The sequence below is a fragment of the Magnolia sinica genome, chromosome 15 (assembly GCF_029962835.1).
Source record: "Magnolia sinica isolate HGM2019 chromosome 15, MsV1, whole genome shotgun sequence".
Taxonomy (NCBI): Eukaryota; Viridiplantae; Streptophyta; class Magnoliopsida; order Magnoliales; family Magnoliaceae; genus Magnolia; species Magnolia sinica.
In genome coordinates, this window is record NC_080587.1 from 8,011,571 (window position 1) to 8,072,518 (window position 60,948).

Here is a 60,948-nt window from a genome sequence, read left to right on the forward strand (position 1 = left end):
AAACCTACCGTCAACATCCTCTTCACATCATTCCATGTAGTGTGGCACATCTGATTTGTAGATCTAGCTGATTTTTTTACCTCAGGTACTAACATTGAGCATAGAATTTGATTAGCAGAGTGGATTTTGTAATTAAAACATGATGGGGCTATATGGGCTGGGCTGGATTTGTTCATCTAGCTCAACCCATTGGTTTTTTTATATGGCTGGATTGGGTTAGGTTGGATATTGTTCAACACTACTTCGACCCATACCCATTTGGCTTTTTCCAACCTTCATTAGGAGCAGCTTGGGTCTATTGACCTGCTAGCGGACCCAACACATTGTCACCTGTAGTTCAAAACCTAAGAACAAACTGACCGAGCTAGGGCCCTGATTGATGGTTATGCTTGAAGCCATCCAGGTCCATTGCCAACCCTTTTTGTATCATGTTTTCGTTGGTTAGGTTAGGTGGGATGGAAATAATGAATTAATTTTAAATAGTAAATAATTTTGACGAAAATTACGATAATTTTGCATTAAAATATGAAAATAAAATCGACAAGAATTCATTTTTCAGCCCGTTCAAGTCATAAAGACTCAACTCAATAGATAATAATTATAAATTAGGTTTGCTAACATCTTCAGGTGTTAGCAATGTTGACCTATTGCTGATCCAAACTATTCATTCATTTATACAATTACTAGCAAGCCATGGTGCAAAATCAGGAGATTTTAAGCGTCCGATTAATAACATGAAAACGGACAGTGGATAGTCAAGATTGACTAGAGAAACAAAATAGGTCCAAGTCAAGTCAAGAACACGTCCTTTTAGGCCAACCAAACTTCAAGAAAATCGTCAGCAACTTCCAAAAAGATAAAAAGGCACAATGGACATGGCTTAGGTGGATTCTTGACTGTGGGGCCCACCCCACCGGTAGTCAAGGGACGCGGATTTCCTACCAAAGCCGTTGCCAGAAGTTCCTAGGCTGGAAACTGGGTGGGGCCCACCGTGGTTTTCGTGAGAAATCCACCTTGTCCATCCATTTTGTGAGCTAATTTTAGGACTTTAAAGCCAACGGTTAGTAAGATCCAAGACTCAAGTGGGCTACACTAAGCTCGTAAACAATGGATGGTTGTTAGCAAATTGGCTCCATTCAAAGGGTTAGGATCATCCGACTGGTGTGATTATTACACCATGGCTTGTTCCTAACTGTATGAATGAGTGAGAGCTTCCTTGAAATGTAAACCTGGTTAACGGAGTTGATGAAAGATATACCACACGGTGGCCCACAAACAAACCTATATATGGTTTACATTCCATTTACGTTATTCCATGTGGTGTGGCCCATTTGATTTGTGGATCTAGTTGATTTTTTTTTTTTTTTTTTTTTTTTTTAACATCAATTAAGCATAAAATTTGATTAGCCGAGTGAATTTTGTAATTAAAACATGGTGGGCCCCCTAGACTTTGGCACGGGTACCATTCATCTATCGGAAATGTTGGAACTTGCAAGTTCCTTGTTCTACTACTCGACATGCATGCATTGATCCAGTCCATCCATCTGGTGGACCGCACCAATCAGCAAGAAATGTGTAGAAGTCATTATGTGATGTCAGAAAATGCAGGAGGCAGAGGTGTGGTTCCATCCAGCTATGAAGATATTTTTATCTCCCAACTATGGTGGGCCCTGCGGGGTTGATGACTGTCTGGCTCACTATTTAAATTGTTGCAAGTGGACTAAGAATCACAGGAAGAGAGATTTTTGGGGTATTTTGATCGTTCATACTTTCAAGTAAAGGTCAGCAAGTCAAGTCAATAACGTGCCCTTTCGAGCATACTTCAAAGAAATAACCAGCAACCTCCTCTAAGAAAACGATGCAAGTAGAATGAGATTTGGTCAGAGTCATCAAGTCACCACTTGAGAAAATCACCAGCAGCTTCCACGAGCGAAAAATTTCACATATCAGCCAATTAGGACCTCTATACTGTGGCCCACCAAACCAACAATCCTAATCACCACAGATGTGCCACATGCAAGACAATGACCCATTTATGTTGAAGCGAGGCTGGAGATGGGATTATTAGGATTATTTGATCATCGAAGCTTTTGGGTCATGGCCCATTCCCTGACGGCGCACATGAGATGAAGCATGCATGTCTACGGTGGTACCTCTAATTGTGTTCCATCACCAAATCCATGGCACAAAACCCAAACCAGATGGGCCCATTTAGTGACAGTTACGATCACGATCACCTTACATGTCTATGGTGGAGATTGTAGTGAACACAATTTGAGCCGTCCATGAGGGAGAGATTCCTTTCCCACTTAAATATGCGCATTTAAAAGTATCCCACATTGTCAACGAAGGTGGCCCACCACATTCATGTTATGAAAATAACAGCACTGGCAGCTTCTTGATGCTTTCCTTGTTCTTTCTTTATCCTTCCCTGGTAACTCCTCCCACTTCATGAAAAATAGCACATAGTTCACAGTTTCATTATCTTCCATTCTACATTATCACCATTTTGAGTTCTTCAGCATCTCTGCAGTACCAAGAAAAGATGGCGGCAGAAGCAATTCTCTCTGCTTTTGTTAAAACAGTATTGGGGAACTTGAATTCTCTACTTCTGCAAGAGTTTGGATCAGCGTGGGGTGTCAAGGAAGAGTTGGGGAAGCTCGAGAGCACGTTGTCGACGATCCATGCGGTGCTTCAAGATGCAGAGGAGCAGCAAGTGAAGAATGAGGCAGTTAAGAATTGGCTAAAGAAGCTCAAGGACGCGACCTATGTTGCAGATGACTTGATAGATGAGTTTGCAATAGAAGCTTTTCGGCGGAAAGTGAGGACTCGGTCTGCTATGGTGAATCGGGTACGCAACTTCTTTTCTTTTCCAAACTCACTTGTATTTTGCCTGAGGATGGGGAGTAGGATAAAGGAAATTGGGGAGAGATTAGATGGGATTGCAGCGGAGAGGTTGAAGTTCCATTTGAGAGAGGGAGTTGAAGATCGGCCAGGCAATACTGAAGGGAGACTACAAACCGCCTCTTTTGTGATTGAGTCAGAAGTTTATGGTAGAGAGAAAGATAAGGAGAAAATCGTAGAGTTGTTGATTCAAGTCAGTACTCAAGAAGATGTCTCAATCATCCCCACAGTTGGTATGGGGGGCCTTGGGAAGACCACACTTGCTCAATTCGCTTACAATGACGAGAGGGTAGCGAAGCATTTCGGGCTGAGAATGTGGGTTTGTGTGTCGGATGACTTTGATGTGAGGAGGCTAACAAAAACAATTTTAGAGTCTGCTACCGATGGGAAACATGATCTCCTAGAATTGGATTTACTGCAGCGTCGCCTCCAAGAAAAGCTACATGGGAAGAAGTTTTTACTTGTGTTGGATGACGTGTGGGATGAAAATCCCGAGAATTGGGATCAGTTGAAACAATTTCTCAGAGGAGGTGCGAGGGGCAGTAAAATCATAGTGACTACCCGTAGTGAAAAAGTTGCTTCGATCATGGGCACTCTCCCTCCACACCATTTGCCAAGACTATCAGAGGATGATTGTTTGTCTCTGTTCATGCAGCGAGCGTTTGGGCATGGAAGACAAGAACCTCCAAACCTTGTAATGCATGCAAAGGAAATCGTAAAGAAGTGTGGGGGCGTCCCTTTGGCAGCGAAGGCATTGGGTGGCTTGATGCGCTTTAAAACAGATGAAAGAGAGTGGCTGTTTGTAAAAGAAAGTGAAATTTGGAATTTACCTGAAGAAGAGAATGGCATTTTACCTGCTCTGAAGTTGAGTTATTATCATCTTCCATCACATTTGAAGCAATGCTTTGCATACTGCTCAATATTTCCAAAAGATCATATAATCGTTAAGAAGAAACTAATCCTATTATGGATGGCGGAAGGTTTCATTCAAGCATCTGATGGAAGTAAACAAATGGAAGATATCGGTGGAGAGTATTTCGATAATCTACTGTGGCAGTCCTTCTTTCAGGATGTTGAGAAAGATGAAGATGGGAATATATTATGGTGCAAGATGCATGACCTCGTGCATGATCTTGCATGCTCTATTGCTGGGAATGAATGCTCGATTGTGCAGGTCAAGAATGCAGTGAGTATTCCCGACACATATCGCTGTTTCTTCATGTTGGGTGAGTATTATGAATGGGTCCTAACAGTCCCAAAGGCCTCAAGGAAAGCAAACCATTTGCGAACACTGCTTCTGGATGCAAGACAGACTTTCAGCGTCCCACGTAATCTTTTAACAAATTTCATGTGCTTAAGGGTGTTAGATTTAAGTTCCGCGTGTGTCACTACGGAGATGTTGGTTTCAATTGGCAGGTTGAAACACTTAAGATACCTCGACCTGTCTTATACTCAAATACGAGCCCTCCCTGAATCCATTAGCACCCTTCACCATTTGCAAACGTGAAGACTCTTGGGGCATAATAATCTTGCAGAATTACCCAGAGACATGAGCAAAATGACTAGCCTAAGACATTTTGAAATAGATTGGTATAATGATGAATTGACCCATATGCCAGCTAATATGGTAGAATTAAAGTTCCTTCAGACCTTGCCAATATTCATAGTTGGTAAGGATAGTGGATGTGGTATAAGAGAGCTGCAAGGTCTAAACCTTGGAGGAGAATTGACTATTCAAAACCTCGAGAATGTGATGTGTGCAGCAGATGCCCAGGAAGCAAACTTGAAGGATAAGCCGAACCTTTGTGCGTTATGCTTTTCATGGGGTCAGGATATTGATCTTCAGTTGGAAGGAAATGTCGAGCAAACCCTTGAAGGTCTCCGACCACATCAAAATCTCAAAAGGTTGACTGTGGAAGAGTACATGGGTGTCAGATTTCCGCATTGGATGAGCTCTTCATTGCTTCCGAATCTGATTGAAGTTTCACTGATTAATTGCAGAAGATGCGAACAGCTCCCCCCGCTCAGCCACTTACCATTCCTGCAGGTTCTTGTGATACGTGGAATGGATGCTGTGAAGTCTATTGGAAAGCATTTCTATGGCGACGATGTCACAGAGGCATTCCCATCATTGAAACGACTCACCATCCAAGATATGCCTAATTTAGAGGCGTGGTCAGGATCTAATGGAAGAGTACTCCCCTGCCTTAACCGATTAAATGTCTGGGGATGTCCAAAGTTAACAACACTTCCATGCCTTCCATCTCTAAAAGAATTGGAATTGAAGGATGGTAATGAGATGTTGTTAGGTTCAGTGGCAAACCTTGCTGCTCTAGAGTATCTGTGTATTTCGAGCTGCAGTATGTTGGTATCTTTGCCAGAGGAGTTACAAAACCTCACCTCTCTCCGTCAGCTGTGGATTAACTGGTGCAATGGTCTAACGTCATTGAGACTACAAGGCTTGAGCTCTCTTCGAAAACTAGTCATCCAGGGGTGTCACAGCTTAACGAGTTTGATAGGGGGACTGCGACACCTCACTGCCTTACATTCCTTGGCCATTAATTATTGTCTGGAGCTGGAATATTTACCAGAGGGTATGCAACACCTTACTTCCCTTCAACGACTCACCATATGGAACTGTCAGAAGTTGACATGTTTGCCGGAAGGGCTACGACATGTCACAACACTGGAAGCTCTATCAATCGATGGAACGACTCCGCCGGAGTGGATAGGAAACCTGTCCTCGCTTCGACGTTTGCAGATTAACGGTTGTGATAAATTGACGTGTTTACCATCAGGGTTGCAACTCCTAACAAACCTCCAACAGCTACAAATCTGGGGTTGGCCATGTCTAACAGCTCTGCCGGAGTGGATAGCAAACCTCTCCTCGCTTCGATATTTGGAAATTGAATATTGTCGTAAATTGGAGTGTTTGCCATCGGGGTTGCAACTCCTAACAAATCTGGAACGTCTAAAAATCCGAGGATGTCCCCAATTAGAGAAGCAATGCGAGAAGGAGAAAGGCGAGGATTGGCACTACATATCACACATCCCATACATTGAAATTGAATATACCAAATCTCAATCCCGGAGAGGAGGCGAATGCTGTGGACGTCTGCTGTAGGAGTTGAAGAGTAAATGCATTAACGCTCTGCTTCCTACCTCTTCTTCCAATTTTAAGTACCACTTCATTCACTCAACCCTATCTTTGTTAGCCGCGGATTAGGTGTTACCCGGATAACAACTTTATGGGTGTGTTACCCTTACTGTGGGGCCCACCTTCTTGATGTGTTGTATATCCAATCTATCCATCCATTTTTTCAGCCCATTTTAGCACGTGGTCCAAAAAATTAAGCAGATCCAAATCTCAGGTAGAACACACCACAGGAAACAATGGTGATTCAACACCCACCATCAAAAAATTCCCAAGCCCACATAAGCAGATCCGTAACATTTATTTTCAATCCAACCTGTTGTTAAAGTCAATCAGACTTGTATGAGGGGAAAATACAAAGATCAGATGGATCCAAAACTTCTGTAGCCTGCAATAAGTTTTTAATGGTCATTCACCACTTTTTACAGTGGTGTGGTCCACTATAGACTTGGATCTACTTAAATTTTGTGATGACGTCCTAAAATGAGCTGAAACAACAGACAGGCAGCGTGGATATACAATGTATTCATCAAGTTGGGCCCCACATGGCAAGAGTAACACCCAATAAGGTGTTACCTAGGTAACACCTAATCCACTCCTCCATATCACATCCAACTCGTCCAATAGTTACATTCTTGTCTGTAGCCCACTTAAATGATTGTATCAGCATGATTTATTGTTTGTAGAACATTATGGTGGGATTCATCTATTTCACATGCTTGATATAATACACACACCATGCGGACTCTACAATTCTTGAATTCACAATTTTTTATTTGTTATATGATTTGATCTTATCATCATGTACGTCAATCATGGTTTTATAGCTAGAAGTTGAATTTTATGACCTGTTTGAATTGGCGGAATCTAAAATATAAATTGGAAAAGGAAAATGTCACATCTCATGAAAACATAAACAAGGAAACACCTATAAAATAATTATGAAAAGGTTGTTTCTTTTAAACTTTATGATTTTTAAGGAAGTGCGAAATGATCAATGGTCTAAAAATGATATTGTTTCTTAGAAAGTATGGAAAATTGGATTATCAAGGTTTTTGAAAGAAAATACCTTTTTTGAGGAAAATTGTGAAAAGGAAAATAATTTCCGAGATGTCACTTTATTGTCACAACCAGCGGAAACCATCACATCAGTGGAAAACTCCTTTTCCACACATACTTTTTTGGATTCCACCAATCCAAACAGGCAAGCAGATCATCCTTGTAGAGGTTGTTAGATGATCCAAAATTGCAAGCTCAACAATCATACATTGAAGGATGTTATTATTCAATAATACGCTTATCTTGATAATACATACCTACCTTAATATTGAAGTAAATTCCAAGGAACTATGGGTCTATTTATGCAAATTGAAAACTACATGTCATATATATTCTGTTAGGGCATTGTCAACCACCTCCTTTTTTGTTAGAACTGTTGTATGGTTACTGTGCTTTCTATGGTTGGCTGATTTATTTCGCAAACAGAACATTTAAACTCCATAATTTCATCAAGGAATGCAAGTGGGACAAAAGAAAATGAGATGGAGAAGGGGTGTAGCAGCACATGTGCTATCCTCGTACAGTTGTAGGAGAACAAGCAAAGGGCAGCTGGTGGTTGAACTAAAAATCAGGCCGGCCTGCTTATCAGGTGAGCAACAAGCTTATATTGAATATCAATCAATAGTTATCTTCTTTGGAAAATTTTCATTTTTGTGTTACAAATGTGGTGCAAACAATGTAAGTGGAGTGTTTGCCATCCAGGTTGCAACTTAACAAACTTTGAATGTCTACAAATCTATGGTTGTCCCCATTTATAGAGGTGACGCGAGAAGGAGAAAGGTGACAATTGGCACAAGTTAGCACACATCCCATATATTCAGATTGGATAGCCATCCAATTGTAAGCATCACTTCTTGTTCAACCTTATCTTTGCTTTGTCATATATGATTTTAACAAATACTGCCTTTAGTAACTATTAAGTACTGTTTAGTGCTTTTGGGTTCTAAAATAGCCCAAGCACGTGGTGAACTGAATTGGAACCAAGCCACTTTTAGAACTGAGTTCTTGTTGACCCAGTTCAATATCTTGCCAAGTCAATAGGGCAGTTTTTATTAAAGTAAGTGAGTTTTAGAAGTATGCTTCAAAATGAAGATGCCATTTGTCAGTTGGGTTTGTTTTGTTTTGTGAGAAAAAAAAATGGTCATACTATAGTATGAGTGTGATGGTTCTTATGCATGTATAACTCAAAATCAAACCATCCAAATTGTAGGCCCTACTTTAGATGTGTGATAAACCATAAACTATATGGAACTGATGTCTGATGTCCTAAGTGGCTGGTTGATGGATATTTAATGCGCAATTAAAATAAAAATAAAAAGCTAGTCAATTTGGCATATGGGCCTTGATCAACATCAAATAAATGCACGGTTTTTGTTGTTTGTTAACAGAGGGTTCATGCTTGGCTGTCATCTTTATCGTTTCCTCATTTTTAAGCCATAGTGATGCATGAATTATGAATTATCATTTAACATATCTACTATAATACTTTGACTTTATGAGAGGAGGGCTAGTCGTTACCATTATCTGACTTTGGTTCTGATGGTACATGTCTAATGAAGATATCCACCATGATAACACAATCTTACCCTTTGTCAAGCCCTCTGCTCCATGCATATAATTGTCTCTCATCCCAACTGATGTATTCTTATTTCTTTTGCAAGATACCTTGAATTTTGTTGAAGAAAGAACCATGCTATAAACTGGGCATGCAGCTTAAGGGAGGGGAAAGGAGTGGATGATCAAGAGGGACCCCTGAACTAGTGTTGATCTACACGACAGTCGTGAGTGAGCTGCATCATTCTTCCATGAAGCTTTCCTCTCCTCCCACTCATAACAATAAAGGCAAAATGAACACTGCTAAAGGTTCAGTCTGCTCCTAAAATTCCATTTTCTTTCACAAGATATTTTCATAGATACGTCAACACTGTTTTGTTGTATTGCTATTGATGGAGCCATAACTTTTCTCTTACATAAGATTAAATGTCTTATTATTTCATTTTTTTTTTCTTGCTTATGCAGTTAACTTCTTGGGCAGTCATCATTTGCAAAATATCAAAAGTTGATGCTACAAGGAATTCTAAGGGGACTTGCTCATGTGTGGTAGATGTAGGGTGGTTGTAGCTCACATGCCAACTTAGGGTATGTGTTATGGACACGGGCAGTCATCTAGTAGGGAACACTATCATCAAGCCCTAACACAAACATTAGCTGGTCAACTCATCAGATAAGCTGTGCATGTACATTGAATATGGACCATTGGTCATTTTTTTTCCAATGGTCCATTTTTCTCATACAAGTGTGGCCCGCCTGTTTAGTAGTCTATATGATTTTTGGGCTTGAGCGTTAGCATAGTGTGCCTTCACCTGTCATGCTCTGCTTCCTGTGCACCTCAAGCAGTGTTTGTCTAATTGTATTCATTGTATGGGCTGTTTATCAAACATAATACAGATACATGTTTGCTAGGTTTTTCTATATCAAGCTTAGTAAGCCTTACATTGGAAAATGAGAAAGGAAATATGCATGGAACTCAGCAGATAACATTTTCCTGTAAACTAAAAAGATAACAAGAAGTTGATCAGTCCTTTGTTATATTTATGCCGAAAAAAGACAGGGGCCCCTGTTTTGAGTGCAAGAAGCACACTAGCACCATTGGTACAGTCATGCTTTTCTTTTATTTTCTACCATGTGTTTGAACATTGGATTTTAATCTTACCTTTACATTCCATCAGACTGCTACAATTTGCTTAATTCATGTCTACGACAAAAATTGGCATTCTTTTCTTGGTTGTTTTTTTTTTTTTTTTTTTAAATAATAATAATAATTATGAGGTTACTTAGTTTTGCCCAAAATGTGTTATGGTTGAATTTTGCTGATGAAGTAAATGAGGCATTGTATACGCAGGTGATGATAAACAAAAACTATGACATGATGTTGTTGAGCTACATCAGGCATCCATCTCTCTGTTCTAATATTAAAGGAATTGGCCAAAAGAGGGAAGCAATGATTGGCTGAGGATATCCAGAATCCCCACAATGGAGAATGACCATAGAAAGATCTTTCCACATTGAAGAAAGCTCTCTTGACTTGCGTTGGGTAACGATTGCATTCTCTCTTCATCTTTTTCTCCTATTCTCATATTTCATGCTTGGTTGCAATTGGAGCATTAATGCCAGGAACTTCCATTCGAATTGCATTTTTTAATGACATATGTAAGTTCTCTTATATATATATATATCTGATATTGAACTGACTCACCAAGTTGTTTGTTGATATACTATAATGTAGGAACCGGACACTTAGAATGCCTTAGATGAGAAGCAACAATAGCTGTGCTGGGAGCGTTAGGGCATAGCGGCCCACCTTTGCTCCAAAAATCCCAGCCGGGTTTCATACGGAGATTTCCAGAGCCCAACACTAAGGATAGAAGCGTCTATAAACAAGTAAGAAAGCTTATTTGTACATGAAAAGTTGAATCTAATTAATGCTTCTTACATTGGTATGACAATGTTGCCCACACCCAATGTGAATTGTAACCAAAATAAAATGCTTGTTATATATGTTCAACAGGCCTATTAGATATCCTTGGCGACCATCTATCTTATGGACATGTCTTTGCAGAGCTTTCTCACCTATGGCCGCTAGGAGGAGAGGACTACATCTTGGAGGAACTATCTCTCTGCAGCTTTGAACTCATCGAACGTGACCTTTTTGTGACTGTTGGCAGCCTTCCAATTGAAAAATCTCATCAAGCTTTACAAGTTCAGTTATGTCTGCTGGAAGGCAGTCTTCAAGACCTATATGGATTTCGGTTAGCTGATCTTTTCTACGATATCCAAAGTAAAAAACTATAGAGAAATGCTAAGGCGATTCATGTGCAGGCAGACGGAAGAGGCAGGGATTCAAGTCACACATGTGCGAGATCCAAGCTGTTCATTTGGTGGGGAATGCTATAAACATGTCTTGTCCCAAAATTCAGGTGGATTTGCATATCAGGTGAGACAAATATGTTGAATGTAGATCTACACGTGCGGCTCCCCTAGTATGTGCACTGTTGTAATTTTTGAGCCAGGGCATGTTCAAGGTGGCCCCCATCAGATCAGTGTACTGATATTGCAACTTTGTACTGCCTTCACATTTTTCAAAACTCTGCAGCCTTCAAAGGAAGGGCGAGAGTGATTTACTCTAAGCATTGATGTTACTTCTTTGTGATGCATCTTGATCTGTCTGTATCGTACATATGATGGGAACATAAAATGCACACATTCCAAGTTCACATTTGTATGCAGTAAAGAAATTTACTTACAAGTCGAGATATGAAAAGACAGTGTCATTTCACTTGCCAATAGGCAGTTCCATGGAGGACTTTAGCACAAGAAACAAATTGTGTACTTGGGCATCCTGGAAAACTATGAAAATAGAGTTTATAGGTTGTGAATGCAGTTATGTGAAATTATTAACTGTTTGCACATTATCGGCGATACCGCCCATTGATTATGGCGATAAGCATTCTGAATTCTGATATAAGGGAAGCCTCATATACAATATGCCATCGAAAGAGTTGACTTGTTTTCTCTTACCCATCAATGATACAGGCAGGGGACCTCTCAATATCCTATAAGACTGATCTAGAAGGCCCCATCATGGGATGGGCCATGGGCCCTTATTTGATGAAATCACCCATCTAACAAAAATGGGCAATTGCAACCAACAGTCCACAGCATACAGAAAGTCATCCAAAGGCGAAGATTTTTGGGTATCCCCCATCCAACGTGGGCCCACCAATGTAAATGAGCAAATTCTCAATCTAACATTATATATTTTCTCATTTTGTCGAAAAGGAAAAGAAAAATATTGCCAGAGAGTATCTTCAGTCTTACTAATTAACTCAGGAGAATCTCGGATCCTTAGCTTGTAGAAGTGGCGCCCATGGCTTGGTGATCCAAAACCATTTGTTTATTGGGCCCCACCATGGAAGTGTCCTTCAAGATCTTCACTAGTTATAGGGAAACTTTTTTTTTTTTTTTTCCATATAGAAGTTTTAGTATCTACCAATAATCTATCTACCCACACTTCATTACTGTTCAGGGTTGCCTTGCATTTTGATTAATTTCAAAATCTATATGTTTGTATGTTCTAGATACCTGCACTATTTGACACTTATGTCTGACTCATGTTGATGTTCTATTTTCTTCTTACGTCTGGCAACATTTATATACATTTTGTTTAGGTCATAGTTTTGCAACTAGAATACATTTTCCTGTTTCATATGTATATGGTGTTTGGAACCAAGAGAGAATATATGTTTTAAAAACATACTCTTATTGACACACATTATTAAATGCCATGACAGAGAAGTTTCTTTACTTTTTGGTATGCATATATGTGTCGACATTGCATTGTCACAACATTGTTTTTTGGTTACATTGACTGCCCCTCTTTAAATCCTGGATTGTTTAAAATGTGTAAGATTTGTTCTAATGGAATGCTTTACTCTTTTTTACTCTTTTAGGCTTGTCTTCTTTCAGTGATTTGAGTAGTCCTCAAAAGAAAATCGGAGATTTAAGTACCCGAGAAAGTGCACAAAGGTGACGTGTTTATCTTATTTGTGACAAGCAACATAATCGCTAATCATTTATTTGTCCAATGAAACACATTCATGAATATTGAAAATTTTCAGTTACTTGCAACAGGAATGACAGAATTCTGAAAATAAGATCAAGATTGTGCTTTGCTGACCATCAAGAGTATACATGTGTTGGTGTGTTTTATATAGTTTTGTTGCTCCTTATATTCTCTTATGATTCCTTGCCTAATGTAAAATCTTTTTCTGATGAAAGGTAGAGTTAGATTTAATCACTAACCCAAGAGGCATGCTACTTGCAGGCATGGATCTGCAGAGACCCAATACAACTGTCACACAGAAAGTCAAAACTTGAAACACATGTTGGTGATCCAAGCCCTTCAACACACTGGCGTCGTGATGAATGTGTCTTCACCTACTATCAGTTTTGTCCATTCATCAGGTGAGCCACACTTGTATTGAGAAAATGGATGCAGTTTTGTCCATTCATTAAGTGAGCCACACTTGTATTGAGAAAATGGATGCAGTTTTGTCCATTCATTAAGTGAGCCACACTTCTATTGAGAAAATGGATGCTTAAAAGATCGATATGGTGATAACCAATGGTACATGAGTGGACCTCTAATTCACCATATTAGTGGACTGACTGAACTTTTACACTAGTACACTTTCAACAAGGGGTATACCTGATGAATGGAAAGGATCTCACACGTGTATGCAACACTGGCACACGTGAGGATCCTTATAATTGTCCTCTGTAGAAGTGCATCCATAAGAAGGACTAACTCCTTCAAATGTAAAATTTCTATACACTTGCTAATATTTTCAATCCTGTGTTTACTTTATTTATGTAATATCTACACAACAGCCAAAGAACTGGTGTATATTCATAGGAATGTATATACCGATGTGTTGTAAACATAACATTCTCTAGAAGCTCAGTTAACAGTTATAACATCATTGATATGTGCAGGATTTGTGAAATCGGTTACAGCTTTTGCAAGAAATGGTCACAGATGAGAAGTATAGATTGAGGTGGAGTTTTGTCTATAGCTATGGTTTCTTGGTCTTCAAAGTTGTTGCATTGTTTGTGTTTGTATTTCATGCATACAAGAGAACACTGGTAGCCTACATGTTTGTGTGAGCATGAAGTGTTTTTTACCGACCATCCCTTACCTACTTGGCATGAGAACAAAATAATGAAACTTTGCATAGTATTGCATTTTTAATTTTAACTTTAATTTATTTATTTTGGCAGCTGTTGAACCGTGTCAGGAAATGTCAATAGTGCAGCCCAATTCAGAGTAATGGAAGAATCTCTGATGAAATCTCTTTATTCACATCGAGAACACTAGGTAATTCTGCTTTCTTTGTTTTCAAGATCTGTATGCTATAGCTCACACTGAGACAAAGGCTAAAAAGATTACGATGATAATATATTTGTGAGCCTTTGCATCTCCTTGTATTAGATTCTCCATAATCAAAATGGAGAACAATCTATTTATACAAAGATATGCATCATTCCTTCCCATCAAGGCTATAGGATCTATTGGTTTTGAATTTATAGTAACTCAAATAGTAATATTAGTAGAAATAATTCTGAAATGTTTAGCAACATCTACAGAGACATCACTGTTGGCAGTTAACTAATCATGGCAATATATGCGAGCTAGTGAAGATCTCAACTTTTCGATGGCTCAATGGTACATGCATGGTTTTCTTAATTTACATGAATAATGATTAATTCATTCATGGTTTGGGGTAAAATATTTAATCCAAAGTTACTGTTATGTTGCAGAGATGCCGCATACTTGAAGTTTCAGATACAGGTCGAATCTTGATCTCCAATCTTCCCATCGATAACCTGGCTACAATTTTGCACCTTCCAACAAATACCATTCTATGAACGGATTGGACAAAAGTTCCATCCAATACAACTGCTTGGATTAGAGAAGCCAGACCTGGTACCTTTCATCCCTTCCATGTTCAAGTATTTGAGGGAAAGGGGGATGCAAGTCGAAGTAAAGGTTGTCTACATTGCAATTGAGGCTCTGTGGCTTCATACATTCATGGATGTGGCCCACTAGACTGCATGGACAAATGATCAAGACAACCATCCATCTGCTCGCCCCTACCGTTGTGGGTGATTGTACAGAAGACGGAGAATCTGGTCTACCTTATTTCAGTTGCAGTCAGTTTATGAAGACCAGCATATACACACACGGACTGTTTGTGGGTGATTGTACAAAAAACATGTGGATAGGAGAATCCTAGCTGCCCAATTTTCTCTGTTGAATGTGACCTTTATACAGTTTGCACAAAAAATGGCTGATTTTTGTCATCACCTGTTTGCTTGAAGGCTCTTATTCAGACGGATTGGATTTTCCACTTGATGTGATGTTTATACAATTGCCTGTTGCCATAGGGCTTATAAGATTAACATACCAGATGATCCACCCATGAGCAATGCAGGCCCAATCAAGCAGTAGACCTTCTCAAATTGAAAATGAAGCACCAGGCCTCTCAAATTCTATGTCAAGGGAGGGAAATCTGGTGTTCTAACGGGATTCTTCAGATCGATCATGGATGGTCCTCGTTGATTGCAAGTTTATCAGCTGCTATACTTCACGAGTAGGTTTCAGGAAGCAATGATCACTTTACTAGCTGTTTGTAGCTCTATTCTTGTGTTGAGTTTAGAAGGCTAAAGTATGAATGGATGTTTAAGTAGAGAAAGAAAGAGATATTGTATTTATTTTAGAATGCATGTAAACCAGATATGTAGTCTGACTGTTATGCTTGTTATAAGTAATCATATGAGTTTCATGTGCTATGTTTATGTTAAGTAACTGATTAGCTATTGTATTTAATTTTTTTTTTTTTTGTAAATTGTCAATCTCTCTATTTAATCTTTTTTTCATACTTGTACTTTGAAATTTGCTGATGCCAAATAGCTCCAACCAGAATAGCAAGTTTGGTGGGCTGATGCCAGATTACAGTTCTCAAGAAAGAATTTAGGGGATCCCAGGTCAAGTCTCAATACCAATTTTGGTGGGCCCATGCCCTGCTCATCAGTCTTATACATGCCAAGTAGCTTTTACCCAGATTAATCACACTCATTGATCATTTTATTTTTTATTTTTATGAAACCTTTTCCCAGATTAATCGCACCCAAACAGAACGTTCACTCCATTTAGAAGCATATGTTTGTAGAACCTGGGGTCTTGTTTGGTAGACAACTAAAAATTAGTTCATCTCATTTTAATTATCATTAATTATGCATTAGAATTTAGAGATCTTGTTCTCTAATACATAATTACTTCATGTAAATAGTGGGCCCCACGAAGTAAACTCTGTATACTAAAATGAACTGGTAAAGCAGATGGACAGCATGGAAAAAACATATAAATCACAGTGGGCCCCACAGAGTAAACTCTATATGCTATAGCGACCATGAAATATGAACAGTCAAAAAGTATCCTGCATTGTCAAGGAAGGTGGACCACCATGTTGTTGTTACGAAAGCAACAGCATTGGCAGCTTCTTGATATTTTCCATGAGCTTTTTTTAATCCTTCTTTGTTGACTCCTTTTTCTGCCACTTGATCTAAAATAGCATATGGGCTACGTTATCACTATTTTCAGTTTTAGGGCATTTCTAACAACAGAAGCATTTCTCCCTGCTTTTGTTAAAACAACGTTGGGGAAGTTGGATACTTGCTCTTGCTCGGGTGGTAGACTCTCGGGAGTTTCAACACCCGGTAAGGGTTCGAGCATCCATAGGTGGTGAAAGCCCACTACGGCGTGAGTGTTTGGGGGGTGTGTGTGCGTGTATATAAAAAAAAAACGTTGGGGAAGTTGAATTCTCTACTTTAGCAGGAGTTTGAATAAGAATGTTAAAACAATGTTACTTCTCCCTAATAACAGGTTTCAAGAATTTAGGGGGTCCCACAAAATTATTGCCTTAATCTCAATTTTGGTGGGCCCCATGCTTACAACATCAGATTTGTACATAGGGAGCTGCATTTTCCTGGCTTGATCACAACCGTGGATCATTTGTTTTTTATTTTTTGAAACTTAGGGCGTGTTTGTTAAAGCTTAAAAAATTAACTTAATGCGGAACGTTCAGCGCTCCACATTAAGCTTTGTTTGTTAACTCTGAATTCAGAAAAAAACTGCCATCATTTTCACGAAAACGGATTGGCTACTCCCCCGACACAAGCCCCGTGGCTGGTGGTCGGTGCTCTGTGGGCCCCACAATGATGTATGTGTTTCATCCATTCCGTTCATCCATTTTTGCAGATCATTTTAGGGCTTTAATAAAAAAAATTTGAAAAGATATAAATCTCAGGTAGACCACACTACAGGAAAACAATAGTGATTGGATATCCACCATTAAAATCCTCCTAGGGCCCACTGTACTGTTTATTGAAATCCAATCTGTTGATTAGGTCATACTGGCCCAGATGAAGGGGAAAAACAAAAATCAGCTTGATCCAAAACTTTTATGGCCCCCAGAAGGTTTTTAATGGTCCACGCTCATTCAACACTGTTTCCTGTAACGTGGTCCAATTAAGACTGGGATATATCTTATTTTTGGTCTCATATTATAAAATGATCTGGAAAATTTATGATATGGAAAAATGTTTCATGTTCTATGGCCCACTTGAGCATTAGAAATGATTCAATTTTGGTCTCAGCCATTAAAATTCGCTTCAAAAACGGATGGGGCAGTGTGGATAGACCACATCCATTTACAGTGGGCCCAATAGGGTTTACTCAGTCCGCAATCCAATTTTCTCCTTGTGGTGGGAATTGGACCGCACCAAGGTAGCATGCGGGATGATGCGCAGGAGAGCATTACTCACTCACTCTCTCTCTCTCTCTCTCTCTCTCTCTCTTTCTCTCTCTCCATATATATATATATATATATATATATATATAGACACGTACTGAGTCAACTAGGTATGCTCTTATCGTACTAGTAAACTCAGTTGGGCCCACCTTGAATGTATGTGGTCTATCCATGCCATCCATCCATTTTTCCATCTAATATAAGGGATTGACCCCGAAATTGAAGCATATCCAAAGATCAAGTGGATCATACCACTGGAAACAGTGGAGATAATGATTTCCACCGTTGAAACCTTTCCAGGCCCTGCAGTGATGTTTATTTGTCATCCAATCTGTTCATAAGATCATACAGACATGGATGAAGGAAAAAAATGAATATAAGCTTGATCCAAATTTTCTGTGGCCCTCAAGAATTTTTCAACGGTAGACATTCAATATTTCAATTGTTTCCTGTGGTGTGGTTCATTTGAACATTTTATATGCCTCAGTTTTGGAATCAAATCATATAATTATCTATTAAAATGGATGGATGGAGCGGATAAAGTATGTAAATCATGGTGGACGTCAAAGAGTTTACTCAGTACGCTAAATAGGATCCGGGAAACTGACTGTGTCGGTGAACTTCCTCGTGCGTTAACCTCACAAGTTTTTTAGACTCCAACATGGTCAATGTGTTATATCCACACCGTCTGCCCATTTTAATAGATAATTTTAGACATGAGCTTTAAAATGAAGCAGATCTAAAACTCAAGTAGACCACACCATAGAAGGGGGATTGAATGTCTTCCATTGAAAACTTCTTAGGGTCACAGAAGTTTTGAATCAATCTTATATTTGTTTTTTCCCTTCATCCTCTTGTGACCTCATGAACAAGTTGGATGACAAATAAACACAATCGTGGGCCATAAGAATGTTTCAACGGTAGGAATCATTGTTCCACTGCTTTCTGTTTTGTAGTCCACTTGAGCTTTATATCTGCCTCGTTTTTTGTCTTACGTCTTAAAAATGATGTCGCCAAATGAATGTACGGTGTGGATATAACACATATATTATGAGTAGCTTACATGACTTGGTGACATCTACACGAGCACACCACGCAATCCGCTTCCTGGATGGTGCGGGTTCGGTGGATCTCGGATCCAGAGGCGGATTGCAGAGCAGTGTGGTGGCTATTGGACAGTGCTAAGTGGCCCACCATGATATATATGTTTTATCCACGCTGTCTATTGATTTTTTTAAATCATTTTATGGCATGAGCCCAAAAATGAGACAGATCTAAATCTCAAGTGAACCACACCATAAGAAAACAGTGGTGATTGAACGTTCACCGTTAAGAACTTCCAAAAGCCCACTGTAATGTTTATTTACCATCCAACCTGTTAACTAAGGGTAAACATAAATATCGGCTTTATTCAAAACTTTTGATGTCACTAATAAGCTTTTAATGGTGGGCATTCAATCACCACATAGGAAATGTGGTCCACATGAGATTTGGATCTTCCTCATTTTGGATCATTCCTTGAAATTATCTGGAAAAAAAAAAAAACAGATAGACTGTGGATAAAACACACATCATGGTGGGGGCAACACAGCACCGTTTATTGTGGGTGCAATCTATGTTCCCGGATCCAACAGTGATGATTTTCTTAATCTGGTTGTTCTTTTTTTTTTTTTTTTTTTTAATGAATAATGATATTTGAGTTTTGTATTAAGTATTTTAGTTTATTTGAATTAAATATAATGATTTTATTTTCATTTAATAAAAAATATTTTCTCTTTAACGTAAAACATTTCGGAATAGGAAATAGGGGCAAATGTGACGAATTAACATATTTTAGACATTTCAGATATTTGTTAACAAACTGGTTGTTTTAAATTCAGTAATTAATTTTCAGACTTCAACCATAATTATCAAACAAGTTTTTTGACTTTTTTTTTTGAGAGAAAATACTTTTTTCCATTAACAGTCAAAACGGCATAAGTACATCTACCATGATTCGGGAGGGTGACCACAAAAAACGGGCCTCTCCTATCATAATCTCTACACTATGCACAAGGAAACCCAAAGGAAACACCCCCATTAATCATGAAAGGATCTCAGGGCCCCCAATTCAGTCCTGTCCAGACAGATCAGACCCCGCATATGCCAAGGGAGGGAATTCTGATGAACATGGAAGGAGGCCTCTTGGGTCTCGCTGCCCATGCGGGCCATGGCATCCGCAAGTCCGTTCCCCTCCCTAAAGATATGGAAAAAAGAAACTGAACAACCCTTAAGAAGGGAAAGAGACCGCAAAACCCAATGTCTCACATTCCACGGGGTACGGGCTTTCTGGTGGATGAGATTTAGGGCGAACTTAGAGTCAGATTCGATAACAATATTCTTTACTCCCCTCGACCGACTGTTCACACCCCAAGTGCAGAGTTGTGATGTAGTAATAAACTCGGTAAGACCGAGGTCGAATCCACAGGGACTGAAACCTGTATGCTATCTGAAAATAACCAGATCTAGAACTAGGCTAAGATGAAATCTAAACCAATTGTGATTTGAGGAATAATGGTGAAATATTAATTTAAACTTAAAGAATTCAGAGAAAGGGAACTAGGGATTCAGAGGATCCACTTGTAGAGATTAGGGAGATCTTATGCCTGCTTCATGGATATTATACTGAACTTACTCGATATAGTTTTCAAGAGATGAAAGGTATAAGAATTAGGTATGATTTCATCACAAATTCATGCCTAAGAGACAAGGTAAACAACAGAACTTAGACCAATTCATAACCAACTAAAAGATGTATGAGCGTTAGGAAGGATTCCATCATCCAACCATGTCTATGAGACGATGGCGAACAACAGGGTTTCCGAACATCAAAATAAAAGAAAAGGAATTATTCAAGCCATCACAGATCTATTGTAATTTAAATCATAACAAACCATTAATGACTAAAAGAATTTCTTAAATCAAAACAGAGTCAATCAGTTCAGTTTAAATCAAACCTTTAGAAGCTCTCATCACGCCACAAGCTTCACCTCTTAGCCCTAGCTAAGAGATTTAGCCTAAAATAATCATAGAAAAAAGAAGAAAAATAAAGAAAAAATACATAAAAATTCCAAATACTTCTCTCTCTGCCTCTCTTTTTCTATTTGACGTCCCCTGTTCAAGCACACCCTCTTCTCCACGTTTGGAACTCTTTTTATAGCTTTTGGAGTGGTGAAAATCGGATTTGGGAAGCTATCGCACGCGCAGCGAAAGCCTTTTCGCAGCCAAGTTTGGGGCTTCATAACTCTCGCGTTCCTTGCATTATTTCTGTAAAATCAACGTCTCTTGGAAGTATTTTGGCTGGCCTACACGATGGACGGTTCAGATCTGCCATATGATCAAAGATGGTGGGCCACAACTGCCTGGAAGATCAGATTTTGCGGACGTGCGTAGCCTTTCGCACGTCCGGCGCTGACGTGATCGGTGGCCCCCACAGAGGTGTTTTCGAAGAAATCCACCCCGTCCATTAGATTACCCTCGAAATTTCGGTAAGAAACGGATGATTTTTCATGTCCATTGACTCAGAATCAGAGAAGAAATCATCCAAACATCAATTTGAATGTTGCAAGGCAGTCCACCAATGGCCTCTGTATCGTGCACGTGTGCTTGCATGGGTCCAAAAGTTCAGCATGGGTTTGAAGAATTCATGGCCCTCTACAAGATGGACGGCTTGATTGGTTGGACAGGCCATGGGTGGGGCCCACTAGCGTCCGCAAAACGGACAGCGTCCCTCCGTTACACAGCGCGAAACGGAAGTTGCCGTTTTTGGGAAGAAGATGCGGGTCAGCGCTGCTGACCCGCTTTAGCTGGTTCGGTGCGGCTCGGGTACGTGTACACGTGCAGTGTACACACCTCACATACGAGCCCCACTGTGATGTGATTCAAAAATCTGATCCATCCATTTACTTTCTCATCTCATTTAAACCGTCGAGACCAAAGTTGAGACAGTTCTAGATATCAGGTGGGCCCAGAATCAACGGTTTATGGGCTGATCAGTCAGTTGGGGTACTTTCATAGTGATCCGAGGGCTGAAATTTGATATGTACGGTTAATTTATGGCCCTCAGGCCATATGTGAAGTTTTGAGCCAATCAAATGGCGAGAACTATGTGATCTTGCATTTTTCACCAATTTCGGGCCTCTTTAACGTGAATGGCTTGATTTCCTTGGATCCCTAGTGTGTAATTCCATCGATCTTGGTCCCTTGGAGTCCGTCCCTTGCCTTGGGTGTCATCAGAGCGTTAAATCCATGGTTTAAGTACCCTTTTTCAGTTCATGCTTGTAAATACACTCTGCATCACAAACACGATTAAATCAGGCTATTAAACGGTATCATGCTTGTAAATCCATGCAATAACTGGGTCTGATATGCAATATTTGACCCTCAACACAATCCCCAACCAGCATTTTGCTAGTACCGAGCAAAATATGCGAAAAGTAAGTTGAGAATTACAGAACAATTTCTATAAACTTGAGTGATTTTTGTAGAACAATCCAGATATGAGAATTCCCAGATTCATGAATGTTGGATATTACTTTCTCCTAAACTCAAGCGCACGGTAAACTTCATAATCAAGTTTAAAGTATTATTCCATTAATTAGAAAAATTCTAATCATTGAGATCTATGAGCGTACAGTGTAATCTCAGCTTATCATCATTAAAATTCACTTCTCTATTTCAGGATATCACTGGTAACCAATAAGAAGATTCATGATAACCAAAACTTGCCTCACAGATCATCTTTTCATTCCTTCAGCTTTTGATTTTTCCATTAAAAGTAACGCCAAGAAGGGGAATCAAATCCTCACCTACAGTGAGCAAACCTATCATGAAGACTGTACACCCAAAATTTTCACATATCATTCATAGGGAATTAAATCTACACTTATAGGGAGCAAACCTATGGTGTAGACCATTCGCCCAATCCTTTCAATTTCTCAGGTTGGTTCCTTTCAAGCTTAGTGAGTACCAAGTAAATCTTTCAATATCAAACTGAAACCTTAATGTGAAAGCGAGATGTGACATGTGAGATCATAACTCAATCAATGTTTACAATTTCTAATTTTGGATTAACAATTCAAACTTAACTATATAATCCAACAGATACTGAATCCAAGCGTCTTAAATTACCAACATCACGTATCTTGAAATTCCAAGTGCCCTAGATGGCCGTCAAAATCCCTTCGAATTCACAAGAAAGTCCAGAAAAATTAAAAAAAATTTCACAATTTTTGCTCAAGACCAAGAAAATGCTGATTAGGAACCCTAATCTCCCACCCCCAACCTAAAATCTACATTGTCCTCAATGTAAAAGAAATAAGCATGCAATGCACATGGGACAACAAAAATATAAGAGGAGTGATGGAAAGATAGTACCTGGACGAAAGAATCAAAAGGCTTTCCAAAGATATCTACGTAAGATCGGGTCAGCACAAGAGAGAAACTAACAAAAGTAAAATAAAAATAACAAAAATGAAATCCTACCTACACCACTTTCGCAGGTACTCTCGATTGCATTTAGCATATGCAACAACCCTTTAAACCCCTAGGTTGCCCCTAGTGGACGAGTTGTAGTCTCATGAGGGTTTGCAGCAATGTTACCCACAAACATTGAACTAACTAACTAGGAAAATGAAACAGAAAGAAAAGCTGAGTTGGCTCCCAGGAGCGCGAAGTTCACCGTCTATCCTAAAACAGAATAAAGGAAACTATCCTATTCCTATGAAAACAGGACCTACCTATACCTCCATCAGACTAGGAGATCAATCCTGGTAAACAGGATCAGTCAGAGGTATGGACATGTCCTCTGAATCAAATTTCTCGACAAATGGCTTTAAGCGATGTCCATTTACTTTAAACTCCTTGCCATTGTCGGGGTCTCTTATCTCGACGGCCCCATGAGAGTAAGCAGTGATAACAGTAAAAGGGCCGGTCCAACGAGATCGAAGCTTACCCGGAAAGAGATGTAATCGAGAGTTATACAAGAGGACTTTCTGGCCTGGCGTGAATGATTTTCGTAAAATATGTTGGTCATGAAACGCCTTCATCTTGTCCTTGTAAATTCTCGAGTTCTCATAAGTGTCGTTCCGGATTTCTTCGAGTTCATTTAACTGAAGTTTGCGTAGCGAGCTAGCGTTGTCCAAATTGAAATTCAAACTTTTGATCGCCCAGTAGGCTCTATGTTCCAACTCCACAGGCAAGTGGCAAGCTTTCCCATAGACAAGTCTAAAGGGAGACATTCCAATAGGGGTTTTAAAAGCAGTACGGTATGCCCATAAGGCATCGGTCAATCGAATTGACCAATCCTTACGGTCAGGGTTAACCATTTTTTCTAAAATGTGTTTGATCTCCCTATTCGAAATCTCAACTTGCCCGCTTGTTTGTGGGTGGTATGGGGTGCTCACCTTATGAGAGATACCGTATTTCTTCATTAAACTCTCCAATGGTCTATTACAAAAGTGTGAGCCCCCATCACTAATGATAGCTCGAGGCGTTCCAAATCGGGAAAGGATGTTTTCTTTCAGGAATTTAATGACCGTGCGATGGTCATTAGTTCGACACGGAATCGCTTCGACCCATTTAGTGACATAGTCTACGGCAAGCAAAATATATAAATTCCCAAAAGATTGGGGGAATGGCCTCATGAAATCGATGCCCCAGCAATCAAATGCCTCGATGATAAGAATGAGGTTCAAAGGCATCATATTTCGACGGGACAACACTCCCAATTTTTGACAACGCTCACAAGCTTTGCAAAACTTGTGAGTGTGCATGAACATAGTGGGCCAGTAAAAGCCACATTGTAAAATTTTTGCCGTGGTTTTTTTTGCAGAAAAGTGACCACCACAGGCCTGTGAGTGACAGAAGGAGACGATACTTTGATGCTCATCGTCTGGCACACATCTCCTCAGGATTTGGTCTGGGCAATATTTAAACAAATACGGATCATCCCAGAAAAAGTTACGTACCTTGGTGAAAAATTTCTTCTTATCTTGCGCAGTACAATGTGTCGGTATGGAACCTGTGGCAAGATAATTAGCAATGTTAGCGAACCAAGTTGAATGGGAGACTCTGAACAATTGTTCATCGGGGAACATGTCATTGATATGTGTTGTTTCAAGGGAATCAGAGGGATTAAGGCGAGAAAGATGGTCAGCCACTACGTTCTCTACGCCCTTTTTATCTTTTATCTCTAGGTCAAATTCCTGGAGTAGGAGGATCCATCGTATCAGGCGGGGCTTAACATCATTCTTAGACAGAAGATACTTAAGCGCTGCGTGATCAGTGTAAATAATGATCTTGGATCCAATCAAGTAGGACCTAAATTTGTCCAAGGCGAACACTACGGCTAAGAGTTCCTTTTCCGTAGTCGAGTAGTTCACTTGGGCAGGATTTAGAGTCTTACTTGCGTAATGAATAACTTAGGGTTTCTTATCTTTTCTCTGGCCTAGAACTGCCCCAAGAGCATAATCAGACGCGTCGCACATAAGTTCAAAAGGAATGCTCCGGTCGGTGGGTGTATGATGGGTGCACTAGTCAATATGCCCTTAAGCTTAGTGAAAGCTTCTGACATTGCTCGATCCACTCGTATGGTGCATCTTTTTGAAGTTGATTACATAGAGGACGAGAGATGAGACTAAAGTCCTTTATGAATCTTCTGTAAAACCCGGCGTGTCCTAAGAAGGATCGCACGTCCCTTATGTTCTTGGGTGGAGGTAGGTTAGGGATAAGATCGATCTTTGCCTTATCCACCTCGATTCCTTTGGATGAAATAATGTGTCCAAGGACAATTCCCTTTTGAACCATGAAATGACACTTCTCCCAATTAAGTACCAAGTTCTTTTCTTGACATCTTTTCAGCACACATTTAAGACTTTCCAAGCCCTCGCTGAAAGATGGACCGAAGACAGAAATCGTCCATGAAGACCTTTAAATATTGCCCCACCATGTCAGAAAATATGCTCATCATACATCGCTGGAAGGTGGCAGGAGCATTGCATAGTCCAAACGGCATCCTTCGGTAAGCAAAGGTGTCGTAGGGACATGTAAACGTAGTCTTTTCTTGATCTTCAGGGGCGATCTCTATTTGGTTGTAGCCCGAATACCCATCAAGGAAACTGTAATAGGAATGACCAGCTAACCTTTCCAAGATCTGATCAATGAAGGGCAAAGGAAAGTGGTCTTTCCTCGTGACGGTATTTAATTTTCTGTAGTCAATGCACATCCTTCAACCAGTAGTGACTCTAGTCGGCACGAGTTCATTATTGGCATTAGCTACGATGGTGATCCCAGACTTCTTAGGAACCACCTAAGTTGGACTCACCCATTGACTATCAGATATAGGGTATATGATACCCACATCCAATAGTTTAAGAACCTCGGCCTTAACCACTTTCTTCATGTTTGGATTTAGTCTACCTTGTGGTTGCCGAGCGGTCTTCGCATTATCCTCAAGATATATGCGGTGAGTACAAATCGAGGGGTCAATTCCCTTGAGGTCCGCGATTGTCCATCTAAGGGCTCCCTTATGCTCCAGGAGAGTAGATATGAGCATACTCTCTTGTTCTTTCTCAAGGTGGGTAGAAATCACCACCGGGTATGTCTCATCTTGACTTAAGTATGCATATTTTAAATCAGAGGGCAAAGGTTTTAGGTCAAGCTTCGGTGGCTTGAGGTTAGACGGTAGAGACACTTCATCAGTTTGGGGTAACTCTTCAAATTGTGGCCTCCACCGGTTAACTTCAAGTACCGGTACCGCATCAAGCATGGCACACGTCTCCCTAATTATGTCATCATCAAACTCATGGGAGTGGGCCAGGCACGTCTCTAGAGGATCAGAGGATAAGGTAAGGGGTGTCCTGTCATCCACGAAAGTATCGATCATGTTAATATCGTAGATATCGTCATCTTCCTCTATCCGTCTGGCCGTGTTGAAAAAGATATTCATTTTTAATGTCATATTCCCGAAAGACATACTCATGACAGCATTCCTGCAATTGATAATTGTGTTTGAAGTGGCAAGGAATGGGCGACCAAGAATGACGGAAATCTGAGTGCTTGTGTTACCGATGGGTTCGGTATCCAGGATGATGAAATCAACTGGGTAGTAAAATCGATCAACCTGGACCAACACATCCTCAATTATCCCTCTTGGTATACGAATAGAGCGATCAACAAGTTGTAGTGTGGTTAAGGTGGGTTTTAATTCACCTAAGCCCAACTGTTTATATACCGAGTAGGGGATAAGATTAACGCTCGCTCCTGAGTCAAGAAGTGCGTGATCAATTCGATGGTCCCCAATTACACATGATATGGTTAGGCTACCAGGGTCTTTGAATTTTTGCGGCACATCTTGCTTTAGGATGACACTCACTTTCTCAGTTAGAAAGATTTTTTTTTGAATATTTTGCCGTCTTTTGGTCGTACATAAGTCTTTCAGGAATTTGGCATATGAAGGTATTTGTTTCACGGCATCAAGTAGTGGAATGTTGACCTTCACTTGTTTCAACACCTCTAGAATATCCTGAGAGTTAGAGAGCGATTTTGGTGCAACCAACCGTTGGGGAAATGGAGTAACCAACTTTCCTTGAGGTTCCGGTTCTAACTCTGGTGGGGCATGGCTAGATCCATCTTCTTTATCTACTTCCGGGTCCTTAGGCTTTTCAGCCCTACCCGGAATGATTTTGTCAATGATCTTTCTACTCCTAAGAGTGATGATGGATTTAGCTTGCTCCATCTGATTTGAAGAGCTTAGGTCGCTAACTTCATATTGCGGTTTAAGATTGGGAAGAGGTTGAGCTGGGAAGCTCCCCTTGTTCCCAATCGTATGTTCAGCCTTAAGTCCTTGTATTGCTTTTGTTAGGTCTTGGAAGGCCTGTAGCATACCCTGATTGAAAAGCTCTTGCTTTTGAAAATGTTTCAGAACCGAATCCTCTTGAGGTTTCTCTTGAGTTGGATTTTGATTTAGGTAACCTTGAGGTGTAGCGGTTTGTCCATTCCTCCAACTGAAGTTGGGATGATTTCTCCAGCCAGGATTGTATGTGTTAGAGGTGGGCCTAGTCCTAGTGAACTCAACTTACGAAGGATCAATTGAGTACTAATTTTTGTGCACTTTTGAAACAACCGGCGAATTGCTTGGCCATTTCTATGGGCAACTGGCAAAGTTTTGACAAATAGCCATTAAAACCTCTAGCTCGATTCAAGGGAATTGCATATGAAACCTTTCCTCCATATCAAGCCAGGTTTGGATTGAATTGATCAGGAGGTTTATGTACCATGTAAAGGCTGCTCCCATCAAGGAATTCCCGAACAACCTCAATTTCAAGAAATCATAATGCAATAATACTTCACCACATTGCATGGTGAAGCAACCGATATGCTAAAACGTGGAAGTCTCACCCTTTTCGAAGAATAGGATAAACTTAGGGAACCTGAATCTTGTAGGTAACTCAAAGTATTAATATACCTAGTTAGGATAAGATTTCCTGTACACTGTACACTGGTCAGGCAATTCGCCAACCGTTCAGCTAGATGTCGTACTCCTAAATCAATCCTATGTCATCGTACTGGCCGAGCAGCCGTTGCAGTAGCGCAAGGTATGGCCTTTGTATCACTTGATCAATGGTTGAGGTGGTGGTGGGATCAGAGGTTGCTCCCAGGTATCTCAACCCTCTCGTAGCCTTGTTAAGTGGTTGGTGTGATCAGAGGTTCCTCTCGGGTATATCAACCCTCTGATAGCCTTGCTAAATGGTCGGTGTGATTAGAGGTTGCTTCCCTTGGTTCTTGGTCGTCGAGTAGCAATTATGCAGCGTCGGCCAGGTGGCCAGCTTCTCCTTGAGATTATCGATGCATGCTTGGAGTTACCCCTCAGGTATACATAGGTTTTGGGCAACGAATTTCGATTGGCTGTAAGGTCAGCCATTTTGGTCGTTTCTCCTCACCACCGATGGTCATGGTATATGACGACCTTGGAGTTTGGTCTAGATGACCCTTGTAAGGAGCTTGGTCGGTTGTTCTGCTTTCAAATCCAAAGGGAGATTGGGCGCAGGCTGAATATTCATGATGGCAAAAGCCACTCGAAGAAACTTTTGACTGCCCTTTTGAATGTCTCTACTTTTATCTAATTGCCATCTACGATCTACCTTATGTGTCCTTGCATCTGAAGGAAGCGCATGGCGACATCTCTGAAGACTAGTTGAGAAAAGAATCATACGTCCACATCGATGGGTTCAATGCACTGTCCTTTGTCTTATGACTGTTCTATAGTGTAAGGGATGGAACTATCCTTTTTCGATTTAGGAGGCATCTTGCTCTATTGAGGAGCATGTCAAAAAATATGTTTCTCATAATTCAATCAAACACGAGGTCACATATGTTAACAAAGGTCCATATTCGATTAAACGTGTGTGGTTAGGTTAGTGCAGGTATGCCAGAGTCATACTGGACTTGAGTTTATTGAACACTAGTGGCCCCAACGCTAGGACATGCCAATTAAATTTCATGAATTCGTGGAATTGGGTACATTCTCATCCACTAATTGCTATAGCAATCAAGCAATTTAAAAGGGTAGGGATTTATCCTTGTGAATGGATTCTTTTTGCCTTGCATTAAGGACTTTTCTCTAAATGGTGATAGTAGGGTTTGTAGTTTTTAATAGAACAATGATGGATAGAAAAGATTAAAACTAAAGGCTAACAATGCTGATTTTATTAATCTATATTTGAAGCTTAATAGAATCAGCAAATGAACAATAAAATCAAATAAACAAAAGATAAATACTAGCGATCGCTTGTGTGAATAAAAAATCGAGTTAAGTGGTCAATAGGATATAACCGATGGTTTAATCTTCCAAATAAGGACTTGGTTGATTGGGAATCCAATGACGGGAGATCGTGAATATTTATAATACTCCTAACTGTACTGTAGTGAAGCTGCTACACAGTAAAGATCTAAGCTAACCTAAACATTAGACACTTTATAGTGTAGTTGGATAGAAGTGGAGGACTCTCAACTAAGATAAGTAACGTTGCTCTATGTATGAGAGAATACGTTTAGCATGAGGTCATGAGTTCTTCATCATGTGCTCCTTATATAGCTCAGGAGGAAGCAAACCCTCACTGGATTTTCTTCTTGATCCAAGATCCTTGGTGATCACGACACATAGTTGTTTCCTAATCATCCCAAACTTGCCAATGAGGTCTCCAGGGTTACAATACAAAACAGTTTTTAGATCTCCTTGCCAGCATGACTATAGAGATCTGCAGACATTGTGGGATCAATCTCATTATATCTGGATTCCTTACGGTGTCTTTGATTTCTTTGAGAAGAAATTATTTCTCGAACTTGCATAATCATCATGAGAGCACCAATCGTCTCTAGGAGGATCTCTCATTTTTAGCAAGATTATGTAAGATAGCCTTGCCACTTGTATAATGGCTACATGTCATTCGTCATAGTATTTTATCTACAAACCGGCATACCGTTTTGCATCATTCTTCTTTTGGCAGATGACGTGCCACCGAAGGATATGGGGCAAAAGATATCCTTGGTATGCGACTAGAATTTCGTCCATCATTTAATAGGAAGCGTTGACATATGGTGGCATCTTATTGGTATGTGTGGATAGAGTTGTACACTAACCGAGTTAGCTCGGTTAACTCGCTCGACTCAACGTAAAAAAGCTCCATTCGACTCGGTTCGAAACTAAGTTCGAGCCGAGTCAAGCTGATTTTTTGAGCTTGCCTGAGCTCGACTAGACTTGGATCGAACCCCAACTCGTATCAAACTCAGATCGAACTAGTTTGGTGACTGTTATTTTGATATTGATGTTGCTTAGCAAGTGTTTGATGACATGACTCAACGAAGTGTCAGCTGGTGGCAAGGAAGGTATGGATATGAAACAAATACCCTTGTATCTTGATTTTTTATGTTGCCTACTGAGTGTTTGATGAAATACTTGTAAACCGAAGCTACATTCTGTGAGAATTTGAAGGTGCACTCCATGTGTTTAAGAAAATGTCGTAGAGGCTCGATCTTGGCTCAAACTCGGCTCGAACTAGCCCGAGCTGCTGCCCGAACCAAGCCAAGCTGGCCAGTCAGGCTTGAGGACCGAGTAGAGCTTAGTTCGAGCTAGGCTCAACCAGTGGCCGGGTCGAGCTGTGCCAAGCTCGACTTAGTTTGACTCGTGTACACCTCTATGTGTGGACGTGTCAAGATGGTTGTAAACAAGTGGGCCCCACATTTAGATGACCCCATATTGATGTGGGCCCACCTAATGGATGGTCCACATCAAAGGTCGGCCCATTATGATAAATAACCCACATCCAAAGTGGGTTGGCGTGATAGACAACTCACTTCAAAGGTGGAACTTACATAATGGACGGTCCACATCAAAGGTGGGATCCACATGATGTGCAATGGACATTCAAGCTAGCCCCAAATGATGGACAAAGGTTGGCCCCTAATGATAAATGGCCAATATCCAAGGCGAGCCCTGCATGATTGGCAACCCACATTGAAGGTGGGGCCCACATGATAGATAGTCCACATCAAAGGTGGGCTCCACATGATGGCTAATTAATAATGGTGGGTCTCACATGATGGATGATCCACATCAAAGCTCGGCCCTAACAATGAGTGGCCCATATCCAAGGTGGACCCCGCATGATGGACAACCCACATCAGAGGTGGGGCTCACATGATTGATGGTCCACATCAAAGGTGGGCTCCACATGATGGGCAGTGGATATTGAAGGTGGGCCCCACATGATGGATGAGTAACATCAAAGGTAGGCCCTATAGTGAACGGTGCATATTAAGGCCCATTTGGATACCACCAAATAATCTACCTTTTCTACTTACAACAATAGATTAGTACGTTTGGTTTATGATCAGTTATATGTAACATTTTTACTTAATGTTACTTAATCACTTCATCTTAATAAGTAGAAACCAAGTTAAGCTACTGGAGGATCAAGTAGCTTATCTTAAGTAACTTACAATCCAAACGCCCTTAAAGGTCATCCCCTATGATGAATGGGCCACATCAAAGGTGGGACCCACACAATGAACGGTCTACATCAAAGGTTGGCCCCACATGATGGACGGTGGATGTGAGGGAGACCAAATAGACTTGAGGGATAATTACTTATGATGTTCAAAGCCAAACATGATTTTCTAATTTTTGGCTGATAAGATGCCGTTTACCAAGCATACTTATCTACTGAATAAGTAGAAACTAAAATAAGTTTCTTACCTAAAGTTACTTACCATCCAAATGCCCCCTAAATATGCAACATTGTGGCATATATGGGTGCTTGGAGCTAAATCATAGCAATGATTAGTGCATGTGGGATATTTGAATATGGATAATAAACATGTGGCAAATGTGGCATATGTGAGTGATGAAGCTGAAATATGGCACATGTGAGGTGCTTGAGGATGTATGGTGGCACATGTGACACAAGGCATGCATTCGCACATTTGACACATGTGGGCCCTTTGAGAACTTGTGCACATTGGCACATAAGGCACATATGGAGGGATTGAAAATGGACTATGGTAGGTGTGGCACATTGATGCATATGGGTGCTTTGCATATGTGGGTTACCAGAAAAGATAGAATGGTAGAACAAGTGGCGTAGTGGCAGATGTGGGGCACAATGAAGATAGATGGTGCCACATTTGAGTTTAACTCCATTTTCCTTCCATAGTGGGAGAATGGCCTCCCTTCATATGAGTGTATGTGTGAGAATACATTAAAAATAGTTTTCAATAAAGATAGAAAATGGCAAAAGATGTTTCACATAAATTGCAAAAAAAAAAAAGAAAAAAGACTTAACAAACAACTAAAAGTTAGTTTCACAGGATTGTTTTCTTTCCTTTCATTAATCCAAACAAGCCTTGTGACATTAGTAATAAAAAACAGGTAGAACAAGATTTTGTCGAGGTCATCCTTCTTTTTTTGAAAAGACAGCTATGTGTTGATATAGGCAAATGTACAAGATGGGGATTCAGGTGGGCCTCACAGAGAGGTGGCCACTCCTATCGTATGAAAATAAAAGTGCAAGAGATGAAAAAAAGAAAATACAGCAGAACAGGGGAATCAAAAGAAAATGGAGCAGAAGATAGCTGCAATGAGAAGGTTGCCAGATAAAGGAACCTGTCCAGAGGAGAGGGAGACTCCCAGGAGATGTAAGCAGGAATAAGAGGACAGGACACTGGAGAGAGCCGCACGCTGCAATGGGCAATGGGGGACGGATGAGTCAGCCAACCCCTGTTTTCCGTTTGGATAATCTGATATGGCCTAGATTTGATCTGTCCAGAAGGATGGAGCCTCTAATGGGCCTTGGAAGATCATTCTGATGGAGGAAGAGCTTGTTCGGAGTACCCTTACTTGCCAATTTAGCGAGACCGTCAACTACAGCGTTACCTTCTCTGAATGTGAAGCAAAAACATCCTGTCAAATCAATACTCGAGAAAATCACCAGCAGTTTCCTTAAAAAATTATGCATACCAGGCAATTAGAACCATCTGCATAGTGGCCCACCAGACCAACAATCCTAATCAACGAACATGAGCCACACTTAAGCTGGAGACAACCAATTATGTCAACTCACGTGTTGGGCTCTCATTGGCTTATTATATAGTGAAGAATCTAAGATAGATGGAACATGTACATGCAATAATAGAAGAGGATATGATAGATGGAACATATGTAGGCAATGATAGAGGTGGATAATCTTGTATGTGATTTTTGAGATCCTTCTCTTTCCCTTACTATGAACATCTCTAATTTTTTTTCTTGTGATTTCCCTGTTAGGAACAAGGAATGGCAGAAGCAGTTGTATCTGGCTTTCTTCAACTAGTTATTGAAAAACTAGCATCGCCAATCCTAGAACAGTGTGAACTGTTGTGGGGTGTTCACAAGGAGATGGAAAATCTAAGAAGCAAGTTATCGACGATACAAGCCGTGCTTGAAGATGCAGAGGAGCAGCTAGTAAAGAGCAAGGCGCTACAGAATTGGCTGGGAAAGCTTAAAGATGTGGTTTATGATGCAGATGACATATTGGATGAGTTCACAAACGAAGCGGAAGCAGAACCAAAAGTGGAAGCTAAACGCAGAAAAGTGGAGATTGGGGATTGCATCACGAAGGCATGCAATTTCTTTTCATCATCAAACCCACTGGTATCCCGTTCAAATATGGCAGATAAGATAAAGGAGATAGAACAGAGATTAGAAGCAATTGCTGAGGAGAGGTCTAAATTCCATTTGATAGGTGGAGAACGGGTGTCAGATATTAGAGGCCGAGAACCAACTGACTCATTTGTAATCGAATCAGATGTTTATGGAAGGGAAGAAGATAAAAGAAGGGTAATGGAATTACTGATTAATGAGGATTACATAGAGGATGTTATGGTCATTCCCATTGTCGGTATGGGGGGCCTTGGAAAGACAACAGTTGCTCAGCTAGCATACAATGATGTGAGGGTGAAGAGGCATTTCGATTTAAGAATGTGGGTTTGTGTGTCAGATGATTTCGATGTGTGGAGGCTGACAAAAGCAATTTTAGAATCTGCTACGGACAGCAAATGTGATCTCCTAGATGTGGATTTACTGCAGCGTCGCCTCCGAGAAAAGCTGAGTGGGAAGAAGTTCTTACTTGTGTTGGATGATGTATGGGATGAAAATCCCGAGAAATGGTATCGGTTGAAACAATTTCTCAGAGGAGGTGCAAGGGGTAGCAAAATCATAGTAACTACCCGTATTGAAAAAGTTGCTTTAATCATGGGCACTCTCCCTCCACACCATTTGCGGAGATTATCAGACAATGATTGTTGGTCTCTGTTCAAGCAGCAGGCGTTTGGGCATGGAAGACAAGAACATCCAAACCTTATAATTCTTGGAAAAGAAATTGTGAAGAAGTGTGGGGGCGTCCCTTTGGCAGCGAAGGCACTCGGAAGCTTGATGCACTTCAAAACAGAGGAAAGAGAGTGGTTGGCTGTCAAAGAAAGTGACATTTGGAATCTACCCGAAGAAGAGATCATATTTTACCTGCTTTGAGGTTGAGTTATTATCATCTTCCACCACATTTGAAGCAATGTTTTGCATACTGCTCAATATTTCCGAAAGATCATATAATCGTGAAGATGAAGCTAATCCAACTATGGATGGCAGAAGGTTTTATCAAATCATCAGACAGAAGAAAACAAATGGAAGACGTCGGGGGAGAGTATTTCAATAATCTATTATGGCGGTCCTTCTTTCAGGATGTTCAGAAAAATGAAGATGGGAATATAGTACGGTGCAAGATGCATGACCTCGTCCATGATCTTGCATGCTCTGTTGCTGGAAATGAATGCTCGATTGTGCAGGTCAAGAATGCAATGAGTATCCCTAACATATCTCGTCGGTTGTTGTTGGAGTGCGGGAATAACATGAGTGTCCTAACAGACCCAGAGCCCTCAAGGAGAGCAAACCATTTGCGAACGCTGCTTGTGCTTAGAAGTCTGCATTTCAGCATTCCTCATAATGTTTTGGTACATTTTATGTTCTTACGTGTGCTAGATTTAAACTGGGTGAATGTCACCATGGAGTTGTTGGTTTCAATCAGCAGGTTGAAGCACTTAAGATACCTCGAGCTGTCTATTACTGAAATACGAGCCCTTCCTGAATCCATTTGCACCCTTCACCATTTGCAAACCTTGAAACTCTCAAGGTGTTAAAAACCTGAAGAGTTACCCAGGGACATGAGCAAAATGACTAGTCTAAGACATCTTGATATCAGTGAATATGATAAATTGACCCATACGCCAGCTAATACGGGAGAATTAAAGTTCCTTCAGACCTTGCCAATATTCATAGTTGGTAAGGATAGTGGACGTGGTATAAGAGAGCTGCAAGGTCTAAACCTTGGAGGAGAATTGACTATTCGAAACCTCGAGAATGTGATGTGTGCAGCAAATGCCCAGGAAGCAAACTTGAAGGATAAGCCGAACCTTTGTAAGTTACACTTTTCGTGGGGTCGGGATATTGATCTTCAGTTGGAAGGAAACGTGGAGCAAACACTTGAAGGTCTCCAACCACATCCAAATCTCAAAAGGTTGACTATGGAAGAGTACATGGGTGTCAGATTTCCGCATTGGATGTGTTCTTCATTGCTTCCAAATCTGATTGAAGTTTCAGTGATTAATTGCAGAAGATGCGAACAGCTCCCCCTGGTCAGCCGCTCACCATTCATTAAAGCTCTTGTGATACAAGGAATGTATGCTTTGAAATCTATTGACAACCATTTCTCTGGCGGTGATGATGTTACAGAGGGATTTCAGTCACTGAAAGAACTCAGCTTGATAGATATGCCTAATTTAGAGTGGTCAGTATTCAATGGAAGAGAAGTACTACTCCCTCACCTTGACAAATTAACTGTCTCAGGATGTCCAAAGTTAACAATGCTTCCATGCCTTCCATCTCTAAAAATATTGGAATTGAAGGATGGTAATGAGATGTTGTTAGGTTCAGTGGCAATCCTATCCTCACTTTCCTCCCTCAAGGTTGAAGGTTTCAAGGAGCTAAGGTCGCTGTCAGATGGGTTGTTTGAAAACCAAACCCATCTCTTGAGCCTAGAAATTAGGGAATGCCCAAAGCTAGAGTCTGTATCTAGGGAGCTTGGAAACCTTGCTGCTCTAGATTCTCTGTCTATTCATCGGTGTGATAAGCTGGCATTGTTGCCAGAGGAGTTACAAAACCTCACCTCTCTCCGTTGGCTGTCGATTGATGGGTGCAATGGTCTAACGTCCTTGAGACTACGAGGCTTGAGCTCTCTTCAAGATCTATTCATCCAGTGGTGTGAAAGCTTAACGAGTTTGATAGGGGGACTGCAACACCTCACTGCCTTACAAGACTTGTTCATTAATATATGTCCGGAGCTGGCATATTTACCAGAGGGTATGCAACACCTTACTTCCCTTCGAAAACTCACCATAGGGAGCTGTCAGAAGTTGACATGTTTGCCGGAAGGGCTACGACATGTCACAACACTGGAAGATCTATCAATCGGTGGAATGACTCCGCCGGAGTGGATAGGAAACCTGTCCTCGCTTCGAAGTTTGCAGATTAACGGTTGTGATAAATTGACGTGTTTGCCATCAGGGTTGCAACTCCTAACAAACCTCCAAATTCTAAAAATCCGGAATTGGCAAAGTCTAACAGCTCTGCCGGAGTGGATAGGAAACCTCTCCTCGCTTCGATATTTGGAAATTTACTATTGTCGAAAATTGGAATGTTTGCCATCCGGGTTGCAACTTCTAACAAATCTCCAACGTCTAACAATCAGAAGCTGTCCCCAATTAGAGAAGCGATGCAAGAAGGAGAAAGGCGAGGATTGGCACAAGATAGCACACATCCCAGATATCCGTATTCACAAGGACTTGTCCATTTAGGATTGTAAGTACCACTTTTCACTCAAAACTTATCTTTGCTTTATAATTTGGGGATTTCTACTGGGAAGCTCTTTACTAATAATATGTTTGGGAATTTTATAAAATACTACATCACTAATTAAGACTCTATTTACATCTTAGTACCTTTCTAAAATTATCTTCCTATTAAACTACCTCACCAATCAAGGTATTTGTCATAGGGGTACCTTATGTCATGTTTTTCATAAAATGACAAAAATGCCCATCCTTAATAATCTAAACTCAACTACTTAAACGTAGATACCATATTTATGAAGTGTTTATTGTCGAAAGCTGGTGGTAGCCAGGGGCTATTGGTCAGTGCTCTATGGATTTATTTGCCATATCATTTTATGGCATGATTCAAAAATTAAGTCACGTCCAAATCTCAGGTGGACCAAGGAAATAGTGGTCTTTAAGCACCCACAATTAAAAACTTCTTAGAGGCCCGGAGAGCTTTGGATCATGCTTGTGTTTATTATTGGGAAATGCTTTTTAAGAGGACAAATTACAATATTGCGCGGTCCACGTGGTATGTGTATCACATCCAACTCGTTCAACATTTGCACACTAATATTATTATTAGACTAAAGAAAAACTTGAAAAATCCAATCATAAGGTGGTTTAATCCATAAAAAATAATGTACACCATTCGAAATTTTCAATTTAAGTGTAGCCTATCTACTAATCTGATTGACCTGATATTTTGGTTAAGTTATCACCACGGTGTGTTGCATACCTTGGACGGTTTGGATGTTATACACATAGTACATTGGCCCTACAAGTATCAAGTTTCACTACTTATTAAAGAAAATATGAGGGTATTTTTGTAATTTCATCCCTAAAAAAGCATCACCTCATAATTTTTACTTGTAAAGGCTTTATTCGGTAAAATATAAATTCCTTTACGGTAAAATTCCCAAAAAAATAGAGGGCACTTCAGTCATTTCAACTGACTAAAAGGCTTTCCTTTAGTCACGGCACTTTCCACTAAAAATGCCTTACTCTTGCACGCATTATCATTTTAATTAATTGTACTTCTTCAGGAGTGCGATGGAGCCACACATGGGCATCAAACGCCAAAGGCAATTCTGGAGCTCAATATAATCTTAGGCTTTTGCTACCTTGAATGCTTGCGTGGTGGAAGTTACACAGCAAATGATCAGTTCAAATATAAGGTAATTAACTTTAAGATTATTATTTTTAAATATATGTTGGAGTGAAATTAAGTCACTAAGGCCTAGCTTTGATATAAAAAAATAAATAAATTTTTAAATGGGAAAAATCATGCAGTTTATAGTATTTTTGTTACATTATTTGATCTGAAAATATTTTAGGCCGATTTGAATTGATGGAGTCCACAGAGTAGAATTGAAAGGAAAATTCCACATCTGAGGAAAATAATGGATGAGGAAATCCATGGAAAAGAATCCTAAAAAGGTTGTCTATGTTACTTTCCATGATGTTAAGGGCCCGTTCGGATACCACCAAATAAGTTACTTTTTCTACTTACAACAGTAGTTAAACTTATTTCGGATAAGTTTGGTTTATAATTAGTTATAAGTAACTTTTTACTTAAAATCACTTAATCAATTCAGTTAACTTTTTTAGCTTTTCTAGTTTTCATAGTTACTGAAGAGGCGCATCAAGAGAGACGAAAGAGAGGAGAAGATAGTAAGTATGTTGTTAATCAAACATACTTATCTGCTTAAGTAACTTATGATCCAAATGCCCACTAAGGGAAATGTGGAATGATCAGTGATGAAAAAGTGATATTTGCCTCTCAAAAAATGTGGAAATGTGGATAACAAAGGACTTTGGAAGAAAAGGAAAACACTCTTTTTTTAAAGGAAAACTGTAGAAAAGAAAATAGTTTCCCACATGTTATTTTATTGTTGCAACTGATGGAAAACATCACATCAGCATTTTGCCACAGTTATCTTTTTGGATTCCACCAATCCAAACAGTCAGGCCAATCATCCTTTTATGGACTATCTCAATTTTTTGGTAGATGCATTGTATGGTTCCTGGATTGCCTTTTATGGTTAACTGATGTGTTTGGCAAACAGATCATTTAAACACCATCATTTCATTGTGGAATGAGAGTGGGACTCATGCAAATGAGATGAAGGAGCCTAGCAGCAAACATGCCAATGCGGTACACTTATGGGAGACTGAGCAAGAAAGCTGGGGGTTGAACCAAAAATCAGGCTGGTCTGCTTATTAGGTAGGTGACAAGCGTATGTTGAATGTAAATCAATAGTTATTTTCTTTACAAACTTTCCAATTTTTTGTTACAAAAGTGGCGCAACTGGTGTGTGGACGACACTGAGTTTGAATAATTTTAGGTTTGCTAACAGAGCTCTCTCCCCCTCTGATCCACCACGTGATGATTCAAATTGTTCGTTCAGAAATTCCAACTGAAGATGGTCCATATATAGAAATTCTTACTTATCTAAAAGCAACTTGAAACGATGGTCTATATGTTATGCGAACTTGATGATGTCAGATCAGTTAGATTTCTCTCATGGGAGCAGCCATATACTATGGGACCTTCTAGATGTATGGTTTGGATCATCACATCATGGGGTGAATGGGAAAGCCAATTGGGCAAGCCTTGATAGCAAATTAATCTCATTTAGTGCTAAACTGTCACTGGATTAACAATCGAATTCTCTACTCTTTTTTCTTTATTTTTAAATATTTTTGCGGATGTGTTTCTTAGGCATGTTTGAATTCTTGTTGCATTCTCTCTCTCTCTCTCTCTCTCTCTCTCTCTCTCTCTCTCTCTCACACACACACACACACACACACACACACACACACACACACACTTCGGTTTTGATCATCACATCCTATTGAATAGTGTGGGGAAGATGATTGAGAATTGATCACCTACAAGCAATGGGACTAGTTCTTGTACCACAACATCTTTATCGACAACACACCATTTGTGTAGGAAATCAGTACTATGAAAAACTATAGGCCTCGCTTCTCAAAAGTCAGGCTGATCAGATCACTAGGTGTGCATTCCAATACTGTGGCCCATCTGATGAGTCAGGTAATCTTCATGGTGATGCCTACCATTTTCATAGCACTGGTGTCAATTATACACAGCTGGTTTGTACTATGTCGACAAGATACAACACCATAACTTGTGGTAACTTGCCTGTGGGTAATCAGTTCTCAGGATGATTTCTTAAATTGTTATATGATGGTTCCTTAATACTGACACAATTTTATTTTATTTTTGTTAACCCTGGGCCTTTCAGGATTAGAGACATGTTTAAGGATGGAAGTGGTTAGTGGAGGAGGGAATTCTTGGCTATTACAACTGATGTGGAGATTTTCTTGTCCTTTGGAAAGTGCATTCTTGCTTCGAAGCCGAGCACTGTTTTGAATGAGTTAAGGTTGTGATCTTGCTTCTTGGAAATTTCATGTGTATATTCCCAGTAGTTGGTTTAATTGTATTGCTGACTCTCTTGCAAAGGGGTCAATATATCTCTCTTATTAGTGACAATTATCCATTGTCTTGATGGATTTTCTTTCTTTCTTTCCTTTCTATTGTTTAATAGGATTTCATTGCCAATATTTAAAAAAATGAAATAGATAGACAAAAATGAATTATTTTGATTCATTGGAATTTTTTTTAAATGATTATGCTATTGGTTTTTGTGATTAAAATAATAATAACAATAACAATAATAAAATCTAGCATATACATAACCATTTTCAATTGAAGTTAGCAAGTTTTAGAACTATGCTTCAAAATACGGATGTTATTTGTCAATTGAGCTTGTTTATGAGAAAAATGGTCATACTATAGTACGAGTGTAATGGTTCTTATACATAACTCAATAGTCCAAATTGTAGGCCCTACTTTGGATAGGTTATTGAAAAATCACTATTACGGAACTGATGTCCATAGTGGCTGGTTGGTGGACATCTAACGTACAATTCGAATGAAAAGGTAGTCAGTTTGGCATGTGGGCCTTGACAAACATCAAATACATCCATGGTTTTTGTTGTTTGTTAACAAAGATTTCATACTTGGCTGACGTCTTTATCTTTTCTTCTCCACAACTTTTACATTTTTCAGCCATAATGATGCATGTAATATGAATTGTCATTTAAGATATCTATTATAGTACCGTTGACTTTATAAGAGGAGGGCTGTTTTTTTAGCATTATCTGACTTTGGTTTTGATGGTTCATGTCTAATAAAGCACATCCAACATAAAAACATAATCCTATCCTAAGTCAAGCCCTTTGTTCCATGAATCTAATCGCCTCACATCCCAACTAATATATTCTTATTTCTTTTGCAAGATAGCTTGACTTTTGTCGAAGAAAGAACCACGCTATAAACCATGCGTGCAGCTTAAGGGAGGGGTAAGGAGGAGATGATCAGGAGGGACCCCTGAACTAGTGTGGATCTAGATGACAGTCCATACATGTGAATGTGCTGCATCACTCTTCATCAAGCTTTCCTCTCCTCCCACTCATAACAATAAAGCCGACATGAACAATGTGAAATCTTCTGTCTGCTCCCATAATTCCTTTTCCATTCTCGAGTAAAATAATTTCATAAATATATTGGCACTATTTTGTTATATTGCTTTTGATGGAGCCATAAATTTTCTCTTAAATAAGGTTTAATGTCCAATTATTTCATTTTTTGTTGTTTATGCAGTTGACGCCTTGGCCAGTCATCATTTCCACAATATCAAAAGTCGATGTACGAGGAATTCTAAATGGAATTGTTCATGTGTGGTGGATGTAGGTTGTTTGCAGCACGCATGCCAACTTAGGATATGTGTCATAGACATGGACAATTGGGCATTCATCTGGTAGAGAAAACTATTATCAGGCCCTAACACAAACATTAGGCTGGTTGACTCATCAGATGGGTCGTGCATGTACATTGAATATGCGCCATTCCTCATTTCTTCCAATCGTCCATTTTTCTCATACAAATGTGGGCCACCCATAGAGTAGACCAATATGATTTTTGGGCTTGAGCATTAGCATAGTGTGCCTTTACCTGTCATGCACTGCTCCTGTGTACCTCAAGCAGCGTTCATCTAATTGTATTCATTGTATGGGCTGTTTTTGAAAAATAATACAAATAATTAAGTAAATGTCTGCTATGTGTTTCTATATCAAGCTAGGCAAGTCTTAGATCAGAAAGCGAGAAGGGAAACATGCATGGAACTCAGCAGAGAACATTTACCTGTTAAACCTAAACTAACAAGAAGTTGTTCACTCATTTGTTGTATTTATGCCAAAAAAAAAAAGAAAAAAAGAGGCAAGGTTTCCCTTGTTTTCAGTGCAAGAAGCACATTAGCTCACTTGGTACTTTCCGGGTTCTTCTTGTCTTTTCTATAATGCGTTTAAACATTAGATTTTCATCGTACCTTTCACATTCCATCAAACTGCCATAGTTTTGCTTAATTCACATCTAAGACATCTATGACAGAAATCAACATTCTTTTCTTGTATTTTTCTTTATTATGAGGATACTTAGTTTCCCAAAATGTGTTTTTGTTGGATTTGAGTGACGACTCAAATGAGGCATTGTCTACTACATTGCAGTTGATGATAAACAAAAACTATGCCATGATGTTGGTGAGCTACATTAGGCATCCATCTCTCACTTCTCATATTAAAGGAACGGGCCAAGGAGGGAAACGATGACCGACCGATGATAGCAAGCATCCCCACGATGGAGAATGACCATAGAAAGATCTTTCCACATTGAGGAAAGCTCTCTCGACTTGCATTATGTAACCTTAACAATTACATTCTCTGTTCATCTTGTTCTCCTATTCCCATATTCCGCGCTTGGTTGTAATGGAGCATTAATGCCAGGAACTTTACTTCCCATCTAATTGCATTTTTTAATAACATCTGTAAGTTCTCACATACATATCTAATATAGAACTGACTCTTCAAGTTCTTTCAGTGTTGATACATATTCATGCAGGAAGTTGACACTTAGAATGCCTAAGATGAGAAGCAACAATAGCGGGTGAATGCCAACACTCAAAGAATCGAAGCATCTATGAACAAGTAAGAAAGCTTTTTTTCTACAAAAAAAGTTGAATCTAATTGAATTCAGTAATATTGAAGATCATTAATGCTTCTTACGTTTATATGACAATGTTGCCCACATGCAATGTGAGCAGTAACCAAAATTAGATGCTTGTTATATATGTTCGACAGGCCTATTGGATATCCTTGGCGTGTCTTTGTGGAGCTTTCTCACCTATGTCCTTTGGGAAGTTGAGTACATAGTCTATGATCCGTAGATACTTTCAGAGAGCTAACATATCCATATCAAGTTGAAAGACACACCAATGCTACAAACCTTACCACATAAGTGACAATAAATGCGAGTGGCGGGCTGCTGCTAGTTCACGAGATTCTTCCGTCGGTTATAAATGGAGGGTTAGAGAGCACTGATTGTTTTTCAGGCACCTGACTTGTCAATGACATTGAATTTGTAATCTTTGTTTTCCATGGAGTTGATGTTTACAAATGTTAAGCCAAATGCGAATGTAGACCATGTGTAATTTGTACATGGATCGGATGATGTTTATCTTTCCATAAACTTCTTTTTTTTTTCTTCCAAATCTATAGATATGGACATTCAAATTTGACTAGGACAATAGTAATAGTTAAATTTGTGAATGCAGCGCCATGGGAACTTGTACAAACAGCATAGCTGAACTATGGCACAATAATAACTTGGATTAGGTAGCTGAGATATGGCTCTGCAAGATGGTATGCTGATGGCGGTTAAGATAGGCATGGTGGGTAATGTCCCAGTTTTATTCAAGTTTTATGATAAGTGTGGGTATGGGATGCCACGAGGTGAAACTCATACCCAAAGCAAACTGCGTTGATGCAGCGACTGTCGTAAGTGAGGCTATTTCTTCAGTGCATCATCTTTCCAACCAGACCACACAGTGGGCAGTGGAGATATGAAATGGTGAGTAATGGAGATATGGGGTTCACATCTCTCCTATTTGTACAGAGGAAACAGTCCATTTCGTGATACTTGATAGTACTCCTAGTTGGACACTCAGGGTGGATGGCCTGTGTGAGGCAGGTGGCTCATCTGAAGCAGAACCTATGTGAAGTGGGGCCCATGAGCGGGGTTCGGCCGAGGTCCTAACCCATGGGATGTGGGGCCTGTGCTATGAGATAAAGGGATTAGTGAGCCATGCTCTATCAGTTTGAGCTTTTAGAGCAAGTGGTTAATTGTCCTGCATCAGGAACCATTTAAAATCACACCCAACAACATTTAAAAACAACAATGATACAGCAATTCTAACCAAATGACCAATAGTAAATAAAATGGACAGTCAAGATTGTTTATAAATAAATGGCTCCAGTCAACAATTTCAACCATCCATTTGGTTGGGCCATCATGGTTGCTTATGGTTCTAAAGACTTACTAACTAGATGAAGCGAAAAACAAGAAGTGAGTTGAACAATGGACTCAGCTTTTCATATCTTTTCTAACCCATGAAGTTATTATCGTTTTCTTTTAAGCATGCATTTTCTTCGTGCACATGCCCTCCCATGGTGACTGGACCTACCTACTCCTGGGTCACGAAACATTCGTGGTGGAGCCCACCAGACAAATACATGCCACACTGGCATGCATGTAGAGAAATGTGAGTAGCTGTTGTTTTCACTTCCCACAATTCCAGACCAGACATCATGAAACTGGCCAAGTACTAAGCCTTCTCATTTTTGTATAATCTTTTGCATATCTTATAATTGTGAATAACAATAATCAAAAGAAAGAGAAGCATATTGTTGATCAAAATCTTCGAAACGGATGAACTAGATTGTCCACAAAGAGGAGAGGACTACATCTTGGAGGGAACTGTCTCTCTTCATGGCAGCTTTGAACTCATCGAACGTGACCTTTCCATCACTATTGGCATCCATCTGATCGAAAATCTCATCAAGCTTCCCAGGTTCTGTTATATCTGCTGGAAGGCAGTCTTCTGGCAAGGCCTATATGGACTTCAGTTAGCAGATATTTTCTACCATATCCAATGTAAAACTATAGAGAAATGCTAAAAGGTAATTCGTGTGCAGGAAGACTGGAAAGGTGGAGATTCAGGTTGCACATGTACAAGATCCAGGCTGTTCATTAGGTGGGGAATGCCATGAACACACCTTGTCCCAAAATTCTGTCAGGTCTGCATATCAGGTGAGACACATAAATGTTGAACATAGATCAACATGTATGGTTCCCCTAGCAAGTGGATCGTTGTGATTTTTGGGCCAGGGCATTTTCAAGGTGGCCCCCATCAGATCAATAGACATATCTTGCACCTTTGTACTGCCTTGGCATTTCTTGAAACTCTGCAGGCTTCAAAGGAAGGGGGAGAGATATTTACTCTAAGCATTGACACTACTTCCTTTGTGATGCATCCTGACCTGTCTGTATCATACATCTGATGGGAACATAAAATGCACACATGTTAAGCTCAAAATTTTATGTAGTATAGAAATTCGAGATATGAAAAGATAATTTCATTTCACTTGATGAATACACAGTTCCTTGGAAGACATAGGCACGAGAAATAAATTGTGTATTAGGCTGTTTCAGAAAATGATCAAAATAGAGTTTATACGTAGCAAATGTAGCTGTTTGAAATTATTAAAAATGTTTTAAATTATGTTGCTAAGCATTTTGAATTCTGATTTGAATAAGAGAAGCAATATATACAGTGGACCTCTCAATATCCTATGAGACTATCCAGAAGGCCCCATCATAGGATGTGCCATGGCCTAATATCTCCCCTATCAGATGAAATCAGCCATCCAATAAAAATGGATAATTACAACAAACAGTCCGCAACATACAGAATAGTCAGGACATCCAATGGGGAAGATTTTTTGGGGTATCTCCCATCCGCCGTGGGCCCCACCAAAGTAAATGAGCAAATTCTCAATCCAACATTATATATTTACTCATTTTGTCAAAAACAAAATAAAACACTGCTGGAGAGTATCTTGAGTAGTACTAATTAACTCAGGAATAGTTATACAATACTTGACGGCTTGACCCATGGATATGGGAGTACCCTCAGATCTAGTTTGTAAAAGGGGTGCCCATTGTTTAGTGATCCAAACCATTCGTTTATTGGGCCCCACCACGAAAGAATCTTCAAGATCTGTGTTTCCTCCTGTCTGTAGTTTACTGTAGTAAATTACCTAGAAGCAGAGCTGGAGAGCATCATCTCCATGTGAATTTCTGAGGCTTGAGAAGACACGTAGGATCTCTCTCATGTCCACAGTCCCGTCATGGTTGTTGTGGAATAGATCAAAGACACGTGGAGCAAGGGGGAGAAGCGACCTCATGTTCATTGCTTTTAGCACTTGTTCAAATTCAGAAAGAGTCTCCATTTGCACATCTGCATTGAAGGCTTCTCATTTATTGATCACACATTCAAAAAATTAAATAGTAAAACAAATTATTTTCAATTTTTGGGCCAGATTACAACATGGGTCGGTCAAACTTCACAAGATAAGGCCACTCATCCTCAATAGATCTGGACATAAGCACACCAGTCTAGACTCCAATTCGTGAATCTCATTGTGGATGAACAATTGCCTAAAAATCACATTATTGTTTTCATGATGATATTTTTGTGATTTTGCCTATCAAATTTAGATTTCTATCTTTCAAAAAAAAAAGAAAAAAGGATTGCTAACAGTTTTCTTTTTATCAGTCTACCAATTTGGTGGTTGGGACATGCTCATCCAGTGGGGCCCTTGATTTAGGGGAGTCAATATTGGAATGTTACTTGCAATTTGATTAATCTTGTTAGAGGGAGAATTTAGTTTATTTCAGTGCTCCCTTGGGACACCATATCTTTGTTGTTCAATTATTAATAAAAGAGGTTAGGGAGGTCATTCTGTCATTAACATTTCATTTTCCCAAAATCCCTCTCTCTACAACAAATCTCAATAAGAGAAGGCTTCTGTTTGGATTGCTCAATTGAACTGAATTACAGTAGTCCTGTTCATATTAGCAATTCCAACCACTCCAAGTCAATCTTTAAAATGCATGGAATTGCAGTTAGGATTTGGTCATCACTACGAAACACGAATTACAGTGTTCCCACTTCCCACATTGAGTTTGGTCGGCTCCTCTATACTTTGAATTCTTGCAAGTTCGTTCAATGGGGCATCTGAGCAGACCCTAAAACTAACTTTAAAACATTAACATCATAAATCCATAAACATTCACTTTGTGTGAACCATTTGATTTTTCTTTTTCTTTTTCTTTTTTTAGATAGGATTCAGGTTGAATTCTTTACCATTTTCCATGGGATTAGATCCCAATAATATCCAATCATAAATCATAAGATTCTATCTACATTCGTTCTATAACATTTTGCAACTGGTTTCGACCATAAGATACTAATGGAGAAGAGAGTAGAGAAGAAACTTGCATTCTCTTGAAATGTTTTCTCAGCTTCTCGAGCTTCTCATGAGTAAGATCATGGGACCCTAACAGAGTCATCAACTTCTTCGTTCTCAAGAAAACCATTCTACTCAACACGCTCGCTATTGCTGCAGTGCATATTTGCACCGTGCATTGAAACTTTGCAGCCATGAAACAACCTCCGAGTCCATTAGGTCCTCCTTTGCCGAGTCACCGATCACCCATGGATGCAATAGAAGCTGTTTACAGGACAAATTTTATACTATAATAATTAATAACACTGTATATTATATAATGTGTGGGAATAAGGTTTGAAAACTCAGAATTTAGCTTAGAATTGGAGAAGGCTTGAGTACTAGTTGACTCGAAACTCTACTTGGTTGCCATTTTAAATTTCAAACGCTTGTCATTTACTCTGGTTTTCTGGGTTGCTGAGTACTCAATTGAGATTTACTGGGTTTTATTTTCCTAGAAAGAAAATTTAATTTACCTCCCCTAACTCAACCCAGGTCTTGATCAAGTTAACTCAGTGAGTTTTTCAATGACTTTATCTAGTTTTGGATGAGAAATTCATGAAAATGCCGATACTTAAACAGGAAATGCACAAATGTTTGAACCAGCATTTGTTCATCCCAATCAACATTATATGTGGGCCACCTTTTGGTGACCATATTCGTTCTTATGTGGGGGCTCCGTGGTAGGTCAGAGACACTGCAAAAAATCATCCCCATTGATTGAACCTAATATCTGTCTGGGCCCACAATACCAGCAGCTTATAATACCTAGGGATGGCCAACATGTATGATTGATGTCTTTTTAGATTTGAGCATAAGTAGCTAATGTAACATGAATGGACTAATGGCCATGCTATATACCTCTTGTGCAGTGGGTCTTCTGTGAGGATCGACGGTCAGAAGACTGGAAATCAATTGCTTTGCGGATGAAGAGATGGTCTTCCAAGTATGTTCATCAAAGCTGAAGTCACCCTGTGTGGAAATGGTTTCCAATAAGAAACAGAAACGCGAGGAAGTATAGCAACACTGAGTGTGAAATCATTTCACACAACAAATCCTTCTATGAATTCGCATCAAACAATATAGAAAAAAGAAAGAAAGAAATGTTAAGACCAACATCCATGCATTTGGAGGTGAAATTTTGAAGTTTGGGATACACAGAAGGGAAGAAAGGATGAGCATCACTGATGTAGAACAGGTTGCAGTTGATTTCTTGAAGGGCCAGGATAGAAAAAAAGGGGGCCGAAAAGCTCGATCTAGGACGAAAATGGCGTGAACATGCTCTATGAGTTCCAACAATCACTACTTTTAATGTCCCCCTTTTGCTATTTTTGGGGTTTTAAGAGCCCGGTTGTAGTCCAAAGTCTTTGTTTTAGTCATCTAAGAGTTGTTTACAAGTTTGAGTTGGATTAGACATCCTTTTACTATTTTTAATATTTTTAACTGTTTTAAGAAAGTTTCTTATTTTGAGATGGATTAGGAATCCAGGGCTTCTTTGCTTATATAAGCCCATCAGGTACATCGTAAGCAACACATCATTTAATAATATTAATTTTATTCTCATTTTAGAGATTCTCTTCCTTGTGGATTCAAGGGCTATTCATGAGAAGAATAAGGTGATCTCTTCTCTTTTCTCCACACACCCACTACATCAAGCTCTCCTAAGTAGTAACCAACAGATGAGCAATGACAAAATTATGAGATATGTGCAAAGAAAATAGAAGAAAAGAACTGCTAATGTATATCATACTCTAGTTCTATTACAAGCTTCCAAGTTTAATGTAACTAGCTAATATCATTTTTTGCTTCTCTGGATTCTATGTTGCATGAAAAGGCAGATACCTGGAACATCAGACAACACCAGGAATGACCTAAACAGTGCTTGCCAAAGTCTACTTTCTTAGCATACATCTGAAAGTTCAGAAACAGAGATGAAAAGAGAGGAAGTACTTGCAGACAGGCTGTTGCCAAACCAAGAATCCTCCAAATGCACCTACATGGTGCAATCATCCGAGAACTGGGATGTCCATAGGTGGGTCCCACTGTTAATGTTTGCTGACCTACAAATCATGCTGCTCTGCTCATAATTTGTGCCCACACATATACGTACGCAGCATCTTACTCAAGTGACTGCAGATAGGCGGCTCCGATAAGATTCTTCATTTCCTAGACGAGATTATTAAGATTTTTTTGGATGTTCAATCGAATTGAATAGCAAGAACAGCATTTATTAATGAGTAAATGACCAAAGTGCGCTAGCCTCACTCCATTCATAATGACAGGGTAGCGACCTGAATTGGAATTACTAATGTCTCAGTCCTACATGCAATTAGGGGTTTGGTTGTCACTAGGAATTAAAATGATGACGATTGAATTGAAATTCAGTTCAATTGAACATCCAAACACACCTTCAGCACTAAAACAATAGCTAGGACACCCAGAAAGGGGGATGGGCCATGGCCTAATATCTCCCTTATCGGATGAAATCAGTCATCCAAAAAAAAAAAAAGGATAAATACAACCAACAGTCCGCAAGGTAAAGAACAGTGAGGACATCCACTGGCGAAGAATTTTGGGTATCCCCCATTCACCGTGGGGCCCACCCACCAATCTACACAAGCAAATTCTCGTTCTAACATTATATATTTAACCATGGATGGACAATTGTCCAAAAATCACATTGTTTTAAACGATACTAGTTTTCTGATTTCAGATCTGAGATGTCGTGTAGCTGATGGAGAGGCTGCAATTCTAGCAGGTGCACCTAGGTTTTGAGTTGTGATTTCAGCCCATGGATAACTGCTGCACCCAACCCAACTTGGTGCCGACTCGACCTGAATCGGTACTTGTGACCGGGTTGGACTCTGTCCGGATTAGTCCAGGCAAGACCTGGACTCGGATCAGGTCAGGCATGCTGGACTCAATGCCGACTCGGGTCGAGTTCGGGTTAGGTCTGTTTCAAAATCGGATCGAGTCGGGTCAGCCCTAACTCAGCCTGACTTGACTTGATTCCCACCTCTACATCTAATCCATCCATCAGGCATGCATGTGCCTAACCATCTAAGTGCTCTGAGCAACCTAAACACAATCGGATCCAGGTCTGGGCCCTTAAAAAAACTAGACCCGAACCCAAAAAGACTAGACCACCCAAGGCTGCTGGGTGCAGGTTCTCTAGGAGACTAGGACCCAACCTGAACCTGACCTGTTGACAGCCCTTCACATATGAGAATCTCTTCTATACATGGTTTAGGTTGGACCATTTGATGTAACCCTTTGAAGATGTGACTATTGCTACCTCTGTTTAATTATTTTATTAACTACTTAAGAGACTTTCTAACCCCATTCTCATCACTTTCACATGCACCTCTACTGGCATGCATACAGAAGATACAAGCCGTGTATCAGGTGGGTCCCATCATCTACTGGAATCCAACCTACCCTTGGCTCAAGGATCTTGTAGTTCCTTCTGTGACATGGAGTTTGTAAATATGGGGACCATGATCTGATGATCCAGATCATTGATCTAAACGATCTGTACTGTTGTCTCAAAATAGTTCAATGTTGGAACCATCCTAACCCTTGAAGCTATGGCTCAAATACATCTCTTAATAACGAGAAGCTAGCACGTGGGAAAGAGAGCAGATGGGAGCCTGGGTTTTAGATGTGGCCCACTCATCACATGGGGCCCGCATTGAACATACCCTGTACTGACTTTGGATGGACCATTACCCAAAAAAAAAAAAATTTGCAGCGAGGAGATAGCACTAACCATCTGATTGATTTTCCCCTTGAATCCCACCACTCACTATTTTACTTTTAACCATCCATTTGAGATCCATTAATTGGATGGCCAGGATTGCCTGTTCAGTATGATTTTATAGACAGACTCCATCCACAATGGCACCCACTGTTTGGATGGTCTGGATAGCTATAAATCAGGGCCGCATGTGAGGAGGACGAGTCACCTCCTTATGTGAGTCTACCCCTATTTATGGATTATCGAACCACGTACAAAAGCATGGTGGGTCCAGTATCTCTAGAGGCATTGGATAAAAACGGGAATAACATTCGACGGGCCAATTGTATCCATGCACCGATGCACGCGGCATAAGGAGCAAGTCTGTCAATGGCTGGGCCTGAAAATTTTAGAGTTCTTAGCCCAGTAGGCCCATCTTGATCAGTTCAAGATAGGGGTAGCAATGGCTCGGGTTCGGGTTCGGGTCCGGGTTATTTGGATGGATGACTTGTCGCATTGAACCGAATCAGATCAGACTGATTCCAAGACGACTTGGAGACTCATTAACTCGTCCGAGTCTTAAAACCATGAAGGCGTCAGCTTAAACCCAACCCATTTATTAAACGTGCCCATAAGTCTAGACCAAGCTTGACTCGTAGCCCATTAACCAATAGCCCGACCCATTCAATTGTAATTCAGTTGGGCTCAATCCACCAAACCTGAACTTCACAACCATACTCTGGTTTCAAGGATTTAAGGGATCGCAGAAAATGAGAACTAATGATTAAGACTTAATTCCAATTTTGGTGGGCCCCATGTCCTCCATGACAGATTAGTACATGAGGGGCAGCGTTTTCCTAGTTTAATCACAACTATGGATCATTTTATTTTTATTTTTCCTGAAACTTCATATAGTTGTGATTAAGGGTTTAAAATGATGCTTTCTTGTGTGGAATCTGACATGGAGATATGGGGCCCGCCTGAATTGCCATCAGGGCATGATCCTGATTGTGCCCGGGATAATCCCCCACCCAAATCAACTATTTAGTCCATTTACACATCTGTGTTTAAAACCTTAGGATTTTTGCCATGCACCAACTTGCAAGGTCCTGTTCTGGTACTTGACTTGCATAGGGTGATCGAGTCCATCCATCTGGTGGACTACACTGATCAGCAAAAATGTGCAGCATTTATCATACAATGTCGGAAATTCCAGGATTTAGAGGTGCGGTGCCATCCAGTTAGAAAGATTTTCATCTCCCAACTGCGTGGGTCCCGGAAGGTTAATGGCTGTTTGGATCACTTTTTAAATCATTGCAAGTTTCTTGGGACCATTCTTTATAAACCTAATAATCAGATATTTCTAACCATCAGATCGGTGGTTGTCCAAGTTCTGCATCAATCACACAGTTCATGATATTGACAGATCATATGATCCACCCACGAGCCATGCAGTCTTAGTCAAGCAATCCACACTCAAGCATAAAGGCGGGCTTCAAATAGAAAATGACCAGGAGTTAAAGAGTTGTGGTTCCATCCGGCTAGAAAGATGCTTTCATCTCCTAATTGCGTGGACCCTGCAGTATTTCTGGCTGTCTGGATCATTTTAAATTAGTGACTGCATGTCAGGATCACTTTAAATTATTATATAGCAAAGAATCTATTACAGCTGTCTAAAATGGAACATATATGGGCAATAATCTAGTATGTGATCGTAATTAGATGTGACCCTTCTCTTTCCTTTACTTTGAATATCTCTAGTTTGTTGTTGGGTATAGCTTGGAGGTTGAAAAGGAATATGATTACTCGTTTATTTTAAAGAGAGGCTGGATATCAGATCATATGGATCATTTGATCATTGAGGCTTTTGGGGTGTGGTGGAGATTGGATGAACAGAATTTCAGGTGTCCTAGAGGGAGAGCTTCCTTTCCTTATTTAAATATGAAAGGGAGATTGACTGTACTCGCCTTGAAGTTTGGGCAAATTACTTAGAAAGCTAGGTCATTTTTCTAGGGAAGAAGAAGTTATGTCATATTTAATGCCAAGAAAATAATGTGTACGGAACCCTTTTTTTACGCGTGGGTAAGGACCAAGCTTGTGGGGCCCACATTGATGTATGTGTATAATCCGTGCCGCTCATCCTTTTTACCGTGTCATTTAAAGGCTCGGGCCCAGATATCAGCCTGATCCAGAGCTCATATAGGCCACCTAATAGAAAATAATGGAGACAATGGAACCCACTATTGAAACTTTTCAAGCTCACTTTGATGCTTGTTAGAAGTGGACACTGCCCAAGTCAGGACTTTTTTGGGCCCACGTGGAGCAGGCCGACAAAATGGATCACCTCATTGTGGGCCTTAAGCTATGGTACCAATGGTTTGGTTCAAAGAGAGAGGGAGGGAGGGAGAGAGAGGGCTGAAGATTTCAAAATGCTCTTTTCCCGTTAGATTTTTAGTATGTCGGCTCGCACATGTGCTTCAGCTAAGCTCGGGGTCCAACGGGAGAATGAACGCTCCGATGGGGGACCTCCGTGGTGGGTCAACATCACCAAGTTCTCTGGGCCCACCATGATGTGTGTTTTATATCCAGACTGTCCATCCATTTGGTGATAGCATTTTAGGACACGAGACAAAAAAATGATGCAGATCCGAAGCTCAAGTGGACCACACGACAGAAAGCAGTGGGGACAATGACATCCACTGTTGAAACCTTCCCAGGGCCGTTTATTTGAGACACAGTCTGGCTAGTGACGCTACCACTAGATAGGTGGCTAGTGGTACGTGCTATGTGAGCTCACCATGATGTATGTGTTTTATCCACACCGTCCATCTATTTTTCGTGGTCATTTTAGAACTTGTAGTGACTTAATGTTCACCCTTAAAAGCCTATAAAGGCCCAATATAATATTTATTTGACATCCACCCTGTTGATTTGGTCACAAAGATCTAGATGAAATATCAGCTGGATCCAAAACTTTAATGCCCCAAAAGTTTTTAATGGTGGGAGTTCAATCAATACGATTCTCTATGATGTTGTTTGCTTGAGATTTGGATCTACCTCTGTTTTGGTTTCATACGAAATGACAGGAGAAAACGGATGGATGGCATGGATGCATGGTCGTGAGTATGGATGAAACACATATATCATGTTAAGCCCATAAAGCAATGACCACTGGCCACCGGCTAGTCCACAGTCACTAAGTCAATTCTCATCCGTTTATTTGCCATCCAACCGGTTCATAAGGTCACGTTCGTTCTAAACTTACGTGCCCCTGAAAAGTTTTTAATGGCAGACATTTAATTTTTACTGCTTTTCGTGTAGTCCACTTGATAATTGAATCTGCATTATTGGACTCATGCCTAAAATAATCTCGCAAAGTGAATGGACAGTGTAGATATAACACATACAGCCCCACAGATCTTGATGATGTCAACACACCACCAAGGTTTGTTGCCCACCAGGCGATCCACTTCCTATGATGGAAAGCTGAGCTGGAGGCCTTGCATCTGGGCCTTCAGTGTAAACACATTACAAATGGGCCCAGCTGTTGAAGAACAAATGAGGGCTAGCAATTAGGGGTGTACACAATCGAGTTAGGTTGGTTAGCTTGCTTGACTTGACTCGAAAAGGCCCGATTCAACTTGGTTCGAAGCTGAGTTCGAGCCAAGTCCAGCTGATTTTTTTAGCTCTAAAAAATTTTGGACCGAGTTCAAGCTTGCCCGAGTTCGACTCGGATCAAACTAGTTCGGTGACTCGGTTACTTTGATATTGATGTTGTTCACCAAGTGTTTGATGATATGATTCAATGAAAAATTGGCCAATGGCAAGGAAGGTATGTGTATGAAACAAATATCATTTTTCCTTTATTTTAATGCTGCCTATAAGGTGTTTGATGAAATACTTGTAAACAGCTACTGTTATTTTACATTCAGTGAGAAATTGAAAGTGCACTGCATGTGTTTGTGAAAATGCCACGAAGGCTCGATTTTGGCTCAAACTTGGCTTGAACTGGCCTGAGCTGCTAACCGAGCCGAATTCAAGCTGGGGTCAACTAGTCGAGCTAAGGCCAGCTTGACTCGGTTGGACTCGGTGTACACCCTTGCTAGCAATTATCCCGGTATATGCCGGTTAGGTTAGATCCAGGCCAGCCTGGTATGCCTGGCGTAGCAGGTCCAAGCCTCAGCATGACTCAATCAAAGCTGGCTCAGCCCAAAAATTGATAAAATCCGTATCTCCCTTCGGACTTTTCTAATCTATTCATTTACCAAGTCAACTGCACATGTGTAAAGATAGATAACTGTCTAAGAATCAAAATAGCATATTTATAAGGTCAAGCGCAATTAGAGTCGGGTCAGTTGGGCTAAAATGACCTAGGACTGAGCCCCAACCCAAAAATAGATCTGGCCCTACATGCGAAGCCCAAGCTTGACCCATGGGCAAAACTAATAGGTCCATGCCCAGCCTAAAGTTGGGTCAGGTTCACCGGGTTGGGTGGGTTACCCAACCTGATCCCACCCTGGGGCCGCTCATGCTGTTATGGGTTGGATTATTCATGGACTGGACCTGGGTCTATTTTCAGGCCAAGTAATCTTACCCCAACAGGATAGCCTTGGCCCAGCTTTACTATGCTAAGACTAAAATAAAATTGAGCTGGATGGGCCCTATTATTTGCCAGTTGGACCGGGCTAGACGGCCTACAAGTTCCGAGGAACGTATAAGACCTCAGGGACGCGGTTTGCGTCCTACCCTGTCTGGACGGGAATCCGTCCAGGCAGGGCTATGTAGGGACCACCGTGATGTAAGTGTTTTATCCACTCCATTCATCATTTTTCTTTATCATTTTAAGATATGATAATAAAATTGAGGGAGGTCCAGAGCTCCAGTGGACCATACAAAAGGAAGGTGCATTAATAATGACACCCACCGTTGAAATCTTTCTAAGGGCTACTGTGATGTTTATTTACCATCCAACCTATTCATAAGGTCATGTAGACGTGGATGAAGTGAAAACACAAATATCAGCTTGATCCAAAACTTCTCCAACTCCCGGTAAGTTTTTAATGGTGGAAATTCGATATCCACTTTGTGGTCCACTTAAATCTCCAAATACCTCAATCTTTTTTAAAAAAATATCAAATTAATATTATAAAAACTATGAACGGAGTGGATAAGATAATTACATCACGGTGGACCCCACAGAGCCCTGCCGGACGGTAGTCCGGGTGGGGCGGGGGTAGGACGCAATCCGCGTCCAGACCTCAGATGGAGCTGAGCGCTGACTGGGCTGTGACCCGCGTCGTTTTGACCCTAACCGTAGGGCCACCTTGATGTGTGTATTGTATATCCATGCCGTCCATTAGTTTTTCCAGCTTATTTTAGGGCATGGTTACAAAAAAGAGTCAGATACCAATTTCAGGTGGACTACACCATAGGAAACAGTGGTTATTGACCATTATAAATTAAGCTGATTTTTTTTTTCTTTCATCCAGGTCAGAGTGACTTTAAGAACAGGTTAAATGGTCACGGGAAAGTTTTTGATGGTAGACTTTTGATGAACATTGTTTCCTGAAATGTGGTCTACATGAAATTAGTATCTAGTTGGTTTTTGTAACCATGCCCTGTAATAAGCTGTCAAAACCGGTGGACGGTGTGAATGCGGAAAGAGATGCTGTCCAATAAGTGAGCTATAACTTGTTGGGGAAATGGGGGTGTTCCCAATGCATTGATAATATAGGTTTATTTAGTTTTGATATTAAACGGATTTTTATTTCTTTTTCCTTATGTTAACTGGATGAACTAATTCACTCAAATATATATATATATATATATATATATATATATATATATATATAGGGAAAACGTACTATGCGCTCGACCTCACGAGTCCGTCCCATGAGGTCGAGCTGTGTGGGCCCCACCGTGATGCGTTTCGAACATCTACCCCATTAGTCAGATGCACCATTCCATCGTGGGCCTAGGTCTCCAAAATCAAGTCAATCCGTGACTTGTGGGCCACACCACATACAGAAGTGGGGAGGGGCCGTGCACCATTAAAACATTCATAATCATTTTTTGGGTCCACTGAGATGTTTGCAAATCCAGCCCATCCATTATGTGTGTCCCACTTGTATGAGGGTTCAGACCAAGTTTCAGCAGCATTCAAAACTCAAGTTGGCCCCACCAAGTGCTTTTATATGTTTTAACGGTGTCTTCACATGAATTTAGATGGTATGGCCCACCTGAGTTCCGTATACAACTGATTTTTGGGATATCCCATAATTTAGAGGGGACCCATCAAATGCACGGTGTTGATGGTCGACACGCATCACGGTGGGGCCCACACAGCTCGACCTCACGGGAGCTTATCGTGAGGTCGAGTGCATAGTACCTTTTCCCATATATATATATATATATATATATATATATATATATATATATATATATATATGAATGCTCACATGTGCACCTTCTTATGTTAGCATCCGTCAACACCTTTGCACACGTGTGTTAGGCACAAAATCTGAACAATCAACGTGAAGCCATTTGATCCAAAACTCTAGTGGAGTATATATAGCAAAGAGAAATGTAAATCAAGGGAGGAAATTGTTTGCTTTTGCCATAGCTCACCAGAGTTTTGTATCGGGTTGAAAGTTGGGCCAGTGAGGTTTCAAGGGGTGCCGCATCACGTTAATTGTTCAGATTTTGTGCCTAGCACATGTGTGAAGTAAATTTGAGACTTGTTCAAATCGCTAACACTTTATCTCTTGTAATTTCTGTTTTTTTATAGTGTATTATTCATCGCGTTGTACCGTAATTTTTTTTTTTTTCCAAAAGGAGTTTTCCACATAAAATTTAGATTGTTTGTATTTGGACTTAATTGTGTGATTAGAAGTACTTTGCTTGATTTACCTTTGTGTGCTTCCGCAGTTCCTCAATAGGCCTCTCCTCTTCTTTGATGAGGAACGTCAGTACCAGTGGCTGGTTGACTGATATGTGATGTATTGTGGTCCCCATCTGTCTTGGCCCAGCTTTTTTGAGGCATCTATCTGTCTAAAAGATTGTGGTCCCCATTACGTGTGGAGTGGCCTACACTACAAGAAAAATGGCCTTGGCCGACTGATGGGCCAACCCTTTGCCGGCGACCAGTTTTAATGGCTGCCGGCAGGGTCCTGTTTTAATAATGACATGATTTTGCACTCAATCAACAGATCTATTTTAAGGATGTCTCCTGTTCTAAACCAGAACTTAAGCTGCAAAGCTCAGTAGGTTCGCCAATTATTGATCCCCATCTCTCTCCAGATGGAAGTATGCTCGCTTACGTAAGAGATGATGAGCTGCATGTTTTGAATTTGTCATATGGCGAGCCTAAACAGTTAACATTTGGTGCTAGAGGAAATGCAAAGGTGAGGTTTGGTTCTTCCTTTCATATGTTCTCTAGTATTTTCTTTTGACACCAGATTATGTTTGTTTCAAATGTTGGGCTTGCTATCTAAAAGATATAAGGCTACCGTTTTCCATTTATGACCTGTAAAAGAATGCCTACGGTTAAAGTAGCGAGGAATGACATCTATGGTTATGAAATATGAATCCAAAATGCTCAACTTCACTAGAAGCCAGCTTACATTTTCCCCTGGTAGTATAAGCATTCACCTCTATTTTTTATTGTCCTGAGGTAATCACATATTCCCACTTAGCTGGGATAAGGCTTTGATGATGAGGATATGGGTGAGATAATTACATGTGACCACTAGTCCAGATTTTGTGGAAAGGAAAAGGTCAATGGTAGATGAAGAGATTAAAGGAGAGTGGAATTATTTTGTATTAAAGGAAAAGCACCTTTTTTTCAGATTCAAATTCACATTACTAGGGTAATTGGAAAAACAAACAGGCCCTTAGTTTATTTTTGCAGTTGGAGAGCATATCCCAGTGATATATATCTGTTTTTCTTCTTTTGATTTGGTAATTCTTCACAAAGCACTGAGTTCACGATCCATGTGTTTTAGGTAATTAATTTGTATTGATGGATCCAATTAAGCATCTCATTGTTTTCAGGTTATTGAGCTTCCAATCAAGCACCCTGAATTGTTTGAGAGTTTTGGAATAGCTCAGCCAAAGGTATTTCTAACTGTGCCACCGTACGATGCCTTTACTCTTTTCATGTGTCTTCCTTTTCACCAGTCAAAGGTATTTTACTCCTCAACAATGTGAGAAAGGAGAGCTGCTTTTTTCTAGTTCCTCAGGCAGAAGAGTGCATTCTCCGAGTGGTGGAGAGGGCCAATGTGCTAGTAATTTATCTGTCTACAGATGCAGCTGAAAGTGAAACTGATCTTCTACAGGCACTAACCATGCAGAATAGCAAGACCATACCTCTAGTGAAAAGGCCAGGTCACAGCTCCTCGAAATGGGATCCATTGTTGTAAAAAGGAGAGCTTATTTTTACTCATTTCTTTCTGTGAACTAAAGAGTAGATAAAAAGAAACAAATTAAACAAACCCAAACAAGATTTATAATGATCAATTACTCATAAGCATATAATCAACTCAATGCAGACTTGGGTCAGGCAGTCACTAGGTTTCTGTAGAACCTGGTGACAAAGGAGTGCTTGAAGAACTCATTCCTGACCCAACTGAACTCTGAGTCAGAATGTCTTGAGTCTGTGACAAGATCCAACATTTATTTATTTATTATCTGTGGACTCACAAATTAGCCATTTAGGTTTTCCCAGAACATAATGTGTGGAATTTCAAAAACCTTCTCATAACTACATTTTTATATGGGTGATTTTTGTTGGGAAGTATCCTTGCACCTACCTGGGTTTAAGCTATATGTATGCCTTTTTGTCCCTGAGGTTGAAGCCATGCTGCATAAGACGTTCTGTGCCATGTTGAATGTGTTCATTGGGTCATCGGGCTCGACATTCATTGAGGACATATTCCGGCTCCGGAAGGACTGGGGATTAGCTTTGGTTTGTGATGAGTATATGTGCCAAGGCGAGCAACCTAATTTCATAGCTGACGCGAAATGAAGAAGAGTGGTGGTCATGCTTTTGGTGTGCTTTCATTCTTTTCACATCATCAATGGCTATGATACACAACTCACCAAATATCGATAGAAGAAACCAGTCTCTTATAAACAATGGCAATCATTGGCAACAAGGAGATCATTGACATTAACCAAGGTATGTTAGCTGCTTAGATTGGTGTGTGTATATATATATATATACACACATGTGGGTCACCTTTTCTTGTAATTTTTCTTTAAAGATTATGTCTATGGCTACGGATTTTCGGTCGCCTTGAGACATATCACTACGGATATAATCCGTAGCAATATTTTAAAGCCATGGCTCATACCATGAGCCAATCATCTTTAGCTACGAATCTTATCTGTAGCTTTTGATCATGTTTATGGTAGTGCAGCAGAAACTGACGATTTAGCGGCGTCCAACACATGTGTCAGTAAAGGTCTTGACCGCTGGTAAAGCCTTTACCGACTGAGGCTTTACCGGCTGTGAGTAAACCGCGGGCAAAGGTTTTGCCGGTGGTTTTATGTGTATTTTCTGGCGGTTTTTACCGCCGGTGAAGGCCAGTTTTCTTGTAGTGAATTAATACCACAATGCAGGCCATGGGACCATTTTGGGTTAGATTTTTCACACGTGTTCTAGGTGGGTGCAT

The 60,948-nt window shown here is 40.2% G+C and overlaps 5 protein-coding genes and 1 pseudogene across 7 annotated transcripts; 5 read left to right on the plus strand and 1 right to left on the minus strand.

The window, feature by feature from the left end:
* Positions 1 to 2,105: 2,105 nt before the first annotated feature.
* LOC131228147 (putative disease resistance protein RGA3) lies at positions 2,106 to 4,411 on the plus strand. The gene has a single exon (XM_058223978.1). It carries the CDS (start codon positions 2,546 to 2,548, stop codon positions 4,409 to 4,411), a length of 1,866 nt encoding a protein of 621 aa, XP_058079961.1. The 5' UTR covers positions 2,106 to 2,545.
* Positions 4,412 to 4,528: 117 nt separating this feature from the next.
* LOC131228148 (putative disease resistance protein RGA1) lies at positions 4,529 to 6,028 on the plus strand. The gene has a single exon (XM_058223979.1). It carries the CDS (start codon positions 4,529 to 4,531, stop codon positions 6,026 to 6,028), a length of 1,500 nt encoding a protein of 499 aa, XP_058079962.1.
* A 25,458-nt stretch (positions 6,029 to 31,486) lies between these two features.
* Positions 31,487 to 34,661, plus strand: LOC131227460 (putative disease resistance protein RGA3). The gene has a single exon (XM_058223255.1). It carries the CDS (start codon positions 33,419 to 33,421, stop codon positions 34,649 to 34,651), a length of 1,233 nt encoding a protein of 410 aa, XP_058079238.1. The 5' UTR covers positions 31,487 to 33,418; the 3' UTR covers positions 34,652 to 34,661.
* Positions 34,662 to 35,337: 676 nt separating this feature from the next.
* On the plus strand, positions 35,338 to 43,290 carry LOC131227459 (putative disease resistance protein RGA3). The gene is made up of 9 exons (XM_058223254.1): positions 35,338 to 37,030; positions 38,091 to 38,222; positions 39,114 to 39,271; positions 40,317 to 40,454; positions 41,374 to 41,618; positions 41,738 to 41,823; positions 42,640 to 42,830; positions 43,010 to 43,116; positions 43,270 to 43,290. The coding sequence occupies exon 1, from the start codon at positions 35,338 to 35,340 to the stop codon at positions 37,024 to 37,026; it is 1,689 nt and encodes a 562-aa protein (XP_058079237.1). The 3' UTR covers positions 37,027 to 37,030; positions 38,091 to 38,222; positions 39,114 to 39,271; positions 40,317 to 40,454; positions 41,374 to 41,618; positions 41,738 to 41,823; positions 42,640 to 42,830; positions 43,010 to 43,116; positions 43,270 to 43,290.
* Positions 43,291 to 44,901: 1,611 nt separating this feature from the next.
* On the minus strand, positions 44,902 to 57,343 carry LOC131228150 (calcium and calcium/calmodulin-dependent serine/threonine-protein kinase-like; annotated as a pseudogene).
* A 1,111-nt stretch (positions 57,344 to 58,454) lies between these two features.
* LOC131227462 (O-fucosyltransferase 36-like) lies at positions 58,455 to 60,477 on the plus strand. Of its 3 annotated transcripts, none has more exons than XR_009162292.1 (3): positions 58,455 to 58,677; positions 59,327 to 59,389; positions 59,507 to 60,477. XR_009162292.1 is itself a non-coding variant. In XM_058223257.1 (3 exons), the coding sequence occupies exons 1-3, from the start codon at positions 58,582 to 58,584 to the stop codon at positions 59,692 to 59,694; spliced, it is 366 nt and encodes a 121-aa protein (XP_058079240.1). In that variant the 5' UTR covers positions 58,455 to 58,581; the 3' UTR covers positions 59,695 to 60,477. The 3 variants fall into 3 exon arrangements, 1 of the variants encoding a protein (XP_058079240.1); XM_058223257.1 differs by having other exon boundaries at positions 59,488 to 60,477; XR_009162291.1 differs by having other exon boundaries at positions 58,455 to 59,389.
* The last annotated feature ends 471 nt before the right edge of the window (positions 60,478 to 60,948 follow it).

Bases quoted from the DNA above. Each gene is read 5' to 3' on its own strand.
- LOC131228147 (XM_058223978.1), top strand. From the start codon at position 2,546: ATGGCGGCAGAAGCAATTCTCTCTGCTTTTGTTAAAACAGTATTGGGG.
- LOC131227460 (XM_058223255.1), top strand. From the start codon at position 33,419: ATGGCAGAAGCAGTTGTATCTGGCTTTCTTCAACTAGTTATTGAAAAA.
- LOC131227459 (XM_058223254.1), top strand. From the start codon at position 35,338: ATGAGCAAAATGACTAGTCTAAGACATCTTGATATCAGTGAATATGAT.
- LOC131228148 (XM_058223979.1), top strand. From the start codon at position 4,529: ATGGTAGAATTAAAGTTCCTTCAGACCTTGCCAATATTCATAGTTGGT.
- LOC131227462 (XM_058223257.1), top strand. From the start codon at position 58,582: ATGCTCGCTTACGTAAGAGATGATGAGCTGCATGTTTTGAATTTGTCA. The intron at 58,678-59,326 runs GTGAGGTTTGGT...CATTGTTTTCAG, and splicing joins GTGCTAGAGGAAATGCAAAG to GTTATTGAGCTTCCAATCAA. The intron at 59,390-59,487 runs GTATTTCTAACT...AATGTGAGAAAG, and splicing joins TTGGAATAGCTCAGCCAAAG to GAGAGCTGCTTTTTTCTAGT.